This window comes from Monodelphis domestica, chromosome 2, assembly GCF_027887165.1.
Source record: "Monodelphis domestica isolate mMonDom1 chromosome 2, mMonDom1.pri, whole genome shotgun sequence".
Lineage (NCBI taxonomy): Eukaryota > Metazoa > Chordata > Mammalia > Didelphimorphia > Didelphidae > Monodelphis > Monodelphis domestica.
Genome location: NC_077228.1, coordinates 191,727,918 through 191,800,006, shown reverse-complemented (window position 1 = coordinate 191,800,006; position 72,089 = coordinate 191,727,918). Strand labels below are relative to the sequence as shown.

General features: G+C 39.2%; 1 protein-coding gene across 4 annotated transcripts; it reads right to left on the bottom strand.

Annotated features, from left to right (window-relative positions):
* Positions 1 to 33,908: 33,908 nt before the first annotated feature.
* Positions 33,909 to 71,872, bottom strand: TOB1 (transducer of ERBB2, 1). Of its 4 annotated transcripts, XM_056816601.1 has the most exons (3): positions 71,664 to 71,872; positions 62,900 to 62,986; positions 33,909 to 35,866 (listed from the first exon to the last, which is right to left on the bottom strand). In XM_056816601.1, exon 3 carries the CDS (start codon positions 35,726 to 35,728, stop codon positions 34,673 to 34,675), a length of 1,056 nt encoding a protein of 351 aa, XP_056672579.1. In that variant the 5' UTR covers positions 35,729 to 35,866; positions 62,900 to 62,986; positions 71,664 to 71,872; the 3' UTR covers positions 33,909 to 34,672. The 4 variants fall into 4 exon arrangements, with proteins under 4 accessions (XP_056672579.1, XP_007481927.1, XP_001364182.1 ...); XM_007481865.3 differs by lacking the exon at positions 62,900 to 62,986 and having other exon boundaries at positions 71,664 to 71,871; XM_001364145.4 differs by lacking the exons at positions 62,900 to 62,986; positions 71,664 to 71,872 and adding an exon at positions 37,939 to 38,076.
* Positions 71,873 to 72,089: the final 217 nt, after the last annotated feature.

The following is a 72,089-nucleotide window of genomic DNA, read 5'->3' as shown; positions in this document are numbered from 1 at the left end:
ACTGTCAAGGCCTGTTGATTTTGCTTTTAAAACAGTTCCCACTTATGTCTCCTTTTCTCATCTCCAGTGCAAGCCTTCATCTCCTCATACCTAGAATATTTCTCCCCCTTACAAACTCTTATCTTTCATATTGGTTCTAAGGCAGAAAAGCAGTAAAGGCTGGACAATGGAGGATAAGTGACTTGCCTAGGGTCACATAACTAGGAACTGTCTGAAGCCAAATTTGATCCTAGGACCTCCCATCTCTAAGCCTGACTCTCTATCCACTGGGCCACCTAGTTGCCCCCTCAAGCCTAGACTATTGCAAAAGTCTGCTGCTGATCTCGTTGACATGTCTCTCCTCATTCCAACTCATCCTCCACTCAGCTGCCAAATTCATCTTCCTAAAGTACAGATTTGACTCCTCCCCACTCAGTAAACTCCACTGGCTCCCTATTACTTCTAAAATTGGATGTAAAATCTTCTGGTTGGCACTTAAAATCACTTCTTAACTTGGCTCCTTCTACTTTTCCATTCTTCTTACCTCCCCCCAACCCCAAGTATTGTAGTGACTCTGGTCTCCTTGCTGCTATCTCTTGATTCTGAATTCTGGCTATATCTGGTATCGGGAATGCTCTCCCTCCTCATCACCACCTTCTGGCTTCTCTGGGTTCTTTCAAGTCCTAGTGATAAATCCACTTTGTACAGGAAGCCAAACCTCTTAATTCTGGTGCTTTCCCTATGTTAATTATTTCCTGTTTACTCTTAATTGATCATATGTTGTCCCCCATTAGACTGGGAGCTCCTTGAGAGAAGGAACTATATATTTTACCCTTCTCTATATCCTTCATGCCTAACACATAGTAGATACTTAATAAATGTTTGTTGAATGACTAGCATTCCTCTTAGCTATACCATTCAAGGTCCTGTTGGAGTACCCAGTTGGTTTGGGTATCTATTAAAAATGTGAGTTGAACCCACCAATCCTATTCAATACAAAACATTAAATTCATCATATCATATAACACAAGTGTTAAAAAGCAAGAGACATTTAGTTATTAATGTGCTAGCAAGAAAATTACAAGGAAATGAACAAAGTAGTAAGTAGTCCATGCACCCATACACAAATTATTTCTTTCTCCCAAGATTCTAGAGGAATATCAAGTCAATTCTCCATTTAATGCCTCAGCATCCCTAACAGAAATGGAGAGACAGTCATTTCAGACATACCCCCATATTGTTGGAGCTTAGAATACAAAGTAATTCTACTTAGCTAGATTCTCTTTCAGGCTTGGCATAGTTGACTTCTCAGGGCTGGACTAATACTGAAGCTTGCAGGTAATCATCATAGTCTTGGACAGTGATAGTGAATTTATGGTAGAGGTGCCAAAGATGGGAAGCTCTCTGTGGGCACATGACTGCCCTTCTCCCTTCCCCCTGGAGTTTGTTACTAGAAAGGCAGAGGGACTTGGGTGGATGAAGTTGCTCCTTTCCCCCTCCCCTCCATGCCTGAAGACACTTTTTTCACATCCTCCTACCCCTCTGCCTAGCAGCCCAAGGGGAACACACAGGGGATAAGGTGCATGGCTCACAGGTGGCAGAGCTGGAGGGGAGCAGAGTGCTCAGGCTACTCCCCTCCCCTTCTCTACATTTGCTGAGGATATTCCTCACTTCACCCATCTCTCCACCCAGCAGTCCAATGGGAGCACTTTCAAGGGCTGGGGGTGGGGGTAGCATACCCAGCATGTGGGGGTGGGGTGGGGGCAGGGCCTGGCACTCCATCTCTAAAAGTACCTGGCACTCTAGGCTCTAGGCAGTGAATCAACAACACTTATTAAGCAAAGACACTATGTTAGGCACTGGAGATACAAGGACAAAATGAAATAGTCCTTGCCCTCAAGAAGCCTACATTTGATTAGGTCTAGATGGGATGCCAGAGCTCAGGAACCCTCATCCAAGTTCATACCACTTGCTTATACCTCATTGGACAGGTCTTCGGCTTTCTTTTCCATTGCCACTCGCATTTCTATTGTAGATCTGTGGCCAGACTCTCATGAAACTCTCGAAGGGCCCCCAGAATACACATTGGGTGATGCCACTACACTGTGGGCTTATGCACAGTTTTCTGGGAAACATAGTGCAGAGAATGAATGATGTTCTCTAGGCATTTCCCTCACATTTTAGATGGAGGAGAGAGGAAGACCTGCACAATCTCTGATATTATTCTATCTCTGTGCATTTCAAAGGAAGGAGCAAAGTAACTAAGTACTCTATGGGGTCTTTATTCCTAGTCTCTGTACCAAGGTTTTCAATGTGAGATGGAACAGAAGTTACAAAGGGAATTGAGAGTTTCCCCAGAGGGCAATGGGGCATGTACACACCTGGGCAAAAGGAGCGTACAATTAGACATTTGCTCCCTAGGAACTCTCTTTCCCAGCTTCCCATGTTCCTTCTAACATAGGGAGGATATAAGGTTTGTGTAGCACCGCCTCTCTATCTTTTCCTGTGAATGGGGCAGGGAAATCTGGCTTTACTCAGGCTGTTACTTTTGTCCTTGTATTTTTCCTACTTCAAGTGATTATTAATCCATCTTACAAAATGTAATACTTGAAGTTATTGGATCTTAATTTAAATTTTACATTTTGCAGTTTTCTAGGGTGAGAATGAGTAGAAGTCTGAGTTTCTGGACACTGTCTGAGGTTTGGTATTATGAAGATATTTCCAAGGGCTGCTTTGGGGAAGATATTCAGGTCAACAGAAAGGAATGAAGCTTTTTATGCCCTGAGCCCCCATCATAAGAGGGTGCTAGGAAGAAGAAGTAATCTAAGGGATCTCTCTGGCTATTCTCATCCCCTTCCTGTAACTTTCTAAGGACCTCTTGGTTCACACATAGAAACCAGGAGGCAAGAAGATACTGGTTTTAAGCCTGCTGGGTATGTGATCAGATGTATCTCAGTCTTTGAGAATAGTTAGAACAGAACTGTAAGCGATGTTCCATATTTTACTTAGGATGCCAGCAAGGCCATGAGGCACAGTGGGCTTATCTCTAGTTCTTCAGCCTGTAGTTTAGCTGGAGAGAGAGATGCCATGGAGCCTTTCTACTTCACTTGAGCCAGAATATCAGAGCACATTAAATATGGATGAAAATCAAGAGAATTTTCCCCTTTTCTCCCTAGAGTAGAACCCTAGGAGAAAAATTCAGGGCTGAACATGACATTCTTTATAATGTTAAGTAAAATTCCAGGATCCCAGACCACTGAGCAGAGGGCACAGTCGAGGGCACAGACTAGCATTTCTCCTTTCTCTCTAAAAGCATAAACACTGAAGATGACACCCCCATCCTGTACTTTACCCCACTGGTCCTTGGGGTGGATTAAACTGCATGCACACTCAACTTTAGTGAGATTCCAAACTCCTTCTCTTCCCCCCGTCGCCCAGTTTAAAATTACACACAATCAGTACCTTACTGAACAACAAGTAGTAATGAGAGACCCAGCCTTGGCTGTCTCTGGGCCACTATCTTACGTTTTCCAGGAAAAAGAGAAGCCAGGTCATACCTCAAAAGAGATGAATCCCAGGGATAAAAAGATACAGGGCACAACACTAACTAGCAATTTGACAGCCTGGGGCTAGTGGCACAAAATGTGCCCTCAAACTGTGACACCTGTAACTTTGGGCAGAAGCCCCAGGATATTACCTGAGAGCCTGCTCCTGGGGAGAGGGGAAGAACTCTGGGATAAGGCAATGGGCCATCTGATAAACTTGTTTTTAACTCATTCTCTCACTAACTTTATGCTAAATGCTGTTATTTCTTTTGCTGAAGAATTAGGAGTCTTTTTAACATTCCCTAAACCCAGGGTCCTGTGGGCAAAGTCCCTCCAGCCCCAGTAGAGTCATAGCTCTGTCATAAAACACCAGTCCAAAATCATATCATTAGTACTGGAATGGATTGTAGGGATCACCTATCTGGTCCAAACTTTCAAATTTACAGATGAGGAATCTGACGCCCAGAGAGGTTAAGTTGTCAAAGTCACGTAAGTAAATAGCTGAGCTGTGATTTGAATCCAGATCTATTTCTTGAATTGAGTATTGAATCCAGTGTACCAAGTTGCCTCCTAACAGGGAAAAGTGGATGCCAGGGCTGAGGGTGAGGTATCATTGCCAACAGGTAGTAGGTATTTGATATTCCATGTGTCCTCACAGGACTCATTTGACTTTTTACTATTATGTTATGGCTAGTTGTTTTTGTTTTGTTTTGTTTTAATTTTATTTTGGTAACTTGTTGGCTAAGGACTGGGGTTAGAAGAAAGTAGGGAAATGGGAAAAGGAGACGGGGAATTTTCCTTACCCCCATTCCAAATATGGGAGAGAAGAAATCTCTCAGCAGCCCTGGGGTGAATGATATATAAGAACTGATGACAAAATAGGGAGGCAGCTGCAATAATAATTGCTACCACTTACACAAGGTAGGTGCTATTATTATCTCCATTTTGTGGATGAGTTATCAGGCTGAGAACATAAGTGACTTGCCCAATGTCACACAGCCAGTGAGTGTCTGAGACAGGATTTGAACACCTGTTTTTCCTAACTCCAAATCTAGCCTTTTATGCACTGTGGCACCCCACTGCTTCTGAATATGAAGTGCTTACCTCCCTCTTCCAGGGCCCCAGAAAGTAATAATTCATCAGTATCTGGAGTGCTTGCCTCTGCCCCTCTGGTGGATAAAGAAGCCAGAGGAAAACAGCTAATCCTTCACCTAGCCAGGACAGTAGGAACTTCGCACCCAACCTGGGGTGGCAGGGAGGGGAGACCTTTGCTCAACCTTCCCAGTATAAACAAGGTCCTGAGTCTTGGCATCTAAAAAGAGACCAATCCCCCCAATCCCCCACCGCCTTTCTGTTTGGGGAATTGTCCTGGCTCTGGGTAGCTGAGGCTTGGACAGCAGGGGGCAGTGCTGCCTAGCTCCTGCCCTCTGAGAAGGTGCCATTGAGAAGGTTTGCCTGTGGTGGAGGGTAAGAGAAGTGGGCGGACTATGGACAAAGCCAGGAGACTCACTCTGAACAAACTGCATAACTGACTGATGCTTCCTCATCTTCCCCAATGCTTCGTCCAAAATCACAGTTCTCAAGTTGGGATACCCATGGATACTCCCCTTTACTCACAGAGTGCCCTTATCCCCAGCTCTTCTATATTTAACAAAGACCTCTAGAAAACCCAAAGTCAGGCCTAAAACCTAGTTCCTCCTCAGCTCAAAGGAGAGAGGGAAAATTCAGAGAAATAGAGGCTGGGGATCAGCTAGATAGCTGGTTAAAATGAAAGCCAGGCCTAGAGACAGGAGGTCCTAGGTTCAAATGTGACTTCAGACACTTTCTAACTGTGTGACCCTGGGCAAATCACTCAACCATTATTGTGTAGCCCTTACGACTCTTCTGCCTTGGAACCAACACATAGTATTGATTCTAAGACAGAAGGGAAAGAAGAAAGAAAAAAAGAGAAAGAAAGAAAAAGAGAGAGAGAAAGAGAAAGAGAGACAGAAAGGAAAGAAAGAAAAGAAAGACATTGAGCACCAAATGTAGGCAACCTCAGTATGACCCACTTCCATCTTTAACCTAAAAGAAAGATTTAATCTCTGCCTCAGCTCCAGATAGAAAGAATCTATCATCCTTTCCTGGCATGAGGACAAGTTTTCTTCTCTTAACAATCAGGGGGCTCATACTATCTCCTACCAAGTCTTGGAGAATAGAAGCCTTTTTTTTCCCTCCCCCTTCTTATTCCTTTTAGTTATTACAGGCTCCTGTAACACCAAAGGTTAGTATCAAAGTGTAATTTCTAGTGAGGTCTGATCTACCTTGGCTATCTGTGAGTTAGCTCCAAATGAGTTGGATCCCTGGGCAAGCTTTCCCCTTGTTGGGTCAGAAACATCCAGTAAGAAGAGACTGAGGCTGGGAAGAAAGCACAGGGAATAGGAATTATTCCCTTGTTTCTTCATCATCCTTTCCAGAAACCATGCCCTTTCATTTCATGAATGTCTACCCTGAGCTCCCCTGTCCTTACTGATGACTTGGGCAACCTGAACCACAATTTCAGGTTGATTTCAATCTCTATATCCGAGTTATCTTCTCCACAGCTTTCCTACCCAATCTCAATACACCCTCTTCATAAATTCCAGCTCAAAGTGCCCCTCTCTGGCCATCAGTCCTTTGATTATTTCCTTCTTCTAGAATGAAACTTCCTTGAAAGTAGGGATTATACTTTTATATTTTTATCTCTAGCATTTAGCATACAGCAAGATTTTAATAAATGCCTTTCCATTTATTTATTTATTTATTCATTAATTCATTCCACAAACAACTTGGTTTTATCCTTCATCCCAGGGATGCTCTCTATTCCATTGTAGGAACAGATTCCAGGTTATTCTTCAGTTTCATTCCACTTTTCTAGCTTGCAAAAAAAAAAAATATCCCCTTCTTCCTGAAATCTTTATTCCTAAATTACACCTCCCTACATAGACATGATCTGTGTGTGTGTATGTGTGTGTGTGTTAGAGAGGAAGTTCCAGAGGTCAGCAGAGTCTAGGATAAGGTGAAAGGGAGAGTACATGGAGGACAAGAGGCCCAAACTGGGACCTGATGTGGGGGGGCAGAGGTTGTAAGGGAACAGCAATTAGGATGAGAGTTATGTGGTATTTTTCTAATCTAAGTAGGATTTCCCTTTTCTCTGTGTTAACTTGTCCTTTATTCTATACTCTTTTCTCCTTTTCCCACTCCAAGAGTCTAAGGACTCATATCTTTAAATCTGGGGAATGTATGATTAATGCAAAGAATTGGGTGCCTGGATTCCTGGGTCCTCTTCTTGATGGTAGCATCAGCCTGGTATGCACCCTAGGGTCAAGTGACTTCTCTCTTCCAGGATATGTCAGTGTAAAGAATAACCTTCAGACTGGCATCTCTTGGAATGAGGTAGGGAGAGTCAGGAGAGGGAATGGGAAGGGTATGTGTGTGAATCCTTATTGTTTCCATTTCCTTTATGTACAGCCTGGATCCTCAGCCCAATGTCTGGTCTAATTCGGGGCTAAGTTGTAGTTTCAATGTCTACATCTCAAATTATGTTTGGTTGAGGGATTCTGCAATATGGTGGATAGGGTACTAGACTAGGAGTCAGGAAGCCCAGGGTCTAAATCTCTCCTCAGGCACTTCTGAACTATGTGACCCTCAACAAGTTAGTTAATCTCGCTGAACCTCAGCTTCCTCAGCTGTGAAATGAGGGGTTAGATTTAATGGGTTCTAAGGTCCCTTCCAACCTTAAATGACCCCATGATCCTTTAGTTCCAATAACTGGGCTGAAAGTGAAATTCTTATCTGTCTACTGAGCTCTAATTCACTTCCCTAGAGGGCAATGGACCTGTTCCCCAGTGGGGATAGATAAGGAATGTAAAGCCCAGATACTTGTCCAGGATCACTCAAATATTCAGTGGAAAATCTAGGATTTGAACCTAGGTCCTCTGCCTCTAAACTCAGTACTCTTTCCATTACTTCCTAGTATGTTGGCTCTTATTTCTTCCCTCTGTTCCAACAGGACATCTGGAAAATTCTATAGACAAAAAAAATTTCATTCTCTGGCCAAACATGGAAAGGACTGTAGAACTTCCTTTGCTTTGTGGGGAGGACAGCTAGAAAAAGAGTTCTGTTGTAAGACCAATTCCTTCCCCTCCAGCTCCAACATGCTCAACTTGTTGAGTCACATCAAATTCAAGATGGCCCAATCAAACCCCAGCATCATAGAGGCAGCCTGGTTATACTGTCATCTTAACTTCTTGCCTGGGCTCCTGAGGATCCTAAGCACCTAGATGGTATTACATGGGCATCTGCAAACTTCTTTTCTTCTGTGGTATATAGGTGGTACAGTGCATAGAAAAAGAAGCCTCAAGTTCAAATCCAGCCTCAGATATTTAGTAACTGTGGGAAATTATTTAAACTGTACCTCAGTTTCCTCAACTGTAAAATGGGAATAATAATAGCACCTGCCTCCCAAGACTGTTGTAAGATTCAAATGAGATATTTGTAAAGTGCATAGCACAGTGCCTGGTATGTAGTAGGTGCTATATAAATATTTATTCCTTTCTACCCTTCTAGTAATCACTACTATTTGTGAATTCCAATAATTTTATTAAACTATTTTAGTCTCCTTACAGGCCTATGTGTTGCAAAAGTCTCATTAGTCATAGGATTGTAGAGTCAAATCTAGAAGGGTATTTAGAGATCACCGAGGCCAATCTCCTTGTTTTATAGCTGAAGAAACTGAGACTCAAAGAGATCAGCCTCGTGATTTGCCAGAGAGTCACACAGATAGTAGCAGGACTAGTCTTTTTTTTTTTAAATCCCTCACCTTCCATCTTAGAATCCATACAGTGTATTGGTTCTAAGGCAGAAGAGCAGTAAGGGAGTAAGGGCTATGCACCTGGGGTTAAGTGACTTGCCCAGGCTCACACAGCTAGGAAGTGTCTGAGACTAGATCTGAACCCAGGACCTCCTGTCTATATAGGCTTGGTTCTTAATCCACTGAACCACCCAGCTGCCCCCAACAGGGCTAATCTTGAACCCAGGTTCTCAGACACCAAATCCATCATTCCTTCCATTACATCAAGCTATGGGTTATTGTTTCCATTTCAATTCAGCAAATTCTTATCTAACTTCTATCAAATGGGCAAGGCACTGTCTCAGATGGTGGGGTTCAAAGAAAAAAATCAAAATAATCCTTGTCCTGAAGGCAAGGATATGCTGTTAAATCAGAAATAAGAATTTTGGAGTCAAAAGGCCTGAATTTGAACCCTGTTTTGAGCTCTAATTAGTAACTCTGGATTTAGCCTTTTCAAGTTTTAATTTTATTTGTATGAAGGGAATTTAGTCCTGATAGATTATCTAGACTAACACCTTCATTTTATATCTAACCTTGAGAGACTGCTGTTTGATGTGGATAAACTAAGCCTATTCCTTATTCTTTACCCAGTGATGTGATTTGGCCATGATCAGTCCTGGTGAGCTTGCCTCTATTGAGATGAGTTAGGGCCCCTTTTTTTTCTTTTTCTTGTTAACATTTTTTCTTTTCTTTTTTTTAAACCAATTACATGTAATAACAAATTTCCAAGTTTTCCTAAGTTATATGATCAAACTTATCTTCTTTCCTCCCTTCCCTTCCTTGCCCCCCTAGTGCTAGCAGGCTATTTTATCTGGGTTATACATATATTATCATGCAAAACATTTCCATATTGTTCATTTTAATAACGGATTAATCTTATAAAACCAAAACCCTCAAACATATACCCAAATAAACAAGTGATACATCATATGCTTTCATCTGCATTCTGACTCCAACAGTTCTTTCTCTGGAGCTGGAGAGCATTCTTTGTCATAAGCCCCTCAGAATTGTCCAGGATCATTGTATTCTAGGGCCCTTTTTCTTATACATTTAGAATGATTAAATTCCTGTCCTTTTGTTTGTTGTTTAGGTTATAGCTTATATCTAAGATTTCCTTGAAAAGGGAAGATGTAATAAAAAAAAAGAACTCAGTGTACAATATGTATGAATCTGGTAGAGGACAGGTAATTTATTCCTACACAGAAAAAATGCTCAACATAAAAGACACACAATAAGCATGAACAGAACAACTTAAAATAGAATCCAGTAACTTAACTTATAATCACTTTTAACATCTACCAGGAGGCTGATACTTAAACTCCAGTAGAGAATAAAGCCATTTCTATGACTGCTAATTAGACATTTTACATCTCAGTTTGGTTCCAGGTTTGGGTCAATCCTCATTTCTGTAGCCATCCTCTTCATGAATGTGGCCAGGATGGTCTTTTGTCATCAAGAATTTGATCTGTTGGGGGCAGCTGGGTAGCCCAGTAGATTGAAAGCCAGGGCTAGAGAGGAGAGGTTCTGGGTTCAAATTTGGTCTCAGATACTTCCTCACTGTGTGTTCCTGGGCAAATCACTTGACCCCTATTGCCTAGCCATAGATGACTTTTCTGCCTTAGAACCAATTTACAAGGATTGATTCTAAGATAGAAGGTAAGAGTTTTAAAAAAACAACAACCGAATTTGATCTGTTGTCAGGAAAGATTCCTTCCCTTCCTCCCTTCAGCTCAAATCCAATAGTACCCAGGACCTCAATTTCACAAGTTATTCTCCAAGCCTAGACACATTCTGCTTCAGATAGAAATGTGTCCTCTAAGATTAGCAAAGATCAAATACAAAAAAGCATTGAAAAGGAAACCAGGAGTCCTGGAACAAGCTTGCTTAGCAGAGACATAACCTATTTGGGGTTGGCTGTCATACTCAAGTGCAAAGTCCTTTCAGAGTCGTGTCACCCACATGGCTAAGGAGAAAGTCCCAAAGCTCCCATGTGGTCAGCCAGACCTAGGACAAGTCTGAACATGCTTTGTGGGATGGTCCCTCTGGGCCAATTTAGTATCAATACAAAGGAATGAAAACAAGCTCGGAAAGCCTCAATTTACCCAAGGTAACCCAGTTAGTAAAAGTCTGAATTAAAATCCAGGGCTTTTCCCACTATTCCAAACTGAGTAATTCCTAACTGGTACAAGGCTGAAATTAAACAACATATTAATTAACAAGATAGGTTTGTTGATATGAATATATTAATAATATATAAGAAAGAAAATAATAAATGGAAACACGTTGAGAACTATAAAGCATCACATAAATATGAGCTACAATTTTTTTCATTATTTAGAGTGCCATGGGATAAAGGTAGCTCTGCTCTAGTCTAGGCTCAGATGACCTTACTTGCACTATCTCAGGTTGGCACCAGGGGGTGCCCAGCCCCACCAGCTCTGGCTTAAGTTGATTCTGTCTGAATTGGCATCCTCCTTCCTTCTCTTATTCCATGATGACAGGATCTTTCTTGTCCTTCAAGAGCCCTCTACCCAGTAAATTTTTTGGTTTTGATTTTGTTCAGTTGTTTTTCAGTCATGTCTGACTCTTCATAATCCCATTTGGTGTTTTCTTGGCAAAGATTTTGGAATGGTTTGCCATTTCCTTCTCCAGCTCATTTTATAGATTAAGAAACTGAGGCAAACAGGGTGAAGTGACTTGCCTTGGGTGACCCAGCTATTAAGTATCTGAGGACAGATTTGAACTCATGAAGTTGGGTCTTCCTTATTCTAAGGCCAGAACTCTACCCATTGCACCACCTGGTTGTCTTTGTGCCCTGTAAATAGAGGTATCTTATTCTAGATCACAAGTTCAGCAGGAGTAGAGACTCTCAGGTCAGGGTTGTAAACATGGACCAATAAATTCAACCTATTCTTGAATAAGAATTCTCTAAAACATGTATGGCAAGTGTTAAAGGACTTCCAACAAGAGGGAACTCACCACCTTGGAGGCAGCCCCTTCTGCTTTGGGGCAACTCTAACTGAGAGGAAGGTTTTTTTCCAAAATCAAGCCTAAACCTGCTTCTTTTTGATTTCTACCCATTGTTCCTAATTCTGCCCTCTGGGGCCAGGCAGAGAAAGTCTTGTCCCTTTTCTACAATTATGTAGATATTAATCCCTTCAAATACTTGTAGTAAACTCTCATGCTTCCCCTTAAGTCTTCCCCTTTCAAAACCTGAATATTCTCAGTTCCTTCTTTGGAGTAGCTAGGTAGAGCAGTGGACAGAAAGCGCTAGGCCTGGAGTCCAAAAGACCTGGGTTCAAAAACACTTATTCACTTGCTAGCTGTGTGACCCTGCAAAGGTCACTAAATCTCTGTTTCAGTTTCTCCCTTTATAAAATGGGGATAACAATAGCACCTACCTCCCAGGGATGTTGTGAGGATCAAATGAGATAATTGGGGGTTTTTTTAAACCCTTATCTTCTTTTGAATCAATTTTAAGAGAGATCTGCAAGGGCTAGGCAAACAGGATTAAGTGACTTGCTCAAGTTCACACAGCTAGAAAGTGTCTGAGTTTAGATCTGAATCCAATTTTTCATGACTCTACTCCTGGGGTTCTTTCCACTGTGCTACCTAGTTTCCCTTAAATGAGATGATAATTATAAAGAGCTTAGTGCAATGCCTGACACATAGAAAGTGCTATGCAGATGTTAGCTATTATATTATTATTATTATTATTATTATTATTATTATTGAATCAGAGACCTTTTACCATACTGGCTGCCTTTCCCTGCATATTTTCCAGCATACAATGTCTTCCCTAAAGTGTGATGCTCCAAATTGAATACAAAACCCTAGATGTGGTCTGAAAAGGGCAGAGTAGAGAAGGACTATTATCTTTATTCTCAGACATTGTGCCTTTCTAAATGCGATCTCTGGCTAAAAGCCTGAGATCACAGTAACTTTCTTGGACGTAATCACATTGAGTGATATTAAGTTTGCAATCTACCAAAATCAAACATCTACTGGTTTCCCCTCCGTTATACTATAGTAAGGTAGTCACCAGACTTGGATTAAGAAGACCTGGGTTCATTGCCTGAATCTGACACTAGCAATACAACCATGGATAAGAATTGCAAAATGCCTTAGTTTCTTAAACTGCAAAGTGGATACAATGCCATTTGCCTTACCTACCTCATAGGTCAGTGATGGCAAACCTTTTAGAGACTGAGTGCCCAAACTACCACCCTCACACTGTATGCGAGCCACTCCCTTATCCTAGACAGGGGAGGGAGGAAGCATTCCCATTGGGCTGCTGGACAGAGGGATGGGTGAAGGGAGGAACATCCTCAGGCTTGGTGAAGTGGGAGATGGGAGCAGCCTCCTTTGGCACATGTGCCATAGATTCATCAACATGATCATAGGGTAATTGAAAGAAGATAACTTGGAGGAAAGGGCATGATTCATGTAGACTATGAGAACTTATTTTTCCTATACTGAATTAATTCCTATATATTAGGGAGAATTATTATGTATTCCTGTGTCTGGAATCTGGGTCAGAGATAACATCTAGTCTGTTACTTTTTGCATTATCTTTGTTCTTGGGAATCCCAACAAATGTCTTACTTTTTTAACAGAATTTGGTTAATAAATGAGGAGAAGATTTTTTTCTGGCATACATGCAAAACTTCATTTATCAGTTTGGGGAAGGGCTGACCACCTCTTATTTAGCTATCACCAATTAAAGATGTCTTGGGATGTTCAAGGGAGGGGCTCCTAAAAATCTCTTTATTACACTGCCTGAGGCATCTCAGGTTGTCCCTGGTCCCAGAGAAAGCCATGGAGATCCGTCACTTTATTGGTTATGATGCTGATCTAGTCAATGAACCTGATATAATCAATAAACATATTTTTACTCCCAAATCAGTCTGAGATCATTTTAATCATAATACAACTTTAGCAAAATTTAAGGCCCTGAAGGGGCAAAGACAGACAATGAAATAAAAATATGAGGCCTTCTTAGTCCACGAAGTTTTCCCCACTTTAAATGAAGTCTGAAGTTTTGAATGGTATCAGAAAAGGTCAGAAAAGACAATGAACCCAACCCAGAGCACAAACTGCTTCCATACTTTTGTCTCCAGCCATTAATTTGCATAAAATCTCAACAGGAATATGGGAGATGTATCTGGTTAGTGACCCTAAGTAAAGGTAGGGTCCCTTACTAAAGGAATCTATCTTTGAACTATGAATGAACTTAGAAAAGGCTATCCATCTCCCATGGCTTGTCTGGGAGGTGACAAACCTGAGAGCTAAGAGGCTGTGGGGGACTCAAAGGTATTTGGCAATCTTAGACTAAGGGTCTCATCCATTTGTGAAAGAACTTTGTAGCACTCCAACTGAAAAGAACACACTAATATTCGGCTAAGGCAGAGCTGAAGGTAGTTGGGGCTACAAGTTACCAATGAAGAGTGAGCCCAGTGAATGATCCCATTCAATAGAAATACTACACTTTGTAAAGAACCAGCAATTAGGGGGGTAGGAGGGGACCTAGTTGGTCCAGTCTGGTAGCAACTATGTTTAGTGAGGAGCCAATTCAGTGGTTGAGTGACCTACTTGACCCAGCCCTACAGTGGATCAGTCTATCCAACAGAGACACTTTCTTCTTGAAGAGTAAGCCCAAAGTCCCTCATCCAGATAAGATGCCATACCCTGAGATTAGACAGCGCAGCCTAGCAGTGGAGTGACCTCATCCATCACAAATATTACAACCTACAATGAACTTCATGGGAATGCTACAGAGAAAAAGGAACTTGATGCCCTGAAGTTCCAGAATTATGAATTGTTTAGGTATGTATCACTACCATTGTAAGTTCATACTGCTCTCCATAGCACAGAATGGGAGAGTGCACCCCAACTTTGAGGGGAAATGCTTTGTAACTACTGTTCTTGCTCTCCATTTGAGTAAATTGCCTTTGTTAGGAACTGAGTCTACTTGGGCTACAGCATTTGAAAAGTAGGAAAATCAATCAAAGGACTACTTCTAGAACCAAAGGTGACAGCACAGTGAGTGAGTGAACTTAGAGGAAATGCTGTATTGTTAAACTTTAGAATACTTTACAAACATGAGCTGTATTTTTTCAAAATTATTTTTAATAGATGCTTTGCTCGGGGGTGAGGAATATTTAAATAAAAGATACGTGGACTAAGGAGGGAAGAGAAGGAACATTTATCCTAAAATGCCACAAACAATAAAATAAGACAACATATAAAGTTTTTCCCCCCCTGGAAGTGGGTTATGGGATGAGAGCAAGGGTTGGTCTAAGTCTGTCCACAATCTGAAATAAAAAAAGGTAGTTTCACAAGTACCATGATCAAATGTGGCAGCACAGATGAATGGAAACGATGTGGGTAATGATGATATGAAACAATACCTTGATAAGGATCAGAAGGACATTTCTTGGCCTTCTCCAACTATGTCAGGGTTCAGAGCATTCAAAACCCCACTGGCCAGGCCTGTTACCCTTTCTGTTCCCCAAAGGGAAATAAGGAAGAAAAATAAAGGTAATCTCAAAGATCAGGGATAATCAATAATTGTTTAGTTCACCACAAAAGAAGACCACAGTCAATAATTTCGTTCTTGCTTCATCCTTTGAACCTGGCAGGAAGAAAACTGGGTATTAAAGGATGGAGTTCCAAGCTCACTGGGGAAACCACAAGCTGACTTGCTTACAGTAATAGCAAGAGCTTTAACTCCACCCTACTTACCAGAGGGTATCCTTTATCCATCTGAGGCCATGAAGAATCTGGGGTCACTGGGGACTTCTTCATAGGCTTAAGTCCCATGGGGCCTTTGGAATTACTGGCTAAAGGCATAAGGAATAGCTCCTATGCCAATCCTCAGGCACAAGAATACCTAGATACATTTCCATCTCTTTTCTTCCCTTCCATTTCTTGCTCTGCACTCACTGTGCAACCTTGAACTTGTCCCTTTAGCTCCTCTCAGTTTCTTCATCTGTTAAAAAGGAAGAATAATGTTTGCACTATGTATACCACAGAGTTGTATGAAGGTCAAATGAGATTACATAAAAACCTTATACATAGAATGTGAGGCAGCTGAGGACACAGGGGATAGAGTCTTGTATTTGGAGTTAGGAAGATCATGTCTGAATCTTAAAAAAAAAAACAAAAACACCAAAACACTCATTTTCTGTCTTAGTAACAACCTTAAGACATAAGGATAAAGGCTAGGCATATGGGGCAAAGCAACTTGCCCAGGGTCACACAGCTAGAAAATGTCTCAGCTCAGATTTGAACCTAGGTCCTCCTGACTCCAAGCCCTGTGTCTGATTCTTCACGACCCCATTTTGGGTTTTCTTGGCAAAAATACTAGTGTGGTTTGCTATTTAATTCTCTAAATCATTTCACAAATGAGAAAGCTGAGGCATTCAGGATTTAGTGACTTGTCCAAGGTCACATAGCTAGTAAATGTCTGAGGCTAGATTTGAACTCCTGAAAAATGAGTCTTCTTGACTCCAGGTCTGGTACTCTATCCACGGTCCCAATTTAGCTGCCCTTCATCTGTAATAAATAGGGATAATAATAGCACCTATCTTACAGGTTTTTATGAAGATCAAATGAGATAGCATATGTAAAAGGACAAAAACTCAAAGTGTTACATAAATGTTATTGTAGTTATGAGTACCAGATTTGGACTCAGAGGACCTGGGTTCAAATCCCAGCTTTGTCATTTACTCCCCATGTGACCTTGGGCAAATAAGTCCCTTAGTCCTTCTGGGTTTCAAATTCCACATGTGTGATCCAGTCCAATTAGCATTTATGAAATGTCTTGCTTTGTGGAAAGGCACACTGCTGGGTGCTGGAGCTACAAAGACAAAATGAAAAGCAGTCCTTGTTTTCACAGAGCTTCCATTCTAGCTGTAAAATGAGAGGGCTTGGACTAGATGACTTCCAAGTTCCCTTTCAGCTCTAAATCTATGATCTGATCATGTCACACCTCTAATTAAAACTCTTTAGTAGTCCCCTATTTCCTGGGCAATGTGCCTAGGTCCTACATCAAAGGAGGTCAGTCTCAGGCATAGGTAAGATACAGGGAGCACAGAACCTGGGGTTTAGGGGGTGGAGCTGGCTCATAGGATTTAGAATTGAAGATCTAGTCCAGTCTTCTGGTTTTGCAGATAAGGAAACTGAAGTTCAAGTAGATGAAATGACTTGCCTAAGGACACACAAACTCCTTAGTTTGGTATTTATTCAAAGCCTTCTTTAGTCTGGTACTGTCTTACCTATACAGACTTCTCACCCTACTCACTACCCTTTACTCCATGTGGCAGTCACACTGGACCACTTCTATCGGGCTTTATGCTTTTCCATTTCTGTTCTCTCAATGATGACTCCCTGTTGAAATCCTAGCCATCTTTCACGGTCTAATTCAAATACTATCTCTTCTTGGAAGTTTACCCTGATTTCCCTCTCTACCCCCATCAACAGAAGTGACTAAGCAAGATTCAGTCTATCCCATTTTTTTTTGATGGGGGAGGGAGGCAGAAAAATATCCTCTCATACCACTGTTCATGAGACTCTAAAACAAACAAATAACTCCTACAAAATGGAACACAAGCATTGTTTCTCCCTACTTGTTTGCATCTTTCATAGGATCATAGATTCTGAGATGGAACAGACCTTAGAGATGATGAGATCCAACATCATCTTACTAAGCTTATCTTTTTATGTCATTCAGTGTCTAACACAGTGCTCAGAACACAGTAGGTTTTTTTTTTAAAACACTTACTTTCTATCTTAGTAACAACTCTAAGACTGAAGGGCAAGGGATAGGCAAATGGGGCTAAGTGACAGGATCACAAAGCGAGGAGGGGTTTGAAGCCAGATTTGAACCAAGACCCCCCTGACTCCAAGCCTGGTGCTCTATCTACTGTGTCACCTAGCTGCCCCCACCATAGGTTTTCTCATGTTTACTGCTTTGACCATTAGATATATATCAAGTTGTGTCCAAGGTACCCAGGAGCTGGCTGGGTATATTCTCATGATGCCAAAAAAAAAAATTTTTTTTTTTTTTACAACTAGAGCAAGTAATCTCATGTGTTTCCAGCTATAGTTCAACTTATCAGCTTTTCTTGACGCAGGAGGCAGGCAGGTGAGGTTTAAGGAGGAATGTTGATGTTTTGTGAACTCTAGATAGCCTTCCAAGCAGCCACCAAACCTGGAGATGTCAGTGGCCAGGAACATCCTTGTTTTGCTCACTGCAGCAGTTGCTTGATCATTTTGTCCTTGCTGGTGAGGTTGGCATGGGGCACAGGGCCAACCCCTGCTCTGATTTCTACCCCAGTGCCAAAGTAGAACAGTTGGTACTGCTACTACCATGCCCAGGTCACATGAGGAATTCTGGCCCGTCTGCCTGGTATTTTCAGTGGGTGACCGAATGGACAGCAGCAGAGGGAGGCAAAAGGGGAGGTTAGAGTAGGGCAGCCTCTTGTTATTGGGAAGCTCGAGAGAGTGGCTGTTTGTGACTCGTGATTTCTGGCTTGGATCTACACAAAGCTTTCCCTCTGACCCTTGTGTCTCTGATTTGTTTTACGCTCAGACTGGAAGGTCTCCAAAAGGCCACCAAAAGGCAAGCTGAACAACAACAAAAAGAGGGACAAGCATGAGCTCTGTGAAGACATGCTATCCATAAATGTGCTAGGTCAGAGACAACAGGGAAAGAAGGAAGGAAGTCTTGGATTCAATCTTGAAAACTCTGTGCAGAGATCAGCTAGATGGAATGAATTCCCTCCAAACTTTTTTCTGAGAGAAGCTCAGTTGCTTGCAAAGTGCCAAACTCTAGTGACTAAAAGAGAAAATAATCTAATTCTTTCCCTACTATTCTGTCTAGGCCTCAGTTTCCTCAAATTATCTAGATGCCCTATCTATATGGAAACCAGTGTTAACAGATTACATTACATCACACACTCTTTTTGAAAACAAAAAACAAACAAAACCCAAACAGCTGCTGTGTTTGTAGTTGGGTAATTCATCTTCACACCTAGAATTTGGACTGAAGACTTTGGTTTTTACTTTTCCCGCAGAGTTTGGAGAATAAATTTATGGATTACTATCCCATCCCCATCACCCCCCATTTGAGGGAAGAGAATTCCAAACACAGTTTCTCTAGAGAAATAAAGAAGTTGCTCTTGCAGCAATTCCTTTTGTTCATTCTCTGCTCTCTGAGGGGTCTGTATACTTTTCCAGGATAGGTTTCATTCTTAGGGGACAAAACAAAGGCTGAATTATTTCCTATAAAAAAAACCTGGTTGGGAAAACTGGGCAATTCTCTAGTTGTTCATCTATTAACCCCTTTATGAGGGTGTTTTTCCTAGGTTCTGCCCTTGGCATTTCATATTTTTCCTCTCTGTTTTCTGTACAGCTCTTCACTCTGGTGGCTTAACCACAGCTTCTGTGTAGACAACTTAGGTCTGAGGCTTCTTCTGAGCTTGAGACCCACATTTCTAACTGTCTACAGGTTATATCCACTTGGATATTCCACCAATACCTCAAAAAAACCCAACCCCAAAATATATCGCAAATTGATCTTGTTAGGAAGGGAAAGGAAATACATGTGAAAAAGAAGTTGGACTTGAAGTCAGAAGGGACCTGTGTTTGAATTCTTCCTCAGGTACTTATTGGTTTTATGACTATGGACAAATCACTTTATGTCTTTGCATCTATTTACTTATCTGTAAAACGAGAGGATTAAATTAGAACATTTCTAAATCCTCTTCCACATCTAAATTATATGAATCTATTCTGATCTTTGACTACCCCCTATTCTTTTGTAACCAATTATATAATATTGATTCCAACACTGCAATATCACAAGCATCCATGGTCCTTCTCTCTTCTCACAGCAAATTCTATAATAAAGTCCTCATTAAAACTGATCTGGAAGACTGGAAATCATCTCCTAAAAGGCATACCCACCTTTCTTCCCCAGCTGAAATTTTTGAAAACCCTTACCTTAGAATTACCTTACTCTTAGAATTGATACTAGGCAATTGGGGTAATTGAGTTGCCAATGGTCACACAGCTAGGAAGTATCTGAGGCTGGATTTGACACCAGGTCCTCCCATCTCTAGGTCTGGGTCTCTGTCCACTGAGCCACCTAACTGCCCCTGCAGAGATAGTCTTGAAGGAAGCCAGAGAAGCCTAGAGGCAGAGGTGAGGAGGGAGAATACATCAGGCACTGGGGATAACCAATACAAAATATGCACACTCTAAATGGAATTCCATATTTGAAGAACAGCAAATAGGTCAGTATAACTGGACTGCAGAGTATGGGAACAAAAAGTAACAAGATTGGAAAGGTATCTAGGAAGAGTCTCTAGGCTATAAAGGGGTTTAAAATGCCAAATATGGCCTTTTATTTTTGATCCTGGAGGTAACAGGCAAACATTGGAGTTTATTGAGTAGGAGCAGAGAGGTGACATACTTTAGAAAAATCACTCTAGGGCCAGCTAGGTGGCTAATGGACAGAAATCCAGGCCTGGAGATAGGAGGTTCTGGGTTCGAACATGACCTCAGACACTTCCTATGTGCTTCATAGCAAGTCACTTAATCCCAATTTTCTAATACTTGCTGCTCTGCTGCCTTAGAACCAATACATAGTTTTGATTCTAAGACATATTGTAAGGGTTTTAAAAAAAAGAAAGAGAAAAATCATTTTGGCAGCTGTGTTTAGGGTCAATTAGAATACAAGAAAATTTGAGACAGGGAGACCAAAAAGAAAATTATTATTATAGTTCAGATATGATGTGATAAGGTTCAGTGACAGAGTAGCAAAGAGATATAAACTATAAACTAGCTTAAAGAAATAATTAGCTTTAAAAAAAATCTCTTTCCTAACTTCTGACCTTGGTTGTTTAAGAACTATAATTTTTTGTTGACTTAGTTAATAGGTTTGGTCATTTATCATAATATTGTCAAGTATTTCATTTGGTGCTTACTAATCTGAATTTTATTTTAATGATTTGAGATTTGCATTAAATAAAATCATATTTCAACCTTTTGTATGAGACATCCCAACAAATGAAAAAGATAAAAATAAGGACAAAAATAAGTTTTTTTAAGGATGGAGGAGGCATGAGCATATTTTAGTTAACAGGGAAGGAGCCAGTAGACAGAGAGATTAAAGAAGAGAGGGTAGGAACAATAGTGAGGGTAATTTACTGGAGAAAAGTGGAGGGACAAAGGGTACATATATCAGTTTTAATTTTGATAAAGAGACCAGATGTCTGAAAGATGTGAGATGAGGAGGAGAAAAAGAGAGCTCTTGGTGAATGGTCTCAAATTTTTGGATGAAATATCAGGTGAGGCCCTCAGCTGAGAGTGGAAGAAGGGGTATTGTGGAAGACTTGATGAAGGATGAACAGTTCTGGAACAGAGACTGTAGTGAATGGAATAATGAATTGATTAAGAAGGCGTAATCAATTATATTGCTGCAGTAAGGGCAAGTAAGTTGAAATTAATGTAAATTTGTAATGGATCTAGTTTTGTGATTTTCTCCAGCTCTGTACAGTAGCATAAGGATAAGAATAAAGGTGGTAGGTGGAGATAATTCAGAGCTGGGGTTTGTCAAAATGTGACTTGGAAAAGGGGCTAAGGGATATAAGTGGGGAGGCTAGCATAGAGCTGAATTTGTTCACCAAAAGGTCAAGAGAGGGAAGGAAAGATAATATAATCCATGTAGGGGTACTGGCCTGTGAAAAAAAAACAGAGGATGAAGTCTTTGGAGGCCACAGTGAGGTTGAAGAATAAAGAGATAGTTAGAAGGCATAAGGAAGATGGTATAAAGGAATTTCAGAGTTCATGAACATGGGAATAGAACACTTATGGGAGATGACATATTGGGATCAAGGATATAATCATTTCTATGTGTAGATGAAGTGGAAAGGAGGAATAGTTTATGGGAACTGAGTAGACTGTAAGACTCAGGGTGAGGGAATAACTAGGTGGCTCAGTGGATGGAGAGCCAGGCCCAGAAATGGGAGTTTCTTGGTTCAAATCTGGCCTCAGATACTTCCTAGCTATGTGACCCTGGACAAGTCACTTAACCCCCATTGTCTTGTCCTTACCACTTTTATACCTTGGAACCAATACACAGTATTGATCCTAAGATGGAAGGTAAGGGTTTAAAAAAATAAAGAAAAGAAAAATTGGGAAGTTAGGGCATTTGAGGGAATAACAATTTGCATGGCCATGTCAGGGTGGAGAGACAGACTATGAACCAATCATTGAACCCATTGAAGAAGGAAGGAGAATGTTCTGGAGATCAGTAGATAATGGGAAGCAGGATTCAGATTGGGTGATAAATTCAAATATTGTGAATATCAAAGGAGAAGAAGTTGCTGAGTGATAATGATAGAGGGAGAACCTGGAAGCAGAAATGAATAGTAAGCAAAAAGTATTCCAACTGCCGGGCTAAGACCAATGACATTTTGAAAAAAGTGATGGTAGTATTTTGGAGAGTAGTTGCTTATTCCATGTCTTCCATCCATAAGGAGAGTCAGTTCTCAGTGAGTGGTAGAAGATGCAAGAAGTAAGGAAGGTAATGGTTTAAGATTAAACCAAGTTTAGTAATGATTAGAGCAGGTATTCCAAAGAATACAGTGAAAGGACAAGTAGATCTTCTGTAAAAACATTTGGGGATAAGTAGAGAGGAAGGAGTTAAGATGGGAGAAATGATGAGTAGGCAGTTGGATGGGAAAATGGGGCTTGTACAATGGCAGCCAGGAATTAAGAGTCACTGCAATGGGAAGTATGTGAAGGGGTAGGAGTGTTCTAGACATTGAGGAATAAATCCAAGCAGATTATCAGTGATTAGAGGGAGGAGGGAGGTGATTACACTATTCAAGGCCCTACCTTGAAGACTGACCTTGTGGCAGGAGGAATGTTGTATCCTGCAACACCCAGAAGACTCACCTCACAGCAGAAATAAGTCCTATGGGAATGCAGTCAAGAAGTAGGATGAGGTAGTGTGAGGTAGGTTTGTTCCAGAATTCTGGAGGTCATGGGGCAAAGATAGAGGCCAAAAGTGAGACTGAGTCAGGGGCCAAAGACTAAGGATGGGTGGTTCCCTACTGCCCACAGGGTAAAGTTCAGACTCTTTTTGCCTGGTGCCATTGTATTTTTTCTAGCTATGTCTCATATTCCTTCAAAATGGAGTATTTTGCCACCCATCAACAAGCATTTGTTCATCTTCTATGCACTCAGGGGATACAAATACAAAAATGACTACCATTTTCCTTACACACCCTGTACTTTACTGCCTTTATGTCTCATCTAACACTGCTCCCTCCGCCTGGAATGTCCTTCCTCCTAGTACCTCCCTAAAACCTGTTAAACCCCAACTAAAATGTGCTTGTGCTATATTTTGAATTATTGTGTGCATGCATATTACTCTATTGGACCATAAACCTCATGAGGGCAGGATCCACATCTCATTTAAATTCTCTGAGCTCCCCATTGCTAATTTAGCACAGACACTTTGCACACATTTGTGGGTTAGTAAAATTCTACTGGTTTCTTGCCTTTTATCAACTCTGGGTCTTTGTCCTCATGCTACTTCTTCTACCTAGACTATGCCCTTCTTCTTCATCTCTGCCTCTCTCAATTCCATCATGTGGAATATTGACTATATAATAGGAGATGGTTTTTCCTACCCAATTCAGTTGAGATATTAAAGAAAAGGGCAGATAAGAGCTTTATAATCAGAGAATGATTCCTAAACTTCTCTTCACCACCCCCACTGATCATAGAAAACTCCAATAAAAATATTTGCTCTATAGGAGACACCATATTAACAGGGAGAAAATCAGGGGAAATAGCTCCAAGAAGTGTAACTCCTGGTATCAGGGGAAAGAGACAATTGTAGATTCAAGGGGAAATTAGTCTTGTTCATTGAGAGTTAAGTTGCAGAGAGAAGCAGGTCCAGGGAGTTTAGCTGAGTAAGCTGCCTAATAGAGATGTTGTTCCCTGAGATAAGCAGCAAGAAGATATCACAAGGGGGAGCAAAGTGCCTCAATGGATTGAGAATCAGGGCTAGAGGTGGGAGGTCCTAGGTTCAAATCTGTCCTCAAACATTTCCTAGTTACGTGACCATGGGCAAGTCACTTTACCTCTATTTGCCTAGCCTTTACTACTTTTCTGACTTAGAACTAATGCTTCTAAAGCAGAAGGTAGGGGTTTAAAAAACAAAAAAAGATATCACAATAGGAGAAAGGACACAAGGACCCTAAGGTATTAAAGGCATGTGTTGTCTTTGTGACTATTGTACTCTATGTATGTTCCCATTTCTCTTGCTGACACTGTGTTTATGGAGGGAAGGTTTTTATGCCATCTTAGTAAAATGCCTTGTCTGTGAACTAATTATGTCCACTGGCTATTAACCTTTGTAAATATATGGTAGGGGTTTGTGAACCATGTTTCAGGATTGTAGACTCATGGAGTACCTTTGAACCCTGAAGAGTAGTCATCCTCTGGTGAGCCCAATTGCAAGCATATGGGATGGAGTGTTATATAAAATGTCAGCCATGACTAGTTTTACTAAACAATTTTCTTTCCTCTTTTTCTTTTTTTAAACCCTTACCTTTCATCTTGGAATCCATACTATGCTGATTCTAATGCTGAAGAGCAGCAGTAAGGACTAGGCAATGGATATTAAGTGACTTCTCTATGGTCATATAGCTAGGAAGTTTCTGAGGTCAAATTTGAACCCAGGACTTCCCAACTTCATGCCTGGCTCTTTATCCACTGAGCCACCTAGCTGCTCTATTTTCCTCTCTTTGAATTTTTATTCTCAGAGATGATTCAGTGAATATGGGACAGGGAAAAGATATATTACAAAATGAATGTAGTATCAAAAATGGTATCAATACATTAAAAAAAATCCAATCCAGTTATAATGTCAGTTTCTCCATAAAGCTTTCCCCAATTACCCCAACCAGAGGTAATTTCCATAGCCCTATATTCATACTCCAATAGCACTTCATGCCTACCACCTTATGCCACCTTTCAACATTCAATTTTGTATTTTGGTTATCTATATGTGTGTGTATATACATATTATATATGGGTTATTTTCCCCCCAAGGTTATAGATTATAAATCTTTTAATCTGTGCAGTACCATATGCAAAATAGGCATCCAATAAACATCAATGGTTGCAATATGTGCTATTTAATAGCAAGCCATTATGTTCTTCTTTAGTGTTAATCTCCACCGAGAATTTGAGAGACATTGAACTCTCTACATATTTCTCAAAATAATTCACTTAATGGTCCAAAGAGCAGTCGTATGGGCAATTTTAAAAAAACTACGCATCACTCAAACCATTGTTGTTTTACTCTAGAATACAGACTTCATGGTTTTGCCGTAGACTTTCTTAACTCCATTTAGCACAAACCATCATTTAAGAGAGTTTATAGTCCCCTAAGTATGTTGCTAAATCACCATGAAGAAAAGAGCCTCAGATTAAAAATTTGCTTCACATAATCTATAGAAGAGCAATCAAAACTCATTCTCCTGTAAGGCAGACATACCCAAGTGAGTTGTCAAGAGTTGCCAATCTTCCTCTCCTTCCCAACCCAAGTAAGGGGCATTTGTTAAATGCCTACTATGTATACCAGGCACTCTGTTAAATGCTTTACAAATATTCCATTGATTCTCATGACACCTAGTAAATAGATGCTATTTTTATTCTCATTTTACATACGGTAACTCAGGAAACTGAGACTGACAGAAATTAAGAGACTTGCTGGGAAGCCACTCAGCTAGTAAGTGTCTGAATCTATATTTTAATTCAGGTCTTCTTGACTCCAGGCCCAGTACTCTATCCACTAGGCCACCTAGTTACCTTTAAGGTTCTCTAAGACCTTGCTGTCAAGACTGTTAAAATAACATGCATTTAAAGAAAGTGGTTACATGTCCCAAGAGAAGATATCAACCCTCTGTGACTTTTGCCTCAGAGCTACCTGTCAAACAGTCCAATTTAGAAAGAATGTCCTCGTTGAGATAGGCAACCTTACAATGGCTGTGTCCCAGACTACTGCTATTCCTCGTGACTCCCTAATTCTCTCAAGAGAAAGGTTGGAGTCCCTTAGGCACATACCTGCAATGCCTACTACACAGAAAACTGAGGCTATTAGTCAACAAACATTCGGTGCCTATGGTGTGCCAGGCACTGTATGAAGTACTGGGGATATAAGGAAAGGCAAAAAAAAAGTCTCTGCTTTCAAAGACCTCATAGTCTAATTGGGGAGATGATGCACAAATGATAATGTATGAACAAAATGTAGAAAAGATAAACTGGAGATAATTAATACTGGGAAGGTACTACTACTGGCATTTAGGTGGTGGAGTTTTGTTTTTTTTTTTTAAACCCTTACCTTCCGTCTTGGAGTCAATACTGTGTATTGGCTCCAAGGCAGAAGAGTGGTAAGGGCTAGGCAATGGGGGTCAAGTGACTTGCTCAGGGTCACACAACTGGGAAGTGTCTGAGGTCAGATCTGAACCTAGGACCTCCCATCTCTAGGTCTAGCTCTCAACACACCAAGCTACCCAGCTGCCCCCAAGGTGGTGGAGTTCTAAGCCACAATGGGCAAAGCCAATCAAGTGGCCATACTAAGTCTGACACCAATTGTTGAACTGTCCAGAAAAGAGAAGTGCCATGGAGTTGTTTAAGGGGGAAGCACATACCTGGAGTTGGAAACAGAAAACATATTCCTGTGCGGCCAGGCTGTGAAAAGGATTTTGGGTGGTTATAACTGTTCATATAATAACTAGGAAACAAGGCCCATTTTCTTCTGAAAGAAGATGCTTCCACCCTCAGGTATCTGAAACATTAGTCCAGTAATTTTTTGGAAAAGGATGATGCCAAGTTAAAAGGGGTTTTGGAATTTCAATCCTCTCATTCTACAGATGAAGGAACTGAAGCTCATTGAAACAAAATAACTTGCCTAAGGTTACACAACTAAGAATCAAGCCTAGAACTCAGGTCTATTAACCCAATGTTGCTTCAACTGAACCATACTACCTCTAACTTCACTTGCAAGCAAAGTATACACTCGTTCCTTTTACACAAATACTAAGGTTTAGAGATTATCTGGCAGTGAAGAAATTAAAGCTATCTATAGTCATATGGAAAAATGCTTCAAATCACTATTGATTAGAGAAATATAGATTAAAACAACTCTGAGATATTACTTTATACCTAATCAGATTGGCTAACATGACAGAAAAGCAAAGTAACAAATGCTGGAGGGGATGTGGAAAAAATTGGGATACGTAGGCACTGTTGGTATTGTGAACTAGTCCAACCATTCTGGAGAAGAATTTGGAACTATGTCCAACAGATTACAAAATTGTGCATGCCCTATGGCCTAGCAATACCACTACTAAGTATGTATCCCAAAGATTTCTAAGAAAAGGGAAAAGGATTTATTTGTACAAAAATATATAGGAGGACTTTTTTGGGGGGTGGCAAATAATTAGAAATCAAGGGGGATGCCTGTCAATTGGGGAATGGCTAAACAAGTTGTGGTACATGACTGGAGTAGTATACTATTATGCTATAAGAAATGATAAATAGCATAGTCACAGAAAAACCTGGGAGAACTAATATGACCTCATATAAAGTGAAGTGAGCAGAACCAGGGGAACATTGTACACAGTAACAGCTTTTTGTAAGGATGAACTGTGACAGATAGCTATTCTGATCAACAAGATAACCTGAGACAATTCCAAAGGGCCCATGACAAAAGGGGGTAGAGCAAGATGGTTCCTTTGATAAAGAGTTCGATTTGGAGTCAGGAAGATCCAAGTTTAATTCTGATCTCAGATACATAGTAGCTATGTGGCCCTGGGCAAGTCACTTAACTTCTGCTTGCCATAATCTGCTGGAGAAGGAAATGGCAAACCTTTCCAGTATCCTTGCCAAGAAAACTTCATGGACAGTATAGGTGTGATATGGTCCATCAGGTCACAAAGAGTTAAATATGACTGAATAACATGATGGAAAATGCTATCTCCCTCCAGAGAGAAAACTGATAAACTCTGAATACATATGTTTTTAAGCTTAATTTTGTTTTATTTCATGTTTTTCTTTTGCAACATGACTAATATGGTAATATGTTTTGTGAGACTTCACATGTATGATAGATACCAAATTACTTGCCTTCTTATATTTTTATATATTGCCTTTTATATTTTTAAAAAGTCAGCCAGCCAGACTATCATAAAAAAGGAAATTGGAATATTCTTTTAAATAAGAAAAATAAAATTCCATCCCCATCTATTATCATCATCCTTTCTAAAATTTAAAGAATACAATTCTAAAATTTTCAATTGTATATTTGTTTTTGTTGTTTGTAGAAGAATTTAGAGGCTCTTTAAAATTTTTGTCAAAGAGCCTCAGTCACCCCTTTATTTCTAGAGAAGCTGGCAAGGGATTCCTGCTAACTCTGGCTTTTCATTGAAGTGTCTTAGTGGTCCCCATCAATATTTCCTGGAATTATAAAAGTATCAAGTAATGGGAGGAAAGGTGCCAGGGCTAGAATGATTATGAAGGTCTAAAATAGGTATTGTTCCACAAAGGCAAATTCTCTTTAAAAGGGATCATAGAGGATGGAGAGCAATGGCAGGAGGACCTGCTTGAGCAAAAGAGAAACCAAGCCACAATATTTGCAAGGACCCTTACTCTGTTGGCAGTCTGGGGAAGTCTACTGATCCCTTCTCAGTATAATATTTTAAAGGAGTAAAATACATAGGATTACAAAGGTAGCTAATAATATTGACATTCAGTTATAAAAATGTTAAATAAGTTCACAGATTCCAACCTAAGAACTCCTGCATCTGACCTCATATCTGACCCTTTGATGATTAGGCTTTTTTTTTTTTTTGAGAGTAGTGATAGGAAGGGAAGGAAAGGAAAAAAAGAGGGAAGAGGCTGAGAAGGAAGCATATGTATATAGTCTGAAATAAAAGAAATAGCTGAGGTTTGTGGCATGGTCTGTCTAGCCAGTGAGCATGTCATACTAGCAAAGGGGAAACCATGAGATCAGGGATGTTTTAATCCAGTTTTGTACAATAACAATCCATTCACTCAGGAAGAGACTGGGATTCTAAACACTGAACTAGTTCCATTATCAGCCTCAGCCTCTTGTCTTGCTCCTATTCCAGCTCTTGAAACAAACCCTTAGGAAGAGAAAAAAAAAACCCTAGAAGAGCTGAAAAAGTACTTAAAAATAGCCATGACCCCATGGCTGAGAGGGAAATAGCTTTTATGTAATCATCCCCCTTAACTTGCTCCTCTGGAATCTGACTTCAAGCATCCAGGAACAAGAAATAAAAGCAATGGCTAGTCTGTCTTGACAGGGTTATGTCACTACAATTATTCCTGAAATACACACGAGAGTACAGACCAAAAGGATAAGGTATATAGGTTTTTCTAAAAATATTTTACACCTGTTCTCTGTTTTGCAGACTGATCATATTTGATCAGTGAGGTAAAGTACTCAAAATGCCATAAGGAATGTGTTTTTCCTTCCAAGTCTTCAGTGTTTCCCCTCTTTGTAATGCAAACTTCTTTTCTACCTTTGCTTAAAAAAAAAAAAAAGCAGGTACAATTATACTCATGGCAGACACACAAGCAGAGCTCCACTTTAACTACTCTTTTCCCTGGGCTGGCATAATTTGTGTTTATACAACTATCTCAACAATATTCCCACCAATATGGCATCTCAATTTGGTAACTTTTTTCTTTTTCTTTTCTTTTCTTTTCTTTTCTTTTTTTTTTTTTTTGCTGCTACAGCTCACAAGAGGACTGCAGCCAGCATTGTAACACTCAATTGGAATCAACTTGCTGATGTTATGGAAAAGAATGCTGAAACATCTGTTTGCTTCATCTGCTTCAAAACCAGAAATACAAACTCAGAGGTATTTATTACTGAAACTTGAATAGAATACTCTAGGGTGTCACTGCTCTAAAGAGAACTTTGATTTTGAGTCAGACAGCTGATTGGACAGCAAGATGTTAGGTGACTTGATAGTTGCAAAATGCAGGCTATTGAATTTACTTGCTTTTTAGATTGAAATCTGAGGGAGAGCAAACACCCACAGACTACTGGCCTCCAGAACTATTGCAGGTTCTTGACTATGTTGGCCTTCAACTATCCTTTGTTGAAAGGTAGAGGTACTCTCACAGTTTCAGCAATAGAAAGTAACTTCAGAAATAGTCTAGTCCAACCCTTTCATTTTCTAGAAGGGGAAACTGAAGCCAAGGTCACATAGAGAGGAGGATTCAAACCTTTAACTTTTGACTCCAGTTCCTCATGACTCTGGGGATGCATGTCAGCATCATTATTCCCATTTTGTAGATTATAACTGTGCTTTAAGGTTAATAAAGGGGACGGGAATAAATATTGACATAACACTCTACCAAGCTATTTATATTCTTATTTGACCCTCACAACAGTTCTGTGAAGTAAGTGCTGTTATCTCCATTTTAGAATCAAGGAAACTGACTTGCCCAGGGTCACAAATGTCTCAGGTGACATTTGAACTCAGAACTTCCAGATGCTAGGGCCCATTGCTCTATTGATTGATAACTCTCTACAAAGCTGAGGAACTGAAGGAAACATATAAAGCTGCTTAATCAAAAAGAATAAGGAGTTAGACCAAAGGCTTATGAATGTCTGGTCTTCTGAGCTGGACTAAAGACAGATATTTTAATTGTTTTCCTTTTAAAACATTTTAAATGACATTTTGTGGTGGTTTTAAATTAAAAATACTGATTTTAGTTTTAGCCATCAAAGCAAACTAGATCCTAAAACTTAAAGCAAAAGCCTTTCAAAGACTTACAAAATAGGAAAAAATCCTTTTTCATTAAATACACATCAAAATTTCTTTATGACAAAATTGGCAGCAACACTTCTTAGTCCCATCCAATGACCCAATTATTTTAAGCAACATTTGATGCAAATTCCAGTACAATCAACAAATGTGACTAGCTCATTGTAATAGGACTTGACCAACAGAAAGTTGTGCTATTTCCCCCCAAATAAAGCTTGTTTTACTGTGAAGATTAAATTCACAAACCTAGTAGCAACATTACACTAAACTCACTAGTCATGCCATTATACATTATAAATGTTAAATTTATACCTCGGAATGTGCTCAATTAAAAAAAAAACAAACCAAAATGTGTTGACTTCTAAAGTTTTTAAAAAATTACTTTGAAAAAGGGTTCTGTAAAGTCATTTGATCCCATTTCCAACAAAGCAAATAATCCACTACCCAGACGTTTGTTGTTCATTAACAAGTGACTGTTGAAAATCATTTTGGAATTATATAAGTTGTGCTGGAAACTTCTACTTTTGTCACTCTAATTCTATCTATAGTGTTAGTAATTACTAATGAAGGATGGGAAATAGTATGGGAATGCTTAGTGGATTTCAGGGTCATCTTTTTCAAAAGTTATAGGGCCAAGTTCATGGTCTTCATTCTGGTTCTATAGTGTATTGTGTATTCTGAGTTTAAACTTCAGAATCAGATTGATAAAAGGAAAGGTTGAACTTAAATATAATAAAGTGAGAAGGTAAAGTATACTAACTTAAAACATCTTCCCCAAATTAGTGGTGCTTCTGATCAATTTCAATTCACTGTTTTAGACTCAATAATATTCTCCTGTGGCAACCTATTAGAAATTGTTAAAATGACAATTAAAATCATCATAATTCATTTGAAGTGAGTTTCAAACTATTTGCTTTCCAATTGTTTGCATGAGAGAAGCAATACACCATATGATATGGCATCCCTTAGGCATAGGAAGGTAATGTCCTTCTAAAGTATGATTCAGCTTGAACAGAAGACAGTTGATCTAAACTGTCATCTTGGGGCAGAGTTACCTATATAAGCAATACAATTGATATAGTATACAGTATAATTGGATATATTCCATCCTGGCTAAATTGCATATTTGTGTTCTAATAAGGGCTGCTTAACTTTGCAAACTTGCTTTGTCCTCTTATCTGATTTTGCTCTATAGCTGTTATCCTGGTTCTGACAAAAGCATGCATTCTAGTCAAGTGAGATATACGTCAGATGTGCAATGCCTATGCTATTTTCTGTTTGTATAGGGAAAGGGTGGGGTGGAAGTTCTCTTCCCATTACAGGCAGTTGACTCCATTACTTTAAATATAGCCAAAGAGATTATTTTTTCCCACATATACATGCTATGGGGACCTATTTCAAAATATTAAAAGCCCTGGAATTTTTAAAGATTATATCTCTTAATTACCAATTAGTATTTAAAATACTCATGCATGAAAGATATAAGTACTTGAACCATCATATATCAGAAATAAGTTTTGAACTTGACATTTTAAAATGGGAAATTACAAATTTAAATCCAGCAATCTACACTGGTCTTAGTCTAACATTTTCCTCATTTATCCTGAACTATAGAATCTCTTAAATATGCATTTCCAATACCAGGTCACAGAATACCCAAGTTAAATAGTGACTGAAATCTTTGGCATTGTTGTTGCTACAGTTGCTACAGTAAATAAATCATTGTAGGTAAAAGAATCCTAAAGGCCTATTAAATCATCATTCAATCAACCAAAATAGGGTCTCCATGCAAAAGACTCAGAACTAAGACTAAGGTCACAAAAATATATTTGAATTCTTTCAAAGGTTCACAATTTAAGCTGAGTTTTAAAAGTATTTTTCTTAAGCTACCTTTACTATTATAAAGAAACATTTTCTAAAATATACTAGGCATGTACTTTTTTTTAAAACCCTCCCCTCAATAAGTAGAAAGGAAATGAGAAGGGGATCTTTTTTTATTCTCCACCTGTACAGAATTCTATTTTCCAAAAATAATTTTTATATTTTTGAGAAACTTATTTGGAAAAACACCAAACTCAGACCAATTTCCTAAATTTTCTTGGAAGGGCTTTTAAAAGGAAAATTTGAATCTAATTCTTCTTATTTAGGTTCCAAGTATGTGTAAAAGTTAACTAAGTTTAGAACATTTTTATATTAAAATTTTTTAAAAAACACAAAATCTTCTCAAAATATGTACTATCATACTTAAATATAAATATTAAGTATCCATAAACCCTAACATTGCTTTAAAATTTTTAAAGCCACATGTATTAAAAAGCCACTCAAGCATTAACTGAGTGTCATTTTCAGAATCAGGATTAATGGATTAACTTGCACTATTATTTCTAGTGGATCTGACTTCCTTCAAAGCCAATTTAACCTAACTATGGATCTCTAGAAGGGACTGGTATTTCCATTGATTAACATGCTTATTCCCATATTGCTACTGAACCACTGTGATCACAAAATAACACAACTGATAGTGTTGGCAGACCATCTCTGCCTGTTCCACTTACTATTCCAATACTTCATCATAACCTCATTCTGTCCATTTCAGGACAAAGATCTCACCATGGTGCTGATGGAACAGCTCTTACTTCCAGCACTTTTTTCAGAAAACAAACTTTTAACACTAAACTGTATAGCTAATTAACAAAGGGCTTTTGTAGAAATGTGTCCAAAGAACTAACATGAGACCAAATTTATTTCACTGGCAAGCCAGACAATGTTTCTTACAAACAAGTTACCAGGAAAATGTGGTATTTCAATTTAATGGATTTTTCACCCCATAACTGTTTGTCCCCAAGAACATTCCCAAAAACCTTGTCAATCAACAGAACCTATAGTACTATCAGATAAGAGCCTTTATCAATAATACCTCCAACCAATAAATATATTTCCAAGTGAAATCAATATAAAAACTTACTTTTGGGAAATTGACAATAAAACTGGAAGTTTCAGCAGCTTTCAAGAGTTTGATTTAATAAATCCTTTAGTCCCATTGGACCTTGTCTAGTAACTGTAAAATGTCATTTTAAAAACAAATCAACTTTAATAAAAATGAAGCTTTAAGTCAGTTGTTTTGGTTCCTAAGCTATGATTCCTTCATGCTGATATCATTGATCTCACTTCCTTAGGATAGCTAATTTCATTTGGAAGTGAATTAAAAGTTTATCACTTAAATCTTTCCTGGATAGGTCAGGTTATATTTTACTTCAACACTATTTTGAATCTTCTTCATCTAAACTCAGAAGTTCAGAGCCTCATTTCCACATTCTCCACTGAGGTAGGTGGGGAAATGAGGTGGAAGATCTAGATCAATAAAGTTGGTATACGGGCAGTTGTGCCTAGAAAATGTATGAAAAAGAAAAGCTATCCCAAGTAGTTAATCTAGCTATGTGCTTCAACAGGCCCATTTCATTTTTGGATAGCAAGGTACAACTGTGTGGTACACCAATCACCTTTCGTCATTCCTTTGTGATACAATGAGTCAGTCCTTTCTGCATCATTAGCATTTACAACATAATAACTGCAGAGCTCAGATCTTTAGCACAACAGTAAAAACAAAGACCACGGTGGGGATTTAATTTTAAAGAATTTTAATACAAACTTAATATAAACTATTTCAGTCCCTCAACATGTAAGACACTGACTCAAAATACTTTTATACCGTTTTCTTCAAGTATTGCACAATATAGGTACAAAATTAATATTTACGATTACATTTTCTTCCATAATATATAGCAAAAATCTTTAAACTTTTAACAGAAAATACAATTTGTTTTTTTTTTGAAAAAGCAAATATTCGTACATTTTAATTCCACCACTAAGGAATATCCTGTACACAATTTTTAGAATAGTTGATGTCTTTAAGATGGATATTTTACAATTTCAGTAAAAAAAAATACAACATGAAGCTGCTCCAGCTGTCACAGATCACTGTAGTAAAAAGATATAAATGCAATACCATGTCATAGAAACAATATATATACTCTGATATTTTACAAACTTTGTACTAAATTAAATTATACAATTAGAAAAGACCAATAAACCCACTTATTAGTGCCAATTTTTTATAAAAAAAATTAGCATGTCCTTGCTATATCTTAAATACTGTAAGAGGCCATATTTGAGAGTATACTTTAAAATGTACAGTCAGTATAAAATAACTTTGTGCTTGGTTGGCAAATGAAAAATGATGCATGTTGTGTTTATGTAACCAAGCTTGAATGACTCCATACTATAAGCTTTTAAAAAAAATCTCAAGGGGGTGAAAAAAAGTGCCCCCTTGGGCACGTGCATTTCAACTTGTACAATAACATTTCTTTTTTTCTTTTTTTCTTTTTTTAGTTAGCCATAACTGGCTGGAATTGCTGGTTAGAATACTGCATGTTATTTAAGCTAAAATTCAAGCCATCCACAAAAGACTTCTCGTTGAGGCCTCCATAGGCCGCAAACATATCAAAGGCATTACTGTATTGGAGAGGACTGAGGTTAAGGGGGCTGTCACCTGGGAACATTCCATTGTTACTACCTTGACCCTGCATATTAGGGAAAATAAACTCCTTTGCATTAGGAGAGAGAGCAGAAGTCTTCTGCTGTTGCTGCTGCTGCTGCTGTGATGGCTGTTGTTGTTGTTGTTGCTGCTGCTGCTGCTGCTGCTGCTGCTGCTGTTGCTGCTGTGGCTGCTGCTGGCCACCCAGGCCAAGCCCATAGAGAGAGTGCATTGAGGAAGAAATGGCTTTCTGCTTCAAGAGGTCATTCACATTCAAGCCGAGGTTGGTGGGAGAAGTGCGTGCAACCTTGTTGCTGCGGCCACTATTTTTCATTTTGGTCGAGCCAAACTTGGTGGCAGCAAAAGTGGCAGTGGTGAAGGTTAAAGGCTGAGTAGAACGGGGCATGAAAGTAGGACTTACAGCAGCAGAGTGACCAAAAGGAGGAGATGGAGAGCTGGACACTGATGAAGCTGGGTCACTTATCGGCATAAACACCTGGGCCTCTGGATTAAAGCTGTTTTTGATCTCCTTATCCAACTCGCATCCATTTTCATTATTATCATCCACATAAAGCACCTTCACTGGTCCCTTTTCACCAATTTGGTATGAAACCTCAAATGGGTCGATCCAAACACTCAGATCCTGGGGCAGGTTTCCACGAACATCATCAATGTCCAAACCACTTTCTTTGGATGCTTGTTCAATCACTGGGTCCACTTTATCCCCTATATGTATACATCTAAACCCTGATCCTTTGTATGGCTTTTCTGGATACCAGTGCCCTTCATATTTCTTTTTAAGAAGTCTTTCGAGCTCTTCACCAAAAATGTTGACTCGTCGCCTGGGAAGCTTATTGTACAAATACGAAATAATAAAATTTAGTGCTACTTGGATTTCAAGCTGCATAGCTGCTATACCACAAGGTTAAGTTTGTATTTCAACCCCCCCTCAAAAAAAAAGTTCAGTTTGTGGCAAAGAAACAAAATTTCATTCAAAGTGCTGGTACTAGTAGATTATTATCCTTCACCTTGAGCAGTCTTGTTCCTTAAAGAAAAAAACAAAAGCAAACATAGCCAAATAAGGAAAGTATAAGATAAATCCCTAAAGACCACTCCTTACCCCTCAACAAGAAAGCATTTTACTTTTGAAAAATGGGGCAAAATTGCTTATGAAGCAGTCAACATAAAGGAATATGCACACTCAGAAACAGTCTTAATAGTAAAACTTAAGGCTTACACTTTGAGAACACACACTTAAATTGCAATTAAAAAAAAAGATAATGCTAAGTAATAACTGCAGCTTTGCCAGGTCTGATCACAAATTCTTACTTCAACTAATTCATAAAATTGGATCACACAAATTTTATAACATCTTAGATTTACTATTAATAAATCTAAGAATAATTTGGTTTTGAATGTTAATTTGGTAGTCAAATGCCTTAAAAAAAAAAGTCAAATGCCTCTCATTAACTGCCATTTCTTCCCATTTGGAGACTTCAACTGGACATTTTAAACTTTTAGCTTTAGGTAGATGTGATTCTGGGAAGTAGTCTCATACAGTATGCCAGGATTATCCCTTCTTCCTGTCTTCAGAACTTTCATTAAAAAATGTTTTACTGGAAACAGCTCAGCATATGGTCTGTGAATTAGCTTTAGAGAAGTTGGTCATAATGTTTCCATTTCTATCTACTAACTTAAAAGATCTAGTTATATTTTAGCCCATTGGCATATACTGTTTAACTGTTTTAATATTAACCATTTAGAAATCTGACACTCTTAAGTCTCATTTTTACTTTAAAAAATTTCAATTCAATACTGTACTGATAAAATAAAAGCATAGGCTATATTAAAAACAAATAAAATGTACTATTTGGTAGAATTTTCTAATCAGTTGCCGTTTTATAAACATACTAAAGCCAAGAAATAGGTAACAAATCTAACCTGTACTTTTTGTTTCTCTGTGAATTAAAAAACAAACAAACTTCAAAATTCAGAAAATAAATCCTTATAAGTGACTCACTGGCAAAAGAAAGATAAATTTCAAAATTCCATTGATTGTTCTGTTTTAACGAGGAGTGTTTCTCGAGTTTTAGCCAGATTTTTAAAAGCTACCACCCTCCCCACCTAATGATAAGAGAAAAGCCAAAGAGGCTGAACGATAAGGCCAGTCGACCTTTAAACGATTGCTGGATCAGCACTGGGTGGGGATAAGAAAAGATCAAGGGCAAACAGAAGATATTTACAAAGGGGAGCGATGTGGTCCAGTCAGGCGGTTTTCCGAGGACCTTTAAAAAAGGCGGTGGAGAGTAAGAGACCAGTTCCATTTCTCCACAGCCAGGGTGACAAAGGGCATGGAATCATGCCCGGCTCCCCCTCAAACTCTCCGTACTTGCCGAGCCACCAGTTCGGACCTCCGGGCGCAGCTGAGGACACTCAGCCATTGGAAGGAAACGGGCGGCCTGGGGCCAAGAAGTAAATTCGGGCCGGCAGGGCTTTTAAAGCCGAGACTCTGGAGGGGGACCCATAGAAAGAGTGAAGGCGAGGGGAAAAGGTAGTTTAAAAGCCAAGCTGGGAGCGGAGTTTGAGGAATTACATAAACAGCCGGTTGGGTCTCATTAGATTTCTGCTCACAAGCCCCGGGGCCCGGGCTCCTCCAGCAGCAGCAGCGCTGGGGGGGGAGGGGGGAAGAGGTAGGGTGCGGAGGAAGGGGGTGGGGGGGTGGGGGAAGAAGGTCCCGGGAGGAGGAGGCGGCCCGGCCGCCAGGCTGACCCCAGACCGGGCCCGCAGCCCAAGGGCCCCGGGCCCCCAGTGCCTCCCTCCCCTCCCTTTCAGTCACCTCCGTAACCTGACCCGGCCTCCGCCCCTCCCCTCAGGGAGGCTCCTGGGTCTCCGCCAGACCCCGGGGGAGTCCCGGGGTCTCCTCAGTTGGTCGCCCTTCGCTGACTCGCCGGGGCTGGCGCTGCAGCCCCTTCACCCGCAGTCAGTCAGTCAGTCAGTCTTGGGGGGACGCTCTGTCCTCGGCCCCGCGCGGCCGTCGGTCAGTCAGTCAAGCCTCGCCGGGCCTCTAGCCACGGAGAGCGGACAGCCTAGGCTGAGCGCCGGCCCCGCGATACTTACTGGCTGCTCCGGAGCTGCTTCCACAACAGACCGGGCCGCAGGGCGGGGGCGGGATGGAGGATGGCGCGGGGTGGGGAGTGAGGGGCCCGGCTGAGTGCAAGAAACAACGAACCCGGGGCTGGACCACGGAAACGTGTCGCGACTCCTTCGAGGTCGGGGGAGGCGGCGGCAGGGGCGGGGGGGAGTCCGGTGAAGTGCGGTCTCTTTCCCCCCAGTACACACTCGGATGCCCCGGCCCAGCTTTCTCCCCGATGTCTGCCCGCTCCGCCCCGGGCCAGAGCTCCGCTCCTTCTGCTGCGGCGCGCGCCCCGCCTCTCGTTTTATAGCCGCCCCGCCCCTTTCCCTCCCCGCCCCTCCCCGCCCCTCCTCTCCCTCCGTCCACGGGAGGCGCGCACCCGCGCGCCCGCCTGGCGAGCGTCACTCCGCTCTAGACTTCGTAGCCATTCCCCGCCCCGAAACCTCACAACCCCTTGGGCTAGCGCTCCTCACTCCACCCCTGCCCTGCCCCCTCCCGCCATTGGTCAGGTCCCACCTGCCAATCGGACTCCGTAAGAGGAGCACCGAGGAGATAGGGAGGGTGGGGTTGGGGTGAGGGAGGGAGGAGGCGAGGGCACGCCCCATGGTGCTCAGGGTTTGGCCAATGAGCCGACGCTCTGGACTGAACGGGGGCGGGGCGAGGAGGGATTTTGAAGCGGGATTGGGCAGAAGGAGTGCCAGTGAGGCTGAGAAGTTGGGAAGGGGGGCGGGGTGGGACCAGACCAGCTGAGTTGAGGGTGAAAGCGAACAAGATTGGGGGTGGGTGGGTGGGGGAAGGGGGGGGGGATGTAGGGGAGTAGGATTGAGAAGTAGATGAAGAAACCGCTGGGGAGTAAAAGGGGCTGGAGTGAGAAGAGGAGGAGGAATTAGAGGCTGGAAAATACCCAACACCTGTGGGACTGAGTCTAGTTTAGGAAAATCCCATCCCAAGAGGAACTGCCCTCAGTTAAGAGGGCAAACGTTAAGAAAGACCAGAGGTGGAACCCATCCATGTACCAGGGACCCTTGCACGCAATTGTATTAATGATTAATCCCCCCACAGAGAGCTGAAACAACTGCCACCCGGAGGGAAGGGAGCAACTGCAGAATCCAAACCTGCTGGGGTGGGGGTGGGGAGAGGGGCCACCCAACTGACCCCACCTCCCACACCTCGTGGCAGTTAAACTGCCTCCTGCTTCCCACCTCCAGCAGCCCGTCTCCTCCTAGCAACCCCATGAGTGGAAGCATTGCTTGGGATGACTTTGGCCTTGGGGATGAACGGAGGACATTTCTTTTTCAAATATATCAAACCCAGCCCGCCAGCACTCAAGAAATGGGGACTCCGAGTGCTGTTCTGCTGAATGGTCTGTCTGAGTATTTCTACAAGCACAATATTTGACATGTCTTTTTTGCCTCTGTGCCCATAATAAACATATGGTATCGCCTTGTCATGCCCTGTATTGTATTAACAGCCTGTTCCTTTAAGACCTTTTTCAGTTGAAGTGTGTAAGGGGGAAAAAATGGGGAGGAGAAAAAGTGAGTGATTGGAAGGGGTGAGGGTAAACAGGGAGGTGGGTCTTCTCCACAACCTGCAGCAGAGAAATGTATGAAGTTACAGTGGGCGTGGAACTGCACTCCCCCCTCCCTGCTAAAAATATTACTCACAGGTAGCAACGATGTCTGATTGGCCACACTTTCCCCTTAGCAACCAGGCAATTGGTTGTTTGGTATCTGGGAGGAATACGTCAAACTCCAATTTGGAAAAGGGAAGAGAAAAGAAATGGAAAGGGGGGGGGGGAGAGACACAAGGAAGGAGGGGAGGGAGCATCGAGCACAAGGGAGAAGGGAGGAAGCAGCGGGGAGAAGGGAGGAGCACAAGGAAGAAGAGAGGGAGGAGGAGGAGAAGGGAGGAGGGTACCAGGAAGCATAAGAAGAGAGGAGGAGCGGGCACAAGGGAGAAGAGAAAGAAGGGGGGAGAAGCAGGCACAAGGGTGGAGAAGTGGGAAGAATGGAAGGGAGGGCACTAGGAAGGAGAAAAGAGAAGAAAAGGAGAGGCGGAGGGAAAAAAGATGGGGGACAGGGAGGCGGAAGAAAGGGGACACTGGGGAGGAGAAAAAGGGGGAGAAAGGAGAGGGGGGAAGAGAGGAGACAGTGCGAGAGCCTGGAGGGAGTCGAGCAATGAATGAAAACATCCATCTTTCTAAATTCTCCTCTGGATCCCTTTCCAAAGCATTTAAGGGGCCACGGGTGAAAAGCCACACAAGCCACAGGGCCACCTTCCCCTAGAAACTTCCATGAGCACCCATCCAGCTTGTTACAAGGAAGTTAGACAAACAACCAACAACCCACAAGTTGTGAGTGCTGAGAACAGGCATGACGACTGTTGCTGGATCTTCAAGGCAACAACTCACTTAACGAGTCAAACTCGGAGGCTTTTAATTCCACAGATATAAAGTCTGAACTGAGTATTCTCTCTTCCCCCCACCCCCACCCCCACCCCTTCTTTCCTCGTTATTTTTTTTAGAAGGTGTGTTGCCAGGACGGATACATGGAAGAATATTTTCTTCTAAAGCTGAGTGTGTGTGTGGGTGTGGGGAAAGGGTGTGTGTGGAATGGGGGTGGTGGTCAGATGACTGATTTAATATTCAGTGCTTAGATTCCTAAAAAGACAGGCATATATATGCACACACATCTATTTTTTGTCCGGACCTGTGATTTCATTGGCGTAGGCAGCTCCCAGTACAGCAGCTTTGGCGTCTTACAGTTGCCTGGGACACTGAGTTAAGCGACTTGTTCAGGGTCCCACAGCGAATAGGTGTTAGATCACTCGGACCCGCTAGGACGATGCAGCTCCATCCACACACTGAGTGGCTCTTCTCTAATGTATAACATTTTGCTATAGAGTTAAGAACTGGACCTTTGATTTCATTAGTATAGAGAAGTCCCAGGTGAGGAAATTCTACTAAAGCATGTTGGCACCTCCTCTGCAAATTATTGTTTTGGGGAACTGCCTAGGAAACAGGTTTAAGTAAACTTGCATAGTCACATAGAATGTCAGAGACAGGACTTGAACCCAGGTCTTCCTAATTCTTTCTAATGAAGGTAGTAGCTTCCACATAGGGAGTTCCCTATCTATGCAGATGAAATAAATGAAAAAGCATTTTTATTTTTTAAATCCCTACTTTCTGTCTTACTATGAATTCTAAGACAGAAGAGTGGTAAAGGCTAGGCAATTGAGGTTAAGTGACTTACCCAGGGTCACAAAGATTTGAACCCAGGTCCTCCTGACTCCAGGTCTGGCACTCTATATGGTGCTCCCTAACTGCCCCATGAGAAAGCATTTAAGTACTTACTATGTCCCAGGTAGTCTGCTAAGCTCCAGAGATTTAGATACAAGTAAGGAAAAGAGTCCCCCCCCCCCCAAAGCCTACATTTAACTAGGGTAAGACATCATTTAAAAGGGAGACAACTCTCCATCTACTGCATCTGGGTTGCTTCTAGGTTTCCATATATGCATCCTGAAAGGTCCTGATTCTCAATTTCTGGGTTTAATGCTATTGAAAACTTCCCTCAGATTGTCAAGTGTAAAGTTTTTGGTTGTAAAAAAAATATGACATTCCCACTGTTAAATTGTCCCAGAAATTATATGTTCACAAAAGGAGGAATAAGCATTTATTAACCTACTATGTGCCAGGCCCTTTACAAATACTTTGATTCTCACAATAATCCTGGGAAGATCAGTACTGATATTATCTCCATTTTTACAGTTAAGGAAACTGAGGCAAACAGAAGTTAACTGACTTTGTTAGTGTCACACAGCTAGTAAATGCCTAAAGGTGGATTGGCACTCAGGCCTTCAGGATTCAGGCTTAATGTTCCCTCCACAAGGCTACTCAGCTGCCTCTAGTCATGTAAGACTGAAAGATTTTTGGAATTTGCCATTGAATTCTTCCCAAGAATACTGCTCTACAGGAGAGAGGAAGTGTGGCCCCCAGGGTAGAAAGGGCTGAGTGTAGAGATGAGATCCTGTGTTCAAATCCTGTCCTTATCCTTCCCTACTTGTGAGTCCTTGGGTGAGTCATTTTCTTTCTCCAGGCCTCAGTTTCCTCATCTATGAAAAACAAGTACAGTAGATGACTTCTAAGATCCCTACTAATTCTATACCTATGATGTTGCTCATTTTCCAGAAACATTCATTATTTGTCAAATATCAATAAAGATAAGATTACAAATTAAGTAATCACTTAAGATCTTTATCAAGAAAGATTGTATGTCATCAAGGATGGGGGGGGGCAGCCTTGGGAGTTTTGAGTTCTGCCTATGATCTGTGGGCAAGTCACTTGAAACTTAGTTCCCCAGACAACTCTTTAAGACTATAAATGGCAGAGATACCTCTCTGCATTGGTGAAGGTAGCTTCCACACAGAGAATTCCCTATTTTGTTGTTCAGGTTGTTGGTCAGCTGTGTTTGACTTGGGTTTTTCTTGGCAAAGATACTGGAATATCATTTGATAGATGAAGAAACAGAGGCAAACAGAGTGAAGTGACTTGCCCAAAGTCACACAGCTAGTACGTGTCTGAAGCCAGATTTGAACTCAGGAAGATGAGATTTCCTGACTCCAGATCTGGTGCTCTATCCATTGTGCCATCTAGCTGCATTGATTAATCACCTACTATGTGCCAGGTAATTAGTTAAGCTCTATAATCCTTGCCCTCGAGGAGCCTACATTCCAGGAGAAGGCAATCACTTGGAGGGAAGTCAAAGCTGGAAGGGCAGCAGCAAGGCTTGGAAATGGCCAGAAGTGGCATGGCAGCCTCATTCCAGACAAGACAAGCTGAGGGCTCACTCATGAGAACTCAAGGTTCCAGGAGCAGAAGCTGGAAGATCAGAGTGTAGGCAGCATGGTTTGGAAATTACTAGAAATCACATGTCTGCCCCCATTAAAAAAAAATCAAGGTTATAAAGTCCTTAAAGGAAAGACATTTTCCCCCCACCCCTCTGGTCTGTAATATGTTTAGTATTACACCACTCACCAGGTAGGTACTAGTTAAGTGGGAGCTGATTCATAGAATTATAGTCAGCCAGCAAGCATTTATTAGGTGCTTAGCTATGTGGCAGGCAAGTTAGATGGATCATCATGTAGGCCAACCCTTTCATTTTACAGGTGAACAAACTGAGACCCAGAGAAGTTGGTTGGTTTCCTGAGGTCACACAGAATTTGAACCCAGGTCAGTAAGTCAGTTGATAAGCATTCATTAAGCCCCCTCTTATGTTCCAGGCAACATGCTAAGGGTTGACTCCAATGTACTTTCTTTTCTTTTTAAAAACCTAACTGTCTGACTTGGATCTGATACTAAGCATCAAATCTAAGACAGAAGAGCAGTAACAGGTGGATGGTTGGGGTTAAGTGACTTGCTTAGGGTCACACAGCTAAAACATATTGGAGGTCAAATTTGAACCCAGGTCCTCCTGACACCAGGCTGGACACTCTATCCACTGTGCTATCTAGTTCCAATATACTTTCCAGTCCACTATGCTGTGATTAGCATAATTTTTAAAATAAAAAAAATTCAATGGTTTACAAACATTTAGTTATAAAAATTTTTAAATACTATCCTCTCCCCATCCCATGCCCATTGCCCAATTCAATGTACTATCAGTGGTCCAACAAATCTGGGAAACAATTTTGGAATTAATTAAAAAAAAAGTCACCAAACTGTTCATACCCTTTGAATAATTACTGAGCATATTTCCCATATATACTAGAAAAACCATAGCAATACTTTGAAAAATATTTTCTTTTATTTTAGCATCATATTTATAAGGTTCAAATAATCCCTTCCCTTCCTTCACCCATTGAGCTATTCCTTATAACAAAGATTAAAAAAGGGGAGAAAAAAATTCAGCAAAGCCAGTTAAAACATCAACCAGTTATGATAGTACACACAATATTTCACATCCATAATCATCCACCTTTGCAAAGAGAAGGAAGTACATTTTCTCACCTCTTCTCTGGGTGGGGCTAAGTTTGGTCATTATAATTACATAGGGGGTTTGGGGTTGTTTACATTGCTGTAGTCATTCTACATAGGATTTTCCATGTTCTGCACAACTCATTTTATATCTCTCTCCAGCCATCTCTTAATTCTTCATAGTCATTGTTTTATATGGTTTATGTGACACTATTCTACTATATGCATATACCATAATTTGTTCAAACGTTTCCCCAGTCACTGGGCACCAACTTTGTTTCGATTTCTTGGACACCTCAAATGTGCTGCTGTGGATAGTTTGGTATATGTTGTACCTTTCTTTCTGTTTGACATTTTGGGGGTGTATGAGAAGCCACTGGCTCTCCGAGTCAAAGATTATGGCCATTTTTTAGCCTAATTACAAATTGCTTTCCAAAATGGTTGGATCAATTTATAGTTCCTTTAACTATGAGCAGGGCTGTCTTTCCACAGGCTTTCTGACTGACTAGTTTCATCTTTTGTCATCTTTGGCCAAACTAAACTAAACCACCTGATGAGACTGAGGTACTGTCTTAAAGTTAAAAAGCCATTTTTTTTAATGTTAGCCAAAAGTTAGAAACATAGGAAACAACCGTCAATTGGGGAATCATCAAACAAATTGTTTTAAGTGTACCAGGAGAAACAATAGCTACATGGAATTCAGAGAAATGAGAAGATTTGTATGAATTAATGCAGAGTGAATTGAGCAGAATCAGAACAACACAGGAGAACGCAGTAATATAGCAAAAACATTCAAAGATATTATACTCCCATTAATTGTAATGACCAATCTCAGTCCTAGAGAAAAGATGGTGAAACAAATCTCTTTCTCTCCATAAAATGTCACTTATGCAGTCAGATATGTTTGCTTTGTTGTTCAGTTGTGCTTAACTGTTTTCTCTTGTTCAAAATAGGGTTCAGTAGGGATGAGAAATTGAGGACAGTTTTATATTGGGAAATGAGTATAGTATAAAATGTAAACAAGACCTCAAATACTCATCAGCTTAAGTTATTTTGTTGGTTAAGGAGTTTCTTCCTTTAATGCTGACTACATCTCATCCGTGTCTGTCCATCCCATATGTCCACATGCTTCCATGTAAGGTCACCACCAAAACAGTCCTATCCAATGTGCTTTGTTTTGACAGCTCAAGGATTCCATTGGAGCAATCTGGCTTTCCACCTGACATCTTTTGCCCTCTCCATGTGACTAGACTATTTTCTCTTCCTAGAACAGTTTCCTAATGAAAATTTACTCCTATCCTTCCTTTTGTTTGTCATTGGTTATGTTATAGCTCGCTTCCTGCATCCTGTGAGCATTCCTGCTACCTTCTGTGTGCTAAAGCTTATTTTTAGTTATTTGAAGATGATTTTTAAAAATACATTGTATCTCAGTTCCATAAAACAATAGATAGGATGTTAGTAAAGAAAAAAATAGATCTTTGCTTTCATGAGAAACTTGATAAAGATGTTAAAAAATTTCCTGAAAGAAATTCGACCCACTATCTTCCTCCTTTTCAACCCTAGGTCTAAACCTATCTATACTGTCTGTCCCAGACATACATAATTATGGACAAGCCTATAAGATGTCCATTTATGAACATGTTGAAATGTATGTGGGAATCTAGATGATGTGTGGGGCAGCTAGATGACATAGTGAACAGAAAGCCAGGCCCGGAGTCAGCATTACCTGAGTTCAAATCTAGTCTTAGACATTTACTAGGTGTGTGATCCTGGGCAAGTCACTTCACCATTTGCTTCAATTTCCTCAACTATAAAATGGGGAAAATAAAAGCACCTGCCTTCCAGGATTATTGTGAAGATCAACTGTGATAATAGCTGTAAGAGCATTTAGCACAGTGTCTGGCAAAAAGCAAATGCTACATAAACATTAGCTGTTATTATTATTAACCCAGATGGTTTTTCCTCTGTGGTTTCCCAGGCCATATTCATGTAGTGATTACCTATTCCAAAAGATTCTATAGCATAATATCATCCACAAATGCATCAATAAAGCTAAATAAATAAACGTCAGACCCCAGATATATTTTTAAAAAATATTGTTCTGACCTTAAACTCCAAAAAGAGAGTATTTCCATATTCTCAGCATAATACAAAAAGGGGATTTTACATCAACATTTTATATCACTTGCTTTAAAAAAAAGGTATATAATAAACTCTACATGCTGCTTTCAAAGCTGTCTTATTTGTGTTTCCCTTTGAACTTCCTTTCACAATGGTTCTCCTTTCTGTGGTAGCTCTATTGTTAACCTTCTAACTTGCCTCCAATTAAAACTAAGAGAAAGAAAAGAAAAATCACTGCAACGAGTCAAAGCAAATCCACACAATGGCCATGCTCAAAAATGGCTTATCTCTTCATTTTGTACCCATCACTTCTCTGTCAGGATAGGTGACGCATGGCATCCTAGATCTTGGTGGAATAGGCAGATGAGAACTTGATCCAAAGCCTGGTAAGGCAGCTGAAGCAGGTGCTATGGAGTGCTTAGAGCTTGGTGAGGCATCACATTCACCAAGTTCATCCACTGCCTTTCAGGATGTTGCAGTTGTCCTGACTTTTGTCTTGTCACTAGATTTGGATGACTCTGGAAGAGAGAGTGAGGCTGATGATTTTGTGTAACTGGGCTTCACTAAAATCCAATTCTTTACGAGTCAAAGCATCACTCATCATGATATCATTGGTCTTCTTCAAAGGAACAAGAGGTCCTCTGGAGACATAGTTGGTCATTACATTGATCATCTTATGTCTTTCAATTCTGTTTTCCCACACAATATTGTTGTCATATTAATTGTTGTCCTGGTTCTACTTGTTTCATTCTGCATCAGTTAATACTAATCAGAATTTTCTGAAGTCATCTCTTTTATCATTTCTTACAGTATGATAATATCCCATTACATTCACATACCACAATTTGTTCAGGCACTCCTCAGTTGTCTAAAAGTCAATTTAAGGCCCTTTATTAGATCCTAGTTCTTTTTTCTTTTTAATCCTATTTTATTTTCTCCTGCAGGATCAGAAAGTTTGGGGGCTTTTTTGTTTCTTTCTTTGGGGGATTTTGCTTGTAATTATTCCTTCTTTGGTATCATTCTCCCTATAACCTCCCTCCCACCACAACTTACCCAAAATGTGTGTGTATATGTATGTGCTATGAGGTTCATTTAATGCCCACTCCTCTAACCCTTTCTCTACAAAATCTTCTCCAGAGAAATGACAAGAAATAGCCAATTTCCATCCTTACTTCCTCTACTACTGTATTTTTTTTTTACTCCCCCTCCTGAAGCTTTCCTCTTCAAGCCTTCAGAATAGAACCAATCCACCCCCAGGTTGTCTGCTTTCTTTATTTATCTCCCTCAATACCCTTTGAAGACATTAAGGTTCTGAAGGGACTCTTGTTTCTTTTCCCTCTGTAGAATGTTAGCATTCCATCATCATACGGTTCCTTCTAAGCCCTCAAATAATGTTCCTTTCTAGAATTCTCAAGGCTCTTGTGTCTGTATTTCAAAGTTCCCACACAGCTTTAGTCTTCTCATCAGAAATGTTTGAAAGTTCTCTATTCCATTAAATATTCATTCTTTCCCCCTGAAGAATTATACTCAGTTTTGCAGAGCACATTATTCTTGTTTGTAAACCTACTTACTCTTTGGAATATTACCTTTTAGAATTATTATTTAAAGGTTTTCTTTGTTTTTTAGTAGAAACTACCAGGCCTTATAAGGGCAGCGAGATGGTGCAGTAGATAGAGCAGTAGGCCTGGAATCAGGAAGAATTATCTTCCTGAGTTCAAATCTGGTCTCAGACCCTTACCACTTGTGTCACCCCAGGCAAGTTATTTAATGCTATTTGCTTCAGTTTTCTCATCTATAAAATGAGCCAGAAAAGAAAATGGCAAATGACTCCAGGAGCTTTTGCAAAGAAAGCCCCTAAAGGGGCTACAAGAAGTCATACGTGAATAAAAAAGGACTAAACAAAAACAACAAACCTAAAGCTAAATAATATAGCACTATTTAAAATATGTAATACGTGTACTAGAGAAGGTCGATTCCCTTGAGTTTTGTTAGCTACAAAGCTATAACTTTTAAAATTTTTATATAGCTATTTTATTTTACCAATAATTTCCCACTTTTGTTTTCTGAAGTTATATAATCCCAAATAGTCTCCCTCCTTCCCTTCCTTCTCCTTTCCCAGAGCTGGTAAGCAATTTGATCTGGGATATACATGTATTGTCATGGAAAACATAGTTCCATATTGTTCATTTTTGTAGAAGGATACCCATATAAAGCCAGAACCCCAAAATAAAAACACAAATAGACCAAAGTGAAAAAAATCATATGCTTTGATCTGAATTCTAACTCCAATAGTTCCTTCTCTGGAGATGGAAAGCATTCTTTGTCATAAGTCCCTTGGAATTGTGCTGTATCATTGTACTGCTGAGAGTAAAAAGCTATAACTTTTTCTTTAGACAGACTCTAGACTTTTAAGGATATCTCACATAGTTTATTATCATTGAGCATTTTATCCTCATGCCATACAACGAAATGGGCTTGTGAAATGCTGATTTGTGGCGCAATAAATAACAAAGACAAATCAGACATTAGGTAACATTTAATAAGTGCCCACAATGCCAGAGATTGTACCATTATCTGGACATGTTGACCTTGGGCAAGTCACGCAACCTCTATGGGCTTTGTTTTCCTCACCTATAAAAGGAGAGGGCTGGATTAAATGATCTCTTAATTTTTTTTTTCAATTTCTAAATATTAGGATTCTACATTCAGTTCTTTGGAAGTCCTACATTCAGTTAAAAAAAAAAAACAAACACTAACTTTAGGGACATCTAAGTAGCACAGTGGATAGAACACCAGATCTGGAGTCGGGAGGTCCTGTGTTCAAATATGGCCTCAGACACTTCCTAGCTGTGTGATTCTGGATAAGTTACTTAACCCCAATTGCCTAGCCCTTGCCCTTTTGTTTTAGAATGGACACTAAGACAGAAGGTTAGAGAGTTTTTTGTTTTCTTTTAATAATTTGTACTAATATAGGATGGGAGAAACAATAGTTTGCATGAAAAAGATCTGGGAGTTTTAGTGGCTGCTAGTTCATTCTGAGTCCACAGGATATCTCAAAAAGCTAATGAGGTGTTAGGCTATATTAATAGAAGACTAGAATACAGTAAGGGGTAGGGACTAAACCTGTGATTTTACTGGTATAATTAACTCCTCCTAACAGGTTAGCACCTTCTCTGCAATTTGTTCTTTGGAGAGTTGCCTAGAACCTAGAAAAGTTACGCGACTAGCCAAGGGTACCATTATTTGTATATAGCAGAGCTAGAACTTGAACTCAACTCTTTCTAGCTTTGAGAGTAATTCTAACTACACCTTATCTGTTCATCCATTTGATCCATGTCTGTGAAATCACCCATTTCCTCACTTCTTACAGCACAGTAGTCCTCTATCACATTCATGTACACACCTAAGGACTGCTATAAATATTTTTGTACATATGGGACCTTTTTCTATTTCTCTGGTCACGTTTGGTTACAGGCCTAGTAGCTAGGTCAATGACAAACTCTTTAGTAATTTTTTGTGTATAATTCCAAACTATTTTCATGGATGTTTATTATACCCATTCACAAATCCAATAATAGTGCATAAAAGTGTCTATTTTTCCAAATCTCTTCCAACACTTAGCATTTCCTTTTTTGATCATTACCAATCTGATGGGTGTGAGGTAGAATTTCAGAATTTGTTAATTTGCATTTCTTTAATTAGGAGCAATTTGAAGCAACTTTTTTTGCATAGTTAGAAATTGTCTAGATTTCTTACTTTGAAAATTGCCTGTTCATATCCTTAGACAATTTATCAATTTGGACAATACTTTTTACTTATAAATTTGAATTAGGTGTTTATATATTTTAGAAAGGAAACCTTTATCAAAGAAACTCATTATGAAGCTATTTTTCCAGTTTGTTTCCCTTTTAATTTTATTTTTATTGGATTTGTTTGTGCAAAATTTTTATAACTTTATATAAGAAAAATGATCCATTTTATTCACTGTGATCTTTAGACCTTGTTTTGGCCATGATTTTTTCTCCTATCTATAGATTTGATATTTTTTTACATATTTCTCTTCTTTGTTTAGAATGTGAACTTTTATAGCTAGATCTTATCTCTATTTGAAAACTATCTTGGTATAAGGTATGTTCTAAATTTAACTTTTTTCCATTTTGCTGTCCAATTTCCCCTACAGAATTTATCAAATAGCAATTCCTTATCCCAGAAGCCAGAATCTTTGTGTTTATTGAATACTAGAATTAGACACATTTGTTTCTATTTGAAATCTCTTCCTAGGGTACTAGTTACATTTGCTTCTATTTGTAATCTGTTCCATTCAAATTATTAAGAATCACAACTTTGTAACATAGTTGATGATCTGAGACTGCTAGGCCCTCTTTATTTCCACCTTCTTTTATTATCTCTCTTGAGAGTCTTGACTTCTTTTTGCCTCCAGATAAATTTCATTATTTTTCCTAATTTTATAAAGTAATCTTCTTGTTGTTTTTGGTATAGTATTGAATAAGTTAATTTAGATACAATTACCATTTTTATTCTATTGGTCAGTTTTACCTATGAGAAACTATTATTTTTCCAATTATATACATCTTTCTTTCTTTCTGTAAACAGTGGTTTGAAATTGTATCATATAGTTTTTGTGTATATCTCATCATGGTAAGTAGGCTCCCAAATATTTCATACATTCTGTGGATGTTTTAAATACAATTTATCTTTTTTTCCTCTTCTTCCTGAGTTTTATTAGAATTTTATAGAACTCCAAATTATTTGTGTGGATTTATTTTATAACCTGTAAGTTTACTTACAGTAATTTTTAGGATTCTCCATACATCATGTCATCTATAAAAAGTGATGATTTTTTTCTTCTTACCTCCATTAATTCCTTTTTTTTGGTCTTAATACTATTACTATAGATAACACCTACTAGAGTAATATGTCAAACAGAAATGGTGACCAGTGGAAATTCTTGTTTCATCCCTAATTTTATTGTAAAAGATTCTAGTTTCTCTCCAATACATATAGTGGTAGCTCTTGGTTTTAAATATATATTATTTTAAGAAAAGGTCCATTTTTTTTCCTGTTTTTGTAGTGTATATTTGTATTTATTAAATGAAAAAATTTTAATTTATTTCCCCTCCCCCAATTATATGTAAAAACAATTCCCAACATTTTTCAAAGAAAGCAATTGTCTTGAATTCTCTCTCTCCCTCCCCAACCTCCTGATCACTCCCCACCTCCATCTTCCTGTTGAGATGGTAAGCAATCTAAAAGATTTTAATGTGCAATCAATATAAAATATTTTTTCATTTTAATCCTTTTGTAGAAGGAAACTTGAATTTAAAAATTAAGAAAGTGAAAAAATTTCTTTGGTCTAGATTCAAATTCTTATCAGCTTTCTCTGGAAGCAGATGACATTTTTTTTTATCCTTTGGAATAGTTTTGGATCATTGCATTGTTGAGAAGAGCTAAGTTATTCACAGTTGTCTATTGTATAGTATTCTTGTCAGTGTGTACAATGTTCTGGTTCTGCTTATTTCACTCTGCTTCAGTTCATATAAGTCTTTCTAGGTTTTTCAAAACTATTGCTCCTTGTTATTTCTTACAGCATAAACAGTATCCATTATAATCATATACAATAATTTGTATTTCCCCAATTGATGGATATATACCCTCCCTTTCCAATTTGTTGCTCCCATGAAAAGAGCTGCTTTAGATATTTTTGTACTTATAAGACCTTCTCCTTTTGTTTTTCATCCTTTAGGATACAAACTCAGTAATAGTATTGCTAGGTCAAAGGGTATGTACTATTTCATAGCTCTTTGGACATAGGTCCAAATTACTCTCCAGAATGATTGAATCATTTCACAATTCCCCCAACAGTATATTAATGTCTCAATTTTCCCACATCCACTCCAAATTTTGTCACTTTCCTTTTCTGCCATAATAGTCAATCTGACAGGTGTAGGGTGGTATCTCAGAGTTGTTTTGATTTCCATTTCTCTGATTAATAGTGATTTAAAGCATTTTTTGCATGACTATAGAGAGTTTTAATTACTTTGAGAACTGCCTGTTCATATCCTTTGACCATTTATTAAGGAATGACTTGTATTCTTACATATTTGATCAATTTCTCTTTTTGAGAAATTAGGCTTTTATTAGAGAGACTTGTAAAAAAATTGCACCATTCTGTTTACTATGTATTACTTTCCATCCTATTTTCCCCTGTTTAGTTTCTGACCACCTCCTCCCCAAATTTTCCCTCTTTTCTATCACATCCAGCTCTCCATTCTCTTATCCTCTTCCCCTCCTACTATCCTACAGGGTTCTATAGATTTCTACTCTCAATTGATTGTATATGTTCTTCCTTCTTTGAGACAATTCCTTTGAGAGTAAGGTTATTCCCCTCCCCCCCATCTTCTCCTCCACTGTAAAAGCTCTTTTATGTTTCTATTATATTTGATAATTTACCCTATTCTATTTCCCCCTTCCCAATGCATTCCTCTTTCTCATGCCTTAATTTTAATTTTTTTTGTATTATCCCATCATTTTCAACCCACACCTTTGCCTTCTATGTTTACTCCTTCTAACTGCCCTAATAATGATAAAGTTCTTTGAAGTTACAAAAATCATCTCCCCACATAGGCATGTACACAGTTTAAACTTCTTGAATGTCTTTTGATTTTTCTTTCCTGTTTACCTTTTTGTGCTTCTCCTGAGTCTTATATTTAAGAGTCAAATGTTCCATTCAGCTCTGGTCTTTCTATCAGGAATTTTTGATAGTCTCTATTTCACTGAATATCCATTAAAGGATTATGCTCAGTTTTGCTAGATAAGTGATTCCTGGCCCTCTGGAATATCATATTTTAGGTGGTCCAATGCTTTAATGTAGAAGCTGCCAAATCTTGTGTTATCCTCACCGTGGGTCTACAATATTTGGATTGTTTCATATTGGCTATTTGCAATATTTTCCCCTTGACCTGGGGATTCTGGAGTTTGGCTAAAATATTCCTCAGTGAATTTGTATACCCCTTTTTCCATATGGTCAGTTCTGCTTTCTAAATTCTTCTCTTCATTGGATTTCATACTTCTTTTGTCAGTTGACCTATTCTATTTTTTAAGGTATTTTTTCTTCAGTATTTTTTTTTATGTTTCCTTCAAGCAGTTGACTCTTTTTTTCCATGATTTTTCTGTATCACTCTCATTTCTTTCCCCCAATTTTTCTTCTACTTCTCTTATTTGATTCTTAAAACCCCTTTTTAGCTCCTACATTAATTCTTTTTGGGCTTGAAACCATTTTTTTGAGGTTTTGGATGAAGGAATATTGATTTTGTTTTCTTTTTCTTTTCTTTTCTTTTCTTTTTTTATCTTCCCTGTCACCAAAATAACTTTCTATGCTAACTTTCTTTTTTTACTGTTTACTCATTTTCTAGTCTTTTCCTTTTTTTTAATTAAAAAAAAAAACCCAAACCTATTAGATATGGGCTCTGTAAATGAGGTGAAGGAAGAACTGTTCCAAGCTTCAGATTTTTTGTGGAGCTGACTTCAGATCTGACTATGGGAATCTGTCTGCTTTCAATAATTACACAGTGGTATGATGTAAGAGGAGGTATGTTTAATCCTCTCTAGTTTATGCTCTAGTCTGGGGGTAACCATAAGTACTCTTTTCTGCCTCTGAACTCTGACCAAAGTCCCGAGCTCCCCTGTGGCAGCAAGTGCTGGTGTCTGCTAGTGCTCTTCCTCCCCCTGAGAGTGTGCCCCAGGACTGCTTCCTGGATCTGTGTATGGGCAGTACAACAAAAACCAGCGACGGGACCCCTATAATCTCCATCAGAACAGTTGTTCAACCCCCTTTACCATCTGTGGCTGAGAGCTCCAGAAGCATTTACTGCTGCCTCAGCTTTGCCCAAGGCCTGTTGCCACAGTAGGGCTTGCCCTAACATGCTGCTTTGCACTCCACCTCCACCCTGGGCTACTAGATCCTTCATGCTGGTCTTCTAAGTTATTTTGGGCTGACAAATCACCTTACCTCATTTTTTTGTGGGCCATGCTGCTCTAGAATTCATTCTGAGGTGCCATTTTGGAAGGTAATTTGATAGAGATCAGACAGATGCATGTACCTTCTCTACCATTTTGCTATGTGTATATTTTTTACCAGACATGGGTATGGTATTTTTTAGGAGCTTTTTCTGCATCATATGATTTAATTTAAAACTATTGCTATCAATGTTTAAGTAAGTTTATAGTTTTCCCAATAACCAACTCTACATACATAGTACAAATTCAACCCCATCATAGTTTAAAATCTTTGTGTTGATGCTGTTTTAGCCTCTTTGCTCATATTTGATTTAAATTTTTTGCATCAACATTCATCAGGGAAAGTGCTCTATAGTTTTCTTTTTCTGCTTTGACTTTTTTGTAAACCTTTACTTTCTGTCTTTGAATTGATACTAAGTACTCCTTCCAAGGCAGAAGAACAGTAAGTAGGCAATTGGGATTAAGTGACTTGCTCAGGGTCACAGAGCTAGGAAGTGTCTGGGGCCAGATTTGAAACTAGGACTTTTCCCTTCTCTAGGCCTGGCTCTCTACTCTTTGAGCCACCTAACTGCCCCTCTGCCTGGTTTATAGATCGAGATTCTCTTTGGGATCATACAAGCAATTTGATAAGATCACTTTTGCTATTTTTGTGAAAAGTTTACATAGTATTGGAATTGTTCTTTGAATGTTTGATAGAATTTACTTATGAATCCATGTGGTCTTAGAATTTTTTTCCTTTGGAAGTCAATTTATAGCTTGTTTGACTTCTGAAATTTAAGTTGTTTAAATTCTCTTATTTCTTGTTCTCTTAATTAGGGAATTTAATAGTGTTGTAAATAGTCATTTCTTTCATTTGAGTTGTTGGTTTTACTGTAACCTAGTTGGGCAAATATTTTCTAATAATATTCTCTTTTTAATATTTCTTTTTCATTTGTTGTGGTTTTCCTTTTTTCTTTTTGATACTGCTAATTTGACTTTTCATCTTCTTTTAATCAAGTTATCTAATTTTTATGTTTTATTGATTTTTTTTAAAGAAAAAGGTTCCAATTTTAGTAACTCAATGAGTTTTATTTCTAATTTTGCTAACTTCTTCCTTAATTTTAAAGACTTCTATTTTGTGGTTTAATTGGTATTTTAAAATTTATTGGTTTTCTAGCATTTTCCAGGTACATTCCAAAACATTTGATGTTATTTCTCTTTTATGTTAATAAAAATGTTTAGAGATATAAACAATCCCCCTAAATCCTGCTTTGGCTACATCTCAAAAAATTTGACATGCCATCCGTCTCATTGTTGTTATTATATTTAATGAAATTATCATTTCTTCAATTTGTTCTTTGACCTACCAATTCCTTAGAATTAAGTTAGTTTTCTGCAACTGATTTTTGATACCCTTTTCATTTATAGGGAACAGCCTGTGCAAAGGCCAAGTTCAGAGAACAGTAAGTAGGTGAGTCTGGCTAGAACATAATGTGTAGGGAGGGAGTATTAAGCAACACGCCAGCAAAGATAGACTGAAGCCAAATTGTGGAGGGGTTTAAATGCCAAGTTGAAAAGTTTGTATTTAATTCAAGAGGCTATAAGGAGCAATTGAAGTTTCCTGATTAGGAGATTTACAAGGGCAGCTTTGTGTTTTAGAAAGAATATTTTGGCAGCTCTGTGGAGGACGGATTGGAGAAGGAAGAGATTGGAAGATGGGTGGCCAATGAAAAGTAGCCCTGATAAGAGGTGGTAAGGGTCAGAAATAGGATCTGCAAGCATTTATTATTGACTTGCTAAATAAAGTAAGGATTGTATGAACAGAAAAATGGGGACAGATGTGAGAGACATTGTGGAGAGTTGACAAGACTTAGCAGTTGATTAGATATGAGCAGCTAGGTAGAACAGTAGACAGAGGACTTGACTTGGAATCAGGAAGACCTGGGTTCAAATTAGACCTCAGACACTTAATTAACTATGTGATTCACCCTGGGCAAGTCACTTAACCTCTTTTTGCCTTAGTTTCCCCATTTTTAGAATGGAGATAATAATAGTACCCACCTCCTAGGGTGGCTGTGAGGAACAAATGAGATAACAATTGCAAAGTGTTTAACAAAGTGCTTGACAACATATACCATCTAAGTGAGCTGGATGGCTCAATGAATAGGGAGCCAGACCTGTAGCTGGGAGGACCTGGGTTCAAATCTGACCTCAGACAGATACTTTCCAGCTGTGTGACCCTGGGCAAGTCGCTTAACTCCAAATGTCTACTCCTTACCACTCTTCTGCTTTGGAACCAATACATAGTATTAATTCCAAGGTGGAAGGTAAATGTTTTTTTAAATAAAGAGGTACTGAGGGCTTAAACTTAGGAGTTTGGGGCTATGTGAGTAGAGAGAAATGTTTATATATGGGATATGTGGTAAAACTAGAAACAACAAAATTTGGTGCTAAGTTGGATCAAGGAATCAATGATGATGTAGAGGTTGTAAGCCTGAGTAAACACAGAAGATGGTGGGGCCCTTGAAAATTATAGGGATATGTGACCTTAGGCAAGTCACTTTACATTCAATGCCTAGCCCTTACTGCTCTTCTGTCTTGGAACCAATACACGGTACTTATTCTAATATGGAAGATAAAGGTTTTTTTTTTTTTTAAAGAAAATTATAAGGAATTTTAGAAGAGGTGATAGTTTTTGAGGAAAGACAGTGAGAGCTGTATTAGACCTGTTGAGTGTAAAATGCCTAGAGGACATCTAATCTGAAATATCCAAAAGATAGTTGTTTATATAGTTTTGGAGGGAAGTGAGTGCTAAATCTATAGATCTGGAGTCATTTGCACAAAGATGCTAATTGAACACGTGGGAGCTAATGGGATCATCAGGTAAAACAGAGAGGAAAAAAGGGACTCAAGACAGAGCCTTGGGGCTGCCGTACTTACTATTAGTAGTGAAGACATGAATGAAGTGCTAGCAAAGGAGACTGAGAAAGAATGGTTAGACAATTTCCAAGAAAACCAGCAAAGAATGATGTCATGGAAATCTAAAGAGGAGAAACTATCCAGGAGCAGGTTATTAATAATGTTAAAGAGGATGAGAACTGAGAAAGGGCCATGTGTATTTAAGAGATCATTCCTAATTTTGGAGAGAGCAGTTTCATTTGAAAGATGAGATCAGAAACCAGATGGCAAGAGTAAGAGGAAGTGGAGGTACTAAGTGTCAATTTTCTTAAGATTGAGCTGATAACAGTGAAAGGGGAAGTGGATAAGCATTCTGAATCCCATTTTACAGCTGAAGAAACTGAGGCAAACAGAGATTAAGTGACCTGCTCAGGGTCACACAGCTCATACACTTCTGAAGCCAAATTTGATTTCTGGTTTTCTTGGCTCCAGGCCCACTGCTCTATCCATCTGGCCATTAGCTGTCTCCAAAGAAAGAGAGATATTGGATCATATCTAGCCAGAATGATCAGAATGAGAGTTTATTTAAGTATGGAGGGGATACAGATATATTTGTAGGCAATAGGGAAGGAGCTAGTAATAGGAAAGAGTTGAGGCAACCCTCTGAAAAAGATGGAAAGACAGAGAATCAAGGGCTTAGTCTTCCTGACTCAGGCCCACCACTAGCCACTGTTCCACCTTGCTAACTCCAAATTCTGTGTTCTACAACTGCATTGTATAGAAATACATTTGACTATGACTTTTGTGCTGTTTTTGTGGACAAGGTAAGAGACATAGACAAGTTAAGTAGATTCAGGGCTGACTGAATGGCTAAATCCCAACACTAGTCATTAATGGCTTGATATTATCTTGGAAGGAGCTCTCTGGCAGAGCACCTCAGGGGCTAGGCTTGGTTCTAGGCTTTTTATCATTTTAAAAAATCACTTGACTGAGCTGAAAGAATAGAGAGCATGCTTTGAAATATGCCTATTATCCTAAGAGGAGAGGGAAGGATGACAAATGGAGCAATAGAGGCGAGACTCTCAAATCATAACAGGTTAGACTGTGGGGACAAATCTAATAAGATGAAGTTTGTGGGGGGTAGCTGAGTGGTTCAGTGGATTGAGGGCCAGGCCTAGAGATGGTGCTAGGTTTAATTCTGGCCTCAGACACTTCCTAGCTGTGTGACCCTGGGCAAGTCACTTAACCCCCATTGCTTAGCCTTTAGTGCTCTTCTGCCTTGGAACCAATATACACTATTGATTCTAAGACAGAAGGTAAGGGTTAAAAAAAAAGAATTATCTTTGTGCTCCCAAAAAATCAATTTCATAAGAATGATGGGGGAGATATGGTTAGATAGTAGTCATCTGAAAAAGATCTGGGGGTTTCAGTGGACCTCAAGCTCAGAATACATCAATGTCAGCCAAGAAACCTAATGAGATCTTAAGCTACATTAAAAAAGACAGTGGAAATTTTATAGACCCTGTAATTCAATAATACTAATAATAGACAAATAACCTAAGGAAGTAAAAGGTAGAAGGAAAGTATCCATGGACACAAAAATATTTATAGCAACACTTTTTGTAGTAGCCAAGAACTGGACACTAATTTGTTGTTTTTGTTGTCTGACTGTGACACTATTTGGCATTTTCCTGGCAAATTCATTGGAGTGATTTGCCATTTCCTTCTCCAGCTCATTTTAAAGATGAGGAAACTGAGGCCAACAGCCTTAAATGGCTTGCTATGGGTCCCACAGCTAGCAAATATCTAAGGCTAGCTTTGAACTTAGGCAGAAGAGTCTTTCTTATGCCTGGTGTTCAAGTCACTGAACTACCTAATAAGGAAACATGAAAGCAATTTCTTACTGTGCTGTGACAAGTGACAAATACTATGAATTCCAAGAAACTTGAAAACCTGTCTTCCATACCCAGAATGCTCTCTCTCCACATCTCTGCCACTTAGCCTCTGTAGCCACTTATTAGGTCTATTGTAGAGGGGATACTAATTCAGATATAAGTTTGACTGATTGACTTCTGCAGTTCCTCCTTCCCCAACTTAGATTTTGCATTTCTGTGCCGGTAACATTGGGGAAAAGAGAAATGGACTGAAAATAATGTTCTGAGGTTTTCAAAAGATTACGTACTAGTCACCTTGAAGATACCTCTGCCATCACTGGGGCAAGTTGCCCAAGCACTTAATAGGACAGTGGGCAGGGGGCAGTCACAGAAAGAGAGGCAGTGACCTAATTTCTGACCCTCTCCCCTGAAAGGGCTAGAAAGTGGAATGAAAGTGCAAAGCTGACCCCAGGAGAAGGGTGTCATGGTGAAGGGACCCAGGGGGTAGCGGTTGTACTGCATGGTGGTAGAGGATGTTGAGGTGAGGCACGGGGCCAACAGTTGCCAAGGGGAAGAAGTGTGCCCTCCTAGGGAGAAAATGTGGCCTTTCTTTATGTAGCATCCAGAGGTTGCAGCCTTGCTTGCTCCATGCTAATAAAGGTTTTGGACCTTGAAAAGGTCTTTCCTTTCTCTGGTTTATTTTTCTCATTTGTAAATTAGAGGTTTTGACATAGGTAATCTATAAGATCCTTTTCATTTCTGCCATTCTATGAATTATAAGAATGATAAAGCAACTGCTTGATTTCTGGGCTAAACTCATTCTCATATTCTCAGTTTTGTTTCTTGTAACCTGAGAAGGGCTACAGGTAAGTCAGCATGATCAGGGTGTGTGTCCTCGCATACTCTAATTGGAAAATTATAAGGCAATATATTCCCAACATAAAATAGCACTAATATTTTTAAACCTGTCAACTAATTTTTAGACAATTATGGAGGGCACTCACCATAGGCCCTCCCCACCTCTAAAATTTCCTGTCTTAAAGCTTCTTAATATATTTAAACTCACAAGGTACGAATTAAAACAAGCAAACCATTTGCTTCTTGTATATTCCATTAATTAGGAAGCATTCTATAGGTATGTTGAAGAGCTGGTCTTAGGGTCAGAAAGACCTGGGATCAAGTTCTGACAAATATTGACTGTGTGACTCTGGGTGAGTCACTTAACATCTCAATCCCCAGGCACAGTAGATGGCATGCCAGGCCTGGAGTTGGGAGGTCCTGGGTTCAAATCTGACCCCAGACACTTCCTAGCTATATGACCCTGAGCAAGTCACTTAACCCCATTTGCCTAACTCTTGCCCTTTTCTCTTAAAGTTGTTACTAAGACAGAAAGTAAGGGTTAAAAAAAAATCCCAATGCCCAATGGAACTCTAAGTGTATACATTGTAAAGAAAGCTATGATCTATATTGGTAGAGGGAGTTTCTTCACTAAGAGTTCCTCAGTGAAATCACAGATCCAAATCCATATCAGCCCACTTTTAAAACAAGAAAGACTAAATGCAGCAATATTTATGCCTGAGAAAACACCAGAATTTGGCTTTTTTTCTTCCCTCCTGCTATTGGGGCGCTAGGCACTTCCTATTCAATTACATGTAAACATAACCCATATTTGTTAAATAGAAGATGAGTAAAGAGGTAACTTCAAGAAAGTCCATTTCCTTTTTGGAAAAAGTGCCTACTGATGAAGGAGTATGGTGAGATAGATGGGAAAAATACCATCGTGTGACCTGTTCCCAACTCCCTGTCCCTACAGTATGCAAAAGTCCAAACCAGGTACTCAAATATCCTTCCATTATTCTCAGATGATCATAGATGAAGATCTGAGTCATTATTGTAGTCATTATTATTTCTATGGTATATAAGCACCCTTTAAATAAATACAGAAATAACAATAGTCACGTGTGCTTAAATATTAAATACAGAGGCAGCTAGTAATATAGTGCCTAGAAGATCTGAGTTCAAATTTGGCCTCAAATGCTTATCATGTTATGCTATGTGACACTGGTAAATCACCTTAACCTCTTTACCCAACTTTTAAAAAGGAAATAATAATAGCACCAATCTTGCAGGGTTGAGATCATATTTGGAAAGTGTGTAGCAAGGTAGTAGGTGCTATATAGATGCTCATTCCCTCCTCTTCTCCATTCTTTACATGTATACACTTAGTTTCAGTCATAGTAAACTATGGTAAGAAAAAAACACAATGATTTCATAGTGTTGTTTAGAAATTTACCTGTTTTATGTTATGGTTGCTTAATAAATGGACAGAAATTTTTTTTATTATTTTATATATATGTATATAAATCTTTATGGGAAAGAACCCCAATTAATGTTTGTTTGTTTTTTAAAAAGAAGACTTGAACCATTTGTTTCTTATATTATCAGAGAACTAGAACGAGAAGGCATCTCAGAGGCCATCTAGTTAATTTTTGATGAAGGGAAATTGATCCCTGATCAACTGGTAGCCCAGAAAAGTCAGAATATAATCACAAAGTGCTAAGGAGATGTACAACTAACTGTAGAGATGCTTCTGAGCTCTGATCCCTTTATGAAATCTGAACTTTTTCTAAGATAATCAAAAGGGAACAATGATTGACCAAGAAAATATATTAACTACTCTCCTGGAGGCTTTCAGTAACTAAGCCTTGGGTCCTCTGGAAGAATCCAGACTAGGGCACTTTCTGGAGCAGAGTAAAGGATTTCCCTCTTTCCTCCTCCACTAGCCATGAGAAACCATGGGAATTCAGCCTGTTGAGAGTTTGAGACACAGTGAAAGGAGAAGAGACATAAACCCTAGACAGGCACAGAAATAGAAGGCAGTCACTCAAGAGAGATAGCAATGACTCTTGGCACTAGAGAACTTTTCTGGCTATTGACTCAAGAGAGCCAGCCCTGATGATAAAGAACTGGGTTGCAGGGAGGACTATATGAAGATAGAAAAAGCTTCCCAGCTTGATGTTTCAGAATTGTTCATTGGTTTTGGCACATGTGGCTTGGCTGCCATTGTATTCTGAGTCCTAGATGATTCTTCTTCCTATAGACATGCATTTATGGGAGATTACATCCCAAGGTTATTAGAGAAATGTTTTATACTTATTGTTCTTACTATGGCATCCTCATAAATGTTTCTGCTGAGAACAGCTTGCAAGGGATGCCGTTCTGAGCATCTGCCACCTGGGGACCCAAAGCAAGTTGGGGAAGTATGCAAGAGAATGCTATACACAGACGAGAAAACTGAGGCCCAGGGAGGCTGAGTGACTTGTTCAAGATCAAATGGGCTGGATTTGAACTCAGGTCTTCTGATGAGTTCCGATGAGTTTATTGAAAGCTGAGGTGAATTTTTCCTATTATATCCATATTACAAGTTATGCATAGAGTTGCTTCTTGTGCACTCAAAATTGGAATGATACATTTAAAAGCACCCCTATTTATACTATAGGCATTATATGGAACCCCTTCTTGCTTTATCTCTTCCAGGAATTCTAGCTGAATTTGTACTATGCTGCATTTATACCCTAGATGACCAGGAAGCTGCCTCAAGGAAGTTGGGGCCAATCAGGTCCTGAGGCAACTTTGGTTTCTTTCAGGTAAAACTTCCCCATGTTGTGGGTGAGAAGTTGCTTCAGGGAAATGCTGGCTCAATCACAATAGGCCAGAAGAAATGGGATAGTCCTCCTCAAACACTGATCTCACAGGTGTCCAAGTCAACAAAATCATAATTACCACTGAGCTTCAGCCTAGATAGAGGAGATGTAAAGGAGTAGGTTCAGGGTCTCTTTAGTAAAATATGATCAGGATCCCAAAGGCTTATCACCTTGTGTGCAAATCCATCAAGTTGATAGAGAAGTCATTTAATCAATCCCTTTTACTCTTCTCCCAAAAAATATATTTTATCCCTGTAAGTCAAACTGGGGTGCCTCAAGATCCAGTGGTCTCTGTTTTCAGTTCGGAAAGCTCATTGGAGCCCTTGGGATAGGTATACTGGGACAGTGTCAGATAACTTACTTAATGCAGCAGCTGCCCTCTTCATTCTCCTTATAAAGGAAATCCAAATAACAGGATGATGCTATGAATTTGGATGACTTTTAGAGCCTGTGGAAAATGGAACACATTGGAAGAGGAGAATTGTGTCGATTGCTAAGATTTCTTTTATGTGTTTTGCTACATTATTTATAGGTTCTTGCACATCCTCCATGGAGCAGAATCAAGGCTGTCCTGTCTGATATTTTCATTTTTACCTTAAGTACTTATATATAATTTGGGAACTTCTGAATCCACATATATGGATTTTTTTTGGAGCTATATTCTGAGTCTTTCAATAGGGAATTCTGAGTAAAGGCCCGATAAGTCAAGGAGAGGGTATTTTTTCAGACTTGCACCAAGGTTGAACCTGGTCCTTGTAAACCTGGAGTGTAGCAGTTCAAGACCAAGGGTTATAATCACAAATGCCAACAATTAAACAAGAGGAACAAAGTTCAAAATAAAATGTTAAATTCCAAACTATGAGTTTTCATATACTTTAGTAAGATTTTCCACTTCCTCTTCTAAGCTATTTATTTTCCTTACAATTCTTACCTGGAGAGCTTTTATTGTATGTGTGTGTGTGTGTTTTTACAAAATATGCATAGATGTTATATATTTCTATATATCTATAATTTACTTCATTTCTTCCAGATAGTGTACTTTTATAGTTCTTATGGTCGAGTAATTTTTCTCCCTCTGAAGCTTTGTTTGTCATTGGTATGGAGTTGTTCTTTTCTTCTAGGTTTGCCTCTGACAAGTATCTTGACCCATGATATTTCTTCATAGGTTTGCTCAGGAGATCACGGTCTTTTCCCACTTATATCTTCCAGACTCTATTTCTGATTTGGGACTTTGTGACAGGGTCAGGGTTTATTGCCTTTTGTAGTCTCCTGCCATTGCTTTTTACCTTTTATATTGTGTCTATACATTAAAGTATTGGAAGTTTTCAATCTTTTTGTGTAACAGTGGGAAGAAGAAATCTTGAAAAAACTCTAGTTTTCCTTTGTATTTCTTGGTCATTATTCAGTCCAGGGCTCTTTTTCAATTTCTTTTGGAATATATATGGAAGATCTAGGCTCCTTTGTAACTGTTCCTGTTGCCATCTCAACTAGAAGTCTTCTGCTCTTAAGTTGTTGTGGTTCATTGTTAAAACCAGATTTTTTTGGACAATAGTTTCCTTTGTGATGGTGCAATTTATTGGTTGAGTTATCCAAGATACTTTGAGGTCTAAATTTGTTGTTTGGGGATATGTCATCATCTGTCAGTCTATTAAAAGAAGTGAGACTCTCAAATTTTTTCATTTTGATTTTTCTTGCTTATTTTTGGCAAAATGTCATGATTTCACATGTATAGTTGATATCATATTGCTTATCTTCTCGATGGATGGAGGAGGTGTGGGAAGGAGAGAGTTTGGAACTCTACATATAAAAATCAGAATTTTTAAAATAAATAAAAAACTAAAAAACTAAAAAAATGTAGTGAGCTTCTAATGTATATCATATGTATTTAATATGTGCTAAATGACATAGAATATAGTTAAGTCTGGGCTCCTTAAGGAAGTGACTCTTTCTTCCTCCATTTGCAGAAACTTCTATTGCTGTTGGTGACCTCTGTTCCAATGGCCACTCTTACCACTTCTGGTCATCAGTGAGACTTCTGATGGAACCTTGAGATCTCTCGAAAGTTGTCAGATCACCTGAGTATACCTATCTTAGAAAATTCATACATCTCTAGGTGAATCAGGAAAATACACACACACACATGCACATAAAATACAGGTGGTATGTGCTAATGGATACATGGCTGTTGGGCTGGGTAATGTAGACAAACTGCCCCTTCCCAACCAAAACAGCTCCAGCAGTTCTGCCCTTTCAAAATTGCAAAGAAAAGTGATTGAGAGATGGGCAGGTCATCTCTTTTATATACACACTCAATTCCAGCTCTACAACTCCTGAGTCATCAGTTCTTTTGGCTTTGTAGCCTATTAGAACACTTTTTATCTTCACATGGTCTAACCCTTGAGTCACTCCTGACTGGAAACTAGCTCCCCAAAGGTTCTATGTGATTGGATTAGAATCAGATAGAGAAAACTCACATAGGATTTAAATCTTCACTGGCATGCCCCCCCCCCCACCTCATTAGAGACATTTCATTGGCTCGATTAGGAGATAAACCACTTTCAAGTACATTCAATAAATCCATTCGTATATACTCATCTTTGGGGTATATGGGATGTTCTGGGAGGATTGGCACCTGTAGTGTGAGGGATTTTGCTCAACCCTTTTTAGGGTTGCTCATCATCCATTGGTGTCCACCTTTCACCCAACTCTCACCTCGAAGAAGCTGTAGCATGCTTAGTACCCACACCCCTCTTGGTAGATAGGTTCAACTAGGTTCAGGGTAACTGATCAGCCTCAAACCCATCAGTGAATTGGAGAGATGACTACTCCAAGCATGTGAAGACTTCCCCTGGTGGAATGGGCAGATGAAAGCAATTTGTTTTAATGGCCATGAAGATGACTGAAGCAGGTGCTATGGAGTCTGGTAAGGTAAAGAAAACTCTAAGGTCATCTCCTGTATCCTGGGCCATCATTAGTTGTCCTGACTTTTTTCTTGCCACTGGATTTGATTGACTCTGGAACACAGAGTGAGGCTGATGATTGTGCAACTTTGCCTCACTTAAATCCAATTCATATGCAAAGCAAGACATCACTCTGTAATGTCATGGGTCCTCTTTGAAAAAGAAGAATAAAGAACAACCCAGCACTGGCTTTTACTATTTGGTGAAGTGGTCTTCTTATTCCAAAAGCATTTATTTAGATTGTTGACTAGTTTAGTGTATCCTCGAAGAATGAATTTTCTTCATCCTTTTTGGTAAGAATGTTCTAATCTTTCTCTGTCTGTCTTAGGATGATGAATCCTGTGTTTCATTAATAAAATATGGATTCTGGAAAAAAATATGGCAGAGTAGCAAGAAATACAGCAATCCCCGATGATGAGGGTCTACCCAGAAGCAAGCCATTTGGAACGTTTCAGAGCAAGAGAGACTGTGCACCAGGGCAAGATGAAGTTCCAGATTCAGAATATAGGGGTCTAAACTTGTGTAGGGCAAAGGAACAAGTACCAACTGGCAGCTTTGTTGCTTACCACATGGCCTCAGGGCCATGCAGAGTAGACTAAAGAGCAAGCCTCTTCCTCAAACACAAACTGAGATCAGAAGTGTGCAGGGCTCAGACCAGAGGGTCAACAATCAGATTTTGCCCTAGATCAAACCACTTTGGGAGCACTCAAAATTTCCTGGTCCCCAGGCTCAGCTGACTCTGAGATCTGGGAATAGCATAATACCCAATACCCCCCAAGAAAACAACACAAGGGGTAGTCCAGACATTTCTTCCAGAAATGCTAAGAGTCTAGCCCAAAAGGAAATTTAAAATTAGGAAATGTAGCTGGAAAAATGAGCAAACCAAAAAGAATATCATCATAAAAACAGTTACTATAGTGTTAGGGACCCTTGAGACCTAAACCCAGAAGAAACGAATGACTCCAAAATTCCTACAAAATAAAACCTCAAATTAAAACAGAGCTTGGGTCTAGTTCAATTAGAATTCCTAGAAGAGATGAAGCAGGAGTTTTGAAAAGTTTAAGATATTTTAACAAATGATATGAAAATGCTAGAGGGAAAAATTAGAAAACAAATGAGAACTACAGGAGGAGGAATTGATAAGGGAATGAATAGCCTGGCACATGAAGTACAAAACCTTGTCCAAGTGACAAACTCCCTGAAAATTAAAATGAACTAAGAGAAGACAAAAAGAAATATTAAGGTAAAAAAACATAACAAAAATTTTAAAAATGTAAGGTATCTCATAGCAAAAACCAGGACCAGGAAAACAGATTGGAAAGAAAAAATTTAGGTATCATTGGAATACCTAAAAGTCATAATGAAAGGCAAAGCCTACACATCATATTTCAAGAAATCTCAGAAATCAAGAAAAGTACCTACATCTCTTAGAACCAGTGGGCAGAACAAAAATAGGAAGAATCCACCCACCACTGCCTGAAGGAAATCCCAAAATGAAATACACAAGAATATTATAATCCAAACCCAGAGCTTCCAGGTCAAAGAAAAAATACTTCAAGCAGCCAAGAGGGGGAAAAAAATCAAATACTGCAGAGCTGCAGTCATGATTTAGCAGCCCACTACAAGGGAGTGGAGAACTTAGAATACAACAGGCCAGAAGGCAAGGGATATAGACTTATAACCAAGAGCAACTTATCCAGAAAAATTGAGTATAATCCTACTAGGGAGAAAATAGATCATTATTGAAATAGAGGGTTTCCAAGGATTTTTGATGAATAAAAAACAAAAACAAAAAAACAAACCAGGGCTTCCTAGAACCCTGGAGGTGCAAACATAGGAATTAAGAAAAACATAAAAAGGTAAACCTGAATGAACAACCATAAGGGATTAAACAAGGCTAAACTGCTTACATTCTAATGTGGGAAGATATTACATATGTCCTTATTTAACCCTATTATCATTAGGGATCACAGAGGGAGTCTAATTAGACAGAAGGTCTGGGAGTGGTTCTGTTTTTTCTTGATGATCTTAAAAGAATGGAAAGGGAGGGGGGGAAAGAATACATTTAAGTGAGAGAAGAGAGATAAAATGAGAAAAAAAAATCTAATAAGAGGAGTTCACAAGTAGAAATCTATATAAACAAAGCAGAAGGAATGGTGGTATGGAGCAATTGACACAAATCTCACTTTCTTTTTCTTTTTTTTTTTAAACTTTAACTTCTGTCTTAGAATCAATATGAGTTCCAAGCAAAAGAGTGGCAAGGGCTAGGCAATTGAGGTTAAATGACTTGTCTAGGATCACAAAGCTAGCACATGTCTGAGATCACATTTGAACCCCAGGACCTTCCTTCTCTAGGCCTAGTGCTCTACCCACTTAGTTACCTAGCTACCCTGAATCTCATTTTCATCTGAATTGGTCAAAGGAGAGATAGACACACAGGGTTAGGTGAAGAAGTGCATTTCACTCAATGGGAAAATGGAGGGGGGGGGGGCGGGAAGGGAGAAAGGAGCAGTTAGAGAAAGGGTAGATTAAGGAAGAAATTTGTTCTAAGCAAAACAAACTCTAAATAAGGATATACAAAAATATTTACAGCAGCTCTTTCTGTAGTAGCAAAGAATTGGAAACCAAGGGGGGTATCCATCAAATGAGGAATGAATGAACAAGAAATGACACATAAATGTGATGGAATATCAACTACAGCGTAATAAATTATGAAGGGGAAGATTTCAGAGAAACCTGGGAAGACTTAAATGAGCTGATACAAAGTGAAATGAGCAGAACCAGGAGAATAATTTATAAAATGTTAACAATTTTATAAAGACGGATAACTGAAAAAAAATCAGGAATTCTGATCAGTGTAGTGACTAACCACAATTCCTAAACACTAGTGATGAGAGATGCTATCCACACCTTGTGATACAGAAGTGAAAGATATAGAATGAGTGGAGAATGAGACTTTTGTTTTAAACATGGTCAATGGAGAAATTTTTTTTGATTGGTTATATGTGTTTGTAATAGAAATTTCTTTTTCAGTTGGAGGGAAAGGTGGAAAGGCAGCTTTTTTTGCTGAATGAAAAGTAAATTAAAATTTTATTTTATATTTATATATATATAATTCATATATGTGTATGTATATTTATATGTAATTTTAAAATAACATGGAGTTTTGTTAGCATGCTTTCCAAATCTGTTCTCATTGATATTATTGTTCTGAAAGTATCTGTTATGTTAATATTGCATAAGTAGGTATTCATTATTAAATATGTTCTTCCTATTTAGCTTTGATTTCAGAATGCTAGCAAGTCTCTTAACATATTCAGTTACAAACTTCTTTTTGGTATCTTTGTGTTTGATATGTCTTATCTGGAAGAAACAAAATTATATGTGTAAGAAACATCTTCATCTATGTAAGAGTTGAATGTGACCTCTATCTTGAAGCTTTCAATCCCTACCTTTCCATGCAATACTCAAAGAATTTTACATTTATCAAATCCAAGTGACATTTTGTTATCATTTTAAAGAGATTCTACTGTATGAGCTGCTCAATATGTCTTTCAGTGAGCCTAATGTCATCCATTATCTCACATGGTTAATAAGATGCTCTAGTTCAACTCCCTTTTTAATTATTTAATTTAATTTAATATTTTTAAATTCAGATGTCATATTTAACTCTACTTAGAAAAGATGATTATGGATTTAACTCTGGGAAGAATCGTAAAGTATGTAATTGTCTCTCTGAAAAATAGCACATTTTATATCAAATTTTTATTATTGTGCTAGCAGTGTGTTTTACAAAGAGAACAGTTTTCCACATGGATATCAACTACTTTAATATTCTCCCTCTTCTTGGGCCTACTTAATTTTTTTTCTTTTTTTTTTAAACCCATGCCTTCCATTTTAAAATCAGTTTTGTATCAGGTTCTAAGGCAGTAGAGGAGTAAGGGCTAGGCAATGGGGGTTAAGTGACTTGCCCAGAATATCATAACTAGGAAGTATCTAAAGTTACACTTGAACCCAGAACTTCTAGTTTCTAGGCCTGGCTCTTAATCCACTGAGCCACTTAGCTATCCCTTACTTTAAATATTTTCAATACACAAATATGCCATGAGTGCAGAATTGAACTAAAGGCTTTGTGACAATCAGCAAAGTCAGTGTGGCAAGGGGCTATTCCATGAAGTATGTGTGAAACTGGGTTGGGCTCTTCTGGTCTACTTTCCTTGGGCAATATGTGCTGGCTCAGTGCTAAAACACTTCGAGTTTTTAAATAATTAAACAATCTCTTCATTGGACACTGTGTCAGGAAGACACATTTGCTCTTTATTTTTTCCTCCTTTCTCCAGAATAAATGGCATGAGACACTCTCTCTCTGTCTCTCTCTCTCTCTGTGTCTCTCTGTCTCTGTCTCTCTCTGTCTCTTTCTCCCTCCTTCTCTCTGACTTCCCATGAAGGTGAGGAGAGTGATTCCTCTTTCTACTTCCCCTCCCCCTAACAGTGTGCTGTCCAGGTGAACTTGAAGCCTGGCACTTTTACCCACAGTTGTCTCTTCTACTTGTGTTTCATTCTCTAAGCACAGGTGAACAAATGACAATCCCGAGGTGGATGTTTTCTAACCTTAAGGACAGCCTCATGAGTTTAAGGGATTTGGAAGTCCTTGTCACCTTTGAGAGAGCTGATTGGCATGAGATTTCTGTAAATGTAACCTTCTTAGAGAAGATGAACAGGTGGAGATGATGAACACAAACTCTGGCCTGACTGGCCAGAAGGCACGAATCTTGAGGGATTGTTCGGACAGTGCAGAGATGAAGTAAAGATGAAATGTTTATTTATTTAACCATCCCACTAAGTATCTTGTGTTTTATTGTGAAGTATCAACCTTCTGAGACAATGTAATAGGAGCTATAGGTTGCTATATTTGTGTTATGTGCTTCTTTTTGGTATTGGGGAAAATAAATGGATGTCCAATATCCGATCTACATTGTACATTGCGTACCTCTCTTTTCCTTTTTTGGAAAATTCTAGCCATTAGCCAAACTTAAGCTTTAAGTGATTTTCTCCCCAGAGACCCAAGTTAAAGGACATCAAGATCTAGTCACAATGAAAAAAGAATCCAAGTTTTCTCTCTGGAAGTCAATTTTCCCCAGGACTGAACTTGATCTGCATGTGAATTCAAAGCTATGGGCCCTGGACCCAGAAGATCTATGGTATCAACAATAAAATGTTTGGGGAAGTTTATTCAATAATTACCAAAACAATAATGTGTCTCTTTACACACCTAGAACCTTTTATCATAAGCTTTTTGTTCCTTAGCCAATATATTTTCTTCTGTTTATTGTTTATTATTGTTTCATGTGGGTTCATTTTGAATCACCAGTGAGATTGTAAACTCCTCAAAGACATAGACTATTTCTTATACTCCTTTTTAAATATAAAAACTTAAAATTATTAACATATTTTCTTTTGGCACAACAGGCATACTTCCCAACAAAACACCTAAGTAAGCCTCCTTATAAAATAAAGTGAATTTCCAAGAAATATTTTGCCAGTTGTTGAGATATTAGAGATTTATCTTTAGCCACTAATCATCAACATTATTAACTGGGGAGTCTCACTCATTCCCACCCCGGAGGCTGACCTATGCCCCATTGGAGTAGAATTGCTGAATAAATCCAGTGGGATTATTTTAGATTATAAGAAAATCCAAATCTTTCTATCCCTCAATTCCAACTCTCTCTATTGGGCAATGCCACTCATTAACCTCTGGGTGTATGAATTTAAGATTCCCCAATCAAAATTAGCTATGAGTCCCCACCTTCTGGCTAACTCTATATTCCTTTGAATTGCTGTATTTCAATGAATGCCAGTCCTGTGATTTTGGTATACTGGAATTGGTTCCCAGCAGAAGCAGGCACTCATGTTGGAATATTGAACACATCATTTTTGTTCTTAATATAGAATCAGTAAGTAAATAAAAAGCACTTAATAACACAATGATCATAAAACATATGGAATATCTGAGTGGCTTTGAGTTTGCCACTTTCCTAAAGCATAGAAGTCTCCCCAAACACAAAAGTGATCTGGACCCAGAAGTTCTAGCCAATGGAATGCTCAGTTTGAGTCCTCTCTTGAGCAGGTAAAGGAGTGTAACAAACAGCACAGTCAACTCACCTCTCTTAGGACCAACTGGTCATTAGGTGTAGATGAAGAAATTCTGAAGTCAGGGTCTTGGCCAGAGCAGGACTCATTATTTTTCCTCCCAAATCCTTCTCCCTTCTGAACTTTCCCATTACTGCCAAGGGTATCATCATATTCTGTCACCAAGACTTAGATCTCTGGGGCCATCTTTGACTCAGTCTCACTCATCCCACATATTCAATTTGTTGCCAAATTGTGTTGTTTTTACCTTTATGACATCTCTCCTACATGCCCCCTTTTCTCTATTTATTCTACCACACCCCTAGTTCAGGCCTCTGTCACCTCTCACCTGGGTTACTGCAATAACCTCCTACTTGGTCTTCATGCCTCAAGTCTCCTTTCTCCAAACTATCCTCAACTCAGTTGCCAAGATGATGTTTCTAAAAAATAAACCACGTG

What these genes read in the sequence shown, in the direction of transcription:
- TOB1 (XM_056816601.1), bottom strand. Translation starts at nt 35,728, where the DNA reads ATGCAGCTTGAAATCCAAGTAGCACTAAATTTTATTATTTCGTATTTG.